General features: G+C 42.4%; 1 non-coding gene and 3 pseudogenes across 1 annotated transcript; 1 reads left to right on the top strand and 3 right to left on the bottom strand.

Moving 5' to 3' along the window:
- Positions 1-25,976: 25,976 nt before the first annotated feature.
- LOC123487327 lies at positions 25,977-38,749 on the bottom strand (annotated as a pseudogene).
- Positions 38,750-39,926: 1,177 nt separating this feature from the next.
- On the bottom strand, positions 39,927-49,258 carry LOC123487326 (annotated as a pseudogene).
- trnat-agu lies at positions 42,335-42,409 on the top strand. Its single transcript has one exon. It is a non-coding gene; the product is annotated as a tRNA-Thr (tRNA).
- Positions 49,259-52,326: 3,068 nt separating the features above from the next.
- On the bottom strand, positions 52,327-65,825 carry LOC123487325 (annotated as a pseudogene).
- Positions 65,826-72,089: the final 6,264 nt, after the last annotated feature.

Below are 72,089 nucleotides of genomic sequence, written 5' to 3'. Positions count from 1 at the left end.
ACAGCATTGGTTTGTAGTTGTAAATAGACAGCTATGAAAATTATAATAAAACTCTCTTGGTAAATAGTGTGGTCTACAGCTTATCATAAGATACTCTACCTCAGGCGAGCAAACCCTCGAGACTTCCCTTAGTATTTGATTTTGTGCACCAGCTATTGTTACACAAATATACACAGGCCGCCACCCCTTGTCTTGCGGAGTCAACCGTTCTATCCTGCCGATGTAGCGTATACCGCTAGCTGTATGTTGTCAGCATGTCCTCGTTCAGCCACAACTCGTTGAAACATAAGATAATACAGTTTTTAATGTCCCGTTGGTAGGATAACCTTAATCTTAGGTCATCCCAATTTATTCTCAAATGATTGAAGGTTGGCTAATAGGATTGATCGGAGGCAGTTTACTCGCTCATGTTGGATCCTTACAAGGCACCCTACCTACGTCCCACGATATCTCAGTCTCTTTCTCATGCGAATGATGGGGATTTAGGCCTTGTCGGTGTCTTAGATATCCTTGAAGCCGCCTCGTTGAAAAAATCTTCGTCAATGCGAGGTTAGTGTTCGCTGTCCTGATACTGTATCAGAAGCTCTTTTTGGTTATAAGAGACGATGGTAGAAACATTATGTACAAAATAAATTACAAATAATGCGAAAAACACACATAATAGTACATTGGTTAGAGGGAGCTTAAAAACCGGCAACATCATACTCGGTGGAGTTGTGTCTGTTATTCACACACATATCTACCAATCTAATTAGCTAGAATGTTCCCACTGTCACACCCTGGCTCTGGGGACTCTATATGTTGAGCCAGGGTGTGTAGATTCGTTGTGTTTGTGTGCTGTGTTTTAGTGTCTAGTTATTGTGTTTCTATGTTGGCCAGAGTGGCTCCCAATCAGAGGCAACGAGTGTCAACTATTTGCGGGTTGTCTCTGATTAGAGGAGCCATGTTTAAACTGTCTGTTTTCCCTTTGTGTTTGTGGGATCTTGTTTCCGTTTGGTTTGTTGTGTTGGGCCGTAGGACTGCACGTTTCGTTTATTGTTTTGTTGTTGTTATTATCACTAAAGATAATAAAGTTCAGTATGTTCGCAACTAACGCTGCGCATTGGTCTACTCCATACGTGATCGTGACAGAAGATCCCACCATACCCAGAACCAAGCAGCGTGTCCGGAGCAGGCAGCCTGGGCGGTGGCAGCAGATCTTGGGCCGGGCAGGGTTCCTGGACCTGGGAGAATCCGGCCGGGATGATCGCCGGCCATGGAGGGAACGAGTGATGAGGCGCTAGGGGAACCTTGGCGTTATCCAGTGTCGTCGTCGGACGACGAAGGCAACCCCTTAGGGGGGGCCACAGGGCATGGACGACACGGGCTGACAGAGCCAGACAAAGGGGCAGAATTCAGAAGGCCACCGGAGTTGCAGGAGCCATTGGTGAGAAGAGGGAAGGAAGATGTAGAGCGCCGAGGCGAGGTACTGAGGTGTATTGCCAGTCCCGGTCCGCCGTTCCTATGTTTAAGGCCAGTGGTGTGTGTTCCCAATGCAGTCCGGCCTGTTCCTGCCCCTCGCACCAGAAATTATGCAGTGCGGCGTCGCCCGCCGGCCCGGCCTGTTCCTGCTTCTCGCACCAGAAGTGTACGGTGCGCGTCGCCAGCCCGGCCCGGCCTGTTCCTGCCCCTCGCACCAAGTGTGCGGTGCGCGTCGCCAACCGGCCGGCCTGTTCTGCCCTTTGCTCTCGGTTCAAGCGTGTTCCGACTTCTTCACCCACTCGCACGCAAGCCTACGGTGCGTCGCCAGCGGCCCGGCCTGTTCCTGACACTACGCACCAAACCTCTCCCCGGTGTCGTCGCCAGCCGGCCCGGCCTGTTCCTTTTTTCGCGCAAGCCTACGATTGTGCGTCGCCAGCCAGCCCGGCCTGTTCCTGCTACTCGCACCACTGTCGCGTTGTTAGCCAGGCCCGGCCTGTTCCTGCTACTCGCACCAAGCCTCTGGTGCGCGTCGCCAACCCCAGCCTGTTCCTGCCACTGCACCAAGCTCTTCATGGCGTCGCCAGCTTGACCAGCCCTGTCCCTGCCACTCGCACCAAGCCTGCGGTGCGGCGTGGCCAGCCGGCCGGCCTGTTCCTGCTACTGCGCGCCAGCCAGGGTGGGGCGTCAATCTGGTACCGTTGCTGCTCCACGCGCCAAGCCAGAGTGCGAAGTCGTCCCAACCGGTAAGGCCCGTTCGACTCCACACACCAAGCCAGGGAGTGCGCATCGTCAGCCCGTCGACCCGTTGCTGCTCCGCGCGCACCAGAACGGGAGTGTAGTCGTCACGGTAAGGCCCGTTCGGCTCCACGCGCAAGCCAAGTGCGCATACGTCAGCCCGTGGGCCGTTCCGGCTCCACGCACCAAGCCAGGGTGCGCATCATCACGTCGGCCCGTTGCTGCTCCGCGCAAGCCAGGGAGTGCGCGCTCGTCAGCCAGTCCCGGCCGTAGCTGTTCCACGCACCAAGCTAGGGTGCGCATCGTCAGCGTCCGGCCCATTCCTGATCCGCGCGGCCAGGGGTGGCCGTCGTCAGTCGGCACAACCCGTGCCTGGGTGCGGTGCCTGGTCAGGTGCAGTCGCTGCTCCACAAGCGGAGCTTAAGCAATCCGCTCCTTCGATGTCAGTCAGCTCCAGCCAGCGGGGCCCGACCGACCAGGGGCACTCCGGGGGGATTATTGAAGGGTGGTGGTCAACCGGAGCCTCCCCTCCAAATGCCCACCCAGATTTCCCTGGTTTGTTTTTGGTGCGCTCCATATCACGCCTTTGAGGGGGTACTGTCACACCTAGCTCTGGGACTCTATATGTTGAGCCAGGGTGTGTGGATTCATTGTGTTTGTGTGCTGTGTTTAGTGTTCTTTTATTGTATTTCTATGTTGTCAGTGGCTCCCAATCAGATTCGAGTGTCAACTGTTGCGGGTTGTCTCTGATTGGACCATATTTAACATATCTATTTTCCCTTTGTGTTTGTGGGGATCTTGTTTCCGTTTGGTTTGTTGTGTTAACCGTAGACTCACTTTCGTTTATTGTTTTGTTGTTGTTATTATCACTAAAGATAATAAAGTTCCATATGTTCGCAACCCCTAACGCTGCGCATTGGTCTACTCCATACGGCTTATCTTACACCCACCTGATCTCGCATCCTCCTGCCTGCCTTTCCACCTTTGTGACAATACTCCCATTGTTATGGTGATGGCGGAACAAAGATGCCTGCAGACACCGAATATCTATACTCTCCACCCTGACTCTGTGTGTGTGTGTGTGTGTGTGTGTGTGTGTGTGTGTGTGTGTGTGGGTGTGTGTCGCAGAGTCACCCCCTATTCCCACACCCCAAATTCCCTTACACTCCCCATAAGTAATCCAGCTAGGAAGGAGCACAGACTGTTATGTACTCATTAAAAAGGGGGCACATGCAGGAACCCATCAGAGTGTAATCCTGCATAATTGCTAGGGAACCCCACCAGAGAAGGGGAGGAGAAGCCTAATTGCCTACTCAGCTCTGCAGTGAACACCTGTGGTCGGGACATTAATGTCTTTACATCGGGTGTGATCCACCACAATCTTTTATACCTATCCTAACATGTGAATTAGTATAAGCACTTCCCCACCTCCCCGTGTATGTCCCAAATAGCACCCTATCTCTATAGTGTACTACGTTTGACCAGTCCCCCAAAGTAATGCACTATAAGCTGGAATGGGTGCCACGTTGAATTCAACCCTCACTGTCCTTTTCTCCCTTTCACTGCTTAGGTGACACAAATGATGATGCTTGGTGTTTTGGATGCTGTGTTATACTGAGAGGGGCTGTGTAGTATTATTCAGATTGCTTACTTTTCACTATGAGATACAAGTTGCTCAGTCACCGTAGACCAATAACTCCCAAAAGCTGAACTTCAAATCTATTGGTTAAGTACCTGGAAGTTTGATTGATTGATTTGATTAATCTAATCATCCATCGAAAGGTTATAAAGAGCCTATAGAACTCAAATCGGCATTTTGTTAGAATCCCACAGATCCATTTATTGAAAATCAATCTTGGAATTAGTTATTTAGGTAAAAACCAACCATTTTGGAGAATACTAACACCTTTATCAAATATTAATGTTTATTCAACTTAGTCAATTTATATTCCTCCCAATGCTTGCAGTACAATGACAAAAGCCCATTTGAACACGGAGATGTCCCATGATTGAAATGGAGGCGACAGATGCAGCCGAGCTTTTAATCAGTGCCTGATGCGTGCATGTCGTTTATCATGATTATGTAAGCATTTATAAGTACTTGCCATCAAATTCCATGCTTGCCATATGTTTTATATATCTCATTTTTAAGCGTAGCTAATTATCTACAGTTTTCAAAGTGTTGCGCAGTTGCGGATGCATTCCAGTAATACTGAGGATGTTATTAGAAAGGGGAGTGGAGTGTGATGTGTGAATTTAATGAACACCACCTGATTGATTCACTATGCGCAGCGCACACTCACACAGTCAATCCTTTTTTCCTACTGCTGCCCAAGCTCTAGGATACGTTCCTTAGCGACAAAACAAAACAATCTCTCTGTTTCCAAAAACCTTAAAATATTATCGTATCCTATTTAAGTAGTAGCCTATCCTATAGATCAAAGTTCCGCGCACCTCAAGTGTCAACTGCTCCCAAACACGTTGGCTCTGTACTAGGGAACAGAAATATAAATGAAGAGGTGTGTGCCAATGCAACTGCTGCCACCTCCAGGCATTGAATCCAAGTAAATCTCGTCAGGAGACTAGGGGAATAAGCTGCGGCAAACAATATCACCACTAACCTTTACAAATCAGTTCTACACCTTGCGCATCGTCCATGGTCCGTCGCGTACGGCCTTGTGCTCGCCGTGGGGTTTTATTATGATTTGATCTTTCACACAAAGGATGCACCTACAACTACTTTTTACTCAACTTGGCTTTCTCCACGCCTCCAATGGCCGCGTTCAACACGTTGATTAATTTCATATCTTCTGCTCACGGCAATTGTACTTTAAATCATCTGCAAGTTCCACTCCCAGTAACAGCAGTGTTTTCCAAGCATCTATTCAATGGGCGCAACTAGCAGTCGACGGGTGAGCTCTGAGACATCAACTTCAATCTCATACATTCTATTACATTTGGTGAAATGCATTGTATTATAGCCTATATTAAATGTGACAATTTAATATGATTTATTTAATGCTAGCGGTTTATTTTACTATTCTATAATCAAACCCTAAAATCTAATAAGAAAAAGGTGCTTTTATATATAACAAGGCACCTGATATTGCTCAGATGCCATTTTCATCCCATCATAATAGCCTGTTATTCATGCCATGTACGCTGCAGGTCATTAACACAAACACACAAACAAATGGAAACCAACCCTCTCCTTACATTCTGTCAAAATGAGAATAACTAATCCACTTTTAATCCCACTATTCTAACTAATAAGATCCCTGCACGACACAATGTGCATCCCAAATGGCACCTTTTTCCCTGTACTGTATATTGCACTACTTTTTCCCTTGGTGATGGGCAAAAGTATGCACTATAAAGGAATAGGTGCCATTACATTAAGGTTCTTGAGGATTTATCCAGCTTTTACTAGTTTTAAAAAGGGCCAGATTACTTCTAATGAGCTCCACTGTGCAACCAACCTATCATTATGGAGGGGCGTGCTGATTAAATAATTAAAATGGAGTACCTGCAGTGAAATAATGACTTTAAGTGCCAAGAGTCTTATATGAAAGCTATACTCACACCAACACACAGACACACACACACAACTCCCTCCCCTGTGCATACCTTTCGGTTGGTGTGAGGTGTGACCCGGAAGTGCTTAGTGCAGTCCTGTGTAGCTCAGTTGGTAGAGCATGCGGTTGCAATGCCAGGGTTGTGGAGTTCGATTCCCATGGGGTTATAATTATCATTTTATGGCTCTGATAGATTGTCTTCTAAATACTAAAATATAAAATGTCAGGATATACAGTAGGCAGTAGGCAGAGATGGTGAAACAAGGATCTTTACTGGTGGTCCTGAAGCCAAATACAAAATAACGACTTATCACATAAAAAAAGGCGGACAAATAAGTCTCCAAAAACCGTCTGACAGCCAAAATTTTCTAAACAAATAACGAAACGGAACACTTCTCAGAGTACCTGTACATAGGTCTCCAATCAGACACTGAGTAGTACTGCTGACAAAGAGAAACTAACAAGAAAAACTAGCAAAGGGGGAGTGGGGGCATAAATACACAGGTGAACAGGTAGACACAGGTGACACCAATAGGATACTGATTAATCCCAGACTGTAGTGAGGAGGTGCCTTGTTGTCCCAGGAGGATGACACCTAGTGGTCGCTCCAACTGCACCCTCCCCTGTAGCACACACTGGATTTACCCTGCTGTACTTCTTCTCGTAGTGAAACATTCCAGGGGCCTCATTTATCAAAGGTGCATGTGGACCGAAAAATACACACATTTTACGTGTGCCAGTTTTCCTACAAAAGTTGAGTATCCATCCATTTTCAGACTTGATGGGAAAGTGTGTATCTCCATGCATATCTAAACCATGCATACTCAAGAACTTCTATTGGTTGATCAACTGTATTGTAAGCAAATGTTGTTGTTATTTTGGAAATAGAGTTGTTTTTGTCGCATAGGAATTATAATAATGGTAGAGCTAATGAAAACAATAAAATGTAGGCCTTTATAAAACAGATGCATTTGCCTTGGTAAGAAGATTACATAGCAGCATCTCGCCTAATAGCCCTATATGTACATGTATTATATAGGCCTAAATCATATTCATATAACAGGGCATGTCTCTACTTTTCTGACTACTGTTTATTCCTCTATATAACAAATATTTGGCTACCATTTATCCATCCTACATTTAATAGCCAAACATGCTCAAAAGTAAATGCTACCTAATTACTGCTACATATTGCTTATGTACATGAGCCACATACCTATTTAATCTCAAGCCTTTATCAAACAGGAGATAGAAACACAATCATGTATTGATAAACAAAATATTAACACAATTTGTCTTTTGCATAGAAGTGCATGTTCTTAGACAGCATTTATCTTTTTAAATGTTCAATAACAATCTTGCAGGAGAATGTGCGGACAGTGTTTGCACTCTCTAGGCACTGATATATATTTTTTTTTATCATAATAAAACATTCTGCCCCCCTCTACAGAAACATCAAAGTTTAAATGTATAATGTATTTTGGATAGATGTGTGAGGGGGGTTATGAAGACAGAATAAAAAGTGTCCCACTTTTTCGGAATTCCACTCAAATAACAGTAGCCTACTAATAATTATTTACTTGACTGTTTTATAACCTTAACATCAAAACAGAAATAAATGAGGCCCCAGGTGTCTGGAGGTCAATTTTATCACCTTTTCACGTTGTGCTGCACAGTAGGACTACAGTCCAACATCTCTTTTCATCTCACTTTGAAGTTAGTCAAAGGGAGTTAATCTCACCTGGGCATGAGCACACCCTGACTACTTATAGCTACTGGGCCTTTGATACACAGAGATCAAAGACAGAGCACACACACTCAGTGCAGAGCAAGGCGAGGCCAGGCAGGCAGGCAGGCAGGCAGGCGGGCGGGCGGGCGGAGGCGGGCGGCGGTGGTTGTAGGTAATAGGTAAAGTAGTAGGTAAGGTAATGACTGAGGATGAAAAACCTACGTAAGTTCTGGGAAATGGAATCTATGTTTACCGAAAACCAAACAAACCACTGTTGAATCCAATTAAAGATGGACTGGGAAGAGTCAGAGTCAATCCAATCATAACTAGCTCCACATAGGGCATCCTTTGTTTTGAGTACCTGAGATACTGTATATATATGTTAAAGCAATCTGAAATTGGGCACAACCAACACACTGCTCCAGGGAAGATCGTATTTCATTTATGTTTGATTTGACAGCGATTGTCTTTCAAACTGCGGTCTGGCTTTTTTCGGAGCTTGTTTAATTCGGAAGAATGGACCTCAATGTTTTACAACACTCCAATCTCCACGAACAGAAACAACACTCGCATCTCATCCTCTTTTTTGTCGCTTTTATATTTGATCCAAACACACCACCTCCAAATATATTTTTTGTAAATACAAATGAGAGCTTATAAAGAATGCAGTTTACAACAAACATTTCCCACTGCACATTCAATTAATTCTGTCCCACGTTGGTTCAACTAATTTCATTAAAATTATGTGGAATCGTTGATTCAACCATGTATTGCCCAGTGGGTGCTGCATACTAAATTTATGCATTACTTTAGTCACATCTTCTCAAAATAAAAAAAGGCATATACAGTCAATGAGTAGCCACACACTGCGATCACATTGGTGTCTATGGGACCACCCTTAAGTGGGCCAACTGTAATTTTTTAATTTAAACTGGCCACAGTAAAAAATCTTCATTTATCCACCATCTTTGCTTTCACACCCTAACCCATTTTTGACCTCTTGAACTGTTTCAGGGGCCATTTTTATAACCGACGACAGGGTCTGGTAGTGCTCACAGTCCTCCCTGTTAACTTGAAACATATCACTCCCTAATGCACTATGTTTGTTGTTAACCTAATTTCTGTTCCTCCTAACCCGCCTTTTAGTGAGGTTTATACAAACTGTCATATCTTACCATTCTGATAGATTGGAAAAAAATTTGGTTGTAATGTTAATATTTGATTGTTATTCCTTGTTACCTCGAGGCAGATGCACCAGGGGCAGAGTGGCCCAAACTCATTAATATACACTTTTTAAATGTTAGAGCAATCACTAATAAAACCTTTCTAAGTGAATTACCTTATACAGCGCAAATTTGTTGCATCTTTCTCACTGAAACATGGCTGTCTTCAGACTTGTAGTGCCGCTCTAATTGTAGCCTCCCCGACTACAGCTTTTCATACTCTATCACAAAAGGGGAAAAGGGGTTTTACTAGTGCTCTCAGCTGTAAGGACATTTCATTTGGCAACTTTGGGTCTTTTGAGCATCATGCTATACTGTTTAAATGTCAACCACCAGTGCTGGCTATAACCCTGTTTGAAGAGCCACCCAAGCACTGCCCCAGGTTACGGCGGTAGCTTAGTGGTTAGAGCGTTGTGCCCGTAACCAAAAGGTCGCTGGTTCTAATCCCGAGCCGACTAAGTGCAAAAAAATCTTCGATGTGCCCTTGACAAGGCACTTACTAATTGCTCCTGTAAGTGGCGCTCTGGATAAGACATCTCAAAAATGTAAAAAAAAAAAAAGTAAAATGTTGTCCTTGAGAACAATAATAAAATCATTGTGTTGATGAATTTCATTTCATGTTGACAAAGAGACTACTCCAGGCCATTAATTATTAATATTTTGAGCTCTATGGTCTTTATCCAACTTGTTACTGGGCCACCCATACTGTGGCCATACTCTGACTGAGTTATTACGAGCTTTCTATTACAAATCCTCTCATTGTTTCGTCGCTTTATCCTATCTCTTTCATTTATATTCTACTCATATATAGCAAGGCAATTAGAAATGCCAGACAGGCTCATTTCTCTAACTTGATCATTAATAATCAGAATAATTTGAGAGAGTGCTATTCTCGTCCATTGATGGCCTGATAAATCCTACCCTAAACTATATAACCTCTAAATGTGATAGTTAGTGGCGTATTTCAGAGATAAATACCAACATTAGGCTACTATCATCAAACACTGATGGAATATATATATGTCCCTACTACCACGCAAGGCACTATGGAGTCCCTTCTGAAATCCCTCTGAAGAATAATCTAGATCTTTCGCTTTTACAATTTTCCCAATATCTCCAACCTTCCATTTCTTAATGCGAAATTCTGAGAAATAGTTTTCTCTTTTTTAAGTGGAACTGTATTTTTGAAAAAAAAATTCTATCTGTTTTCTTCCCACCACAGCACAGAGACTGCCTAAGTTAAAGTGGTAAATTATCTTAGAGCCAACACAGATGCCGAATAGTTCTCTGTCCTTCAGCACTCTTGGATTTAAGTGCTGCATGATGATGTCCTTCTAACAACTGGAGAGAGGAGTGGGTTGGTCTCTCTGGTCCAGTTCTAAAATTGGTTTAGACCTATTTCACGTCATGTTTTTTCACCCTTAGTGAACATACCCAGAGAAAATACATATCCCATGTGAGAATTCCACAAGGTTCGATTTTAAGTTCAGTTTATATATATATGTTCCCCTTGCACGTTATCAAAGCACAACATTGATTTTCACTGCTATGCCAGACGAGTGCACAGCTTTACATTTCTGTGTCACCAGTACATTTTTAGCTCCACAGATAAATTATTAGACTGTATTAGTGATTTAAATACTTGGATGCTCACACTTCACTCCACTAAAAATCAAGACAAGACCGAGGTACTTACTAAAGCACACAGAATCTGGCCACATATTTTATTTCACAGTCAAATAAGATAGAACACCAGGATATAAAAACATAGGTGTCATTTTACATTTCTAAACTCAATTTCAATCACACATTAGGAATGTACCAAAATAACTTTTTCCACTACAAAGTGTGTGCCAAGGTGTGGCCGTTTCTATCTCAGGCTGATACAGAGAGCTCATTCATGCTTTTATTACAAGCAGGCCTACCTTTCTCTCCTGTCTGATCTACCCAAAGAAAGCCATTGGCCAATTGCAAAACATAAAAGAATGCAGCAGCCTACGACCAAAGAACACACATACGTTTAAAGTCTCTGCACTGCTTCCTGTGAGTTTAGAATTAATTTTTTGATTCTTCTATGTTTTAAATCAATCCACAATTATGCACCCCATCATGTCAACATGCTTTTGAATAATGTACCCAGTAGGTCCATCAGTTTTAGCACTGCCTTTTAACTATCCCAAAGCCAAGGACCAAGATGCATGGAGGGCAGCCTTTAGTTACTATGCCCCCAGCCTCTGAATAGCCTGCAAGAGAACCTGAGAGGGGCCAAAACTGTGACATATTTAAAATATATCTTAAAACACACCTTTTTAACTTTGCTTTTCCTTAAGAGTGATTTTTTAGTCTTTCAGTTTTAATTGCTATTCTTTAGTTTTTATCCTGTTATGTTTGTAGTGTAGTAAATATTTCTGTTTTTATTTTTCATAGTTTTTTTTATTTAATTTTTTTCCTTTTAAAGCGCATTGAGTCGCATTCATGTCTGAAATGTGCTATATAAATAAAACTTGATTTGATTTTACATCCCTGCAGGTACATGCCATTATCCACTAACTCCCGGCTGTCAGCCACAGCCACCAAGGTGGTTATTGTGTGTATCTAGGCGCAGCCGTGGTGCTGCCTTCCCTCCTCCACCATCCAGCACCCTGCCCCGCCGACTGCATCTGCTACAGTGGCCTGGCCCCGGCCCTCGAACACTCCTTCATTAGTAACACTCCCGGGTGCATCTCCAATATTATAAAGTGGCTTCCTTTACTCACCTGCTCTTTGTTCATCTTCACTGATCTGAAAACAGTTTTAGGTTGGTTGAAATAATTATATTGGGGAATTAACTTTTGCTGCTGATTTTGTGTGTTGAGCTACTGTGGTGGTGTAGCAATAAAACACTGGGAGTTGAGTACTTCAAGGAGCTAATTCCTGATATTCATAGATTAAAGTATGTTGCGAGGATAAGGATGGTTTTCTCTAGGAATCAACAATAAAATCACTTTACATATCAATGTAAGGCAGGAGCTCTTTCCTAATTCCTGGAGAGCTACTCCCATGTTTTTGCTCCAAACCTAATCTAGCGCACACTGATTCTAATAATTAGCTTTGGTTGATAAACTAAATCAGTTAGTTACAATAGAGGTTGATTAATGGAGGGTGCTCTCCGATCCCTATTAGCAATTAACATGGCCAACTAATACGCACTATCAAAAAACCACTACATCCCTCAAAAGTTTGACGCACCTACTCATTCGGTTTTTCTTTATTTTTCTATACATTGTAGAAAAATAGTAAACATCAAAACTATTAATAACACATATGAATCTTATAACCTTAAACATAAATATATTTTTCTATTTGAATTACCTTCAAATAGCCACCCTTTGCCTTGATACAACTTTCACACTCTTTGCATTCTCTCAACCAGCTTCATAGTAGTCACCTGGAATGCATTTCAATTAACAGTTGTGCCTTCTTAAAAAGTTAATTTGTGAAATTTCTTTCCTTCTTAATTCGTTTGAGCCAATCAGTTGTATTGTGACAGTAACCAAGTCCATATTATGGCAAAACGCTCCAAATAAGCAACGAGAAATGACAGTCATCAATACTTTAAGACATGAAGGACAGTCAATCTGAACACATTTCAAGAGATTTGAAAGTTTCTTCAAGTGTGATCGCAAAAACCATAAGTGCTATGATGAAACTGGCACTCATGAGGGACCGCACAGAATGAAGACCCAGAGTTACCTCTGCTGCAGAGGATAAATTCATTAGAGTTACCAGCCCAAATAAATGCTTCACCAGGGGACTGTGTGAATCAGGCCTTCATGGTGAATTGCTGCAAAAAACCACTACTAAACTAATAGAAGAAGAGACCTGCAAATTGGAGATTTTTGGTTCCAACCGCTGTGTCCTGGTGAGGCGTGGTGAATGGGTGAAACGGATGATCTCTGCATGTGTAGTTCCCACCGTAAAGCATGGAGGGGGGTGTTATGGTGTGGGGGTTGCTTTGCTAGTGACACTATCTGTGATTTATTTAGTATTCAAGGCACACTTAACCAGCATGTCTACCACAGCATTCTGTGGCAAATCGCCATCCCATCTTGTTTGGGCTTAGTGGGACAATCATCTGTTTTTCAACAGGACAATGACCCAACACCCCTCCAGGCTGTGCTTGAGGTCTATTTGACCCAAGAACTGATGGAGTGCTGCATCCAGATACCTGGCCTCCACAATCCCCACTTCAACCCAATTGAGATGGTTTGGGATGAGTGGGACCACAGAATGTGAAGGAAAAGCACGCCAGTATATGTGGGAACTCCTTCAGGGACTGTTGGAAAAGCATTCCAGTTAGGCTGGTTGAGAGAATGCCAAGAGTGTGCAAAGCTGTCATCAAGGCAAAGGGGTGGCTATTTGAAGAATCTCAAATATAACATATCTTTTGATTTGTTATACCTGATTGCCCCATGATTCCATATATCTTCATTTCTAGTTTTGATGTAGAAAAATATAAAAATAAAAAAAACCTTGAATGAGTGCGTGTGTCCAAACTTTTGGCTGACCCACTATTTTATCCAAATATACTCAAAACTCAATAGTAACTACAATATAGAAAAAGGATCTAAGTAACATGATCAATATCTACACAAACATACATAGGCAATGGAGTTACTTAGATACCAACAAAGAATACGATCAATAATGGCACATAACAAACATATAAAATGTGCTCAAATCAGAGAATTACTGCATAAGGAGCACAAACTTATACTTGAACAAAAATATAAATGTACATGTAAAAGTGCTGGTCCAATGTTTCATGAGCTGAAATAAAAGTTCCCAGAAATGTTCCATATAACAAAACGTTTTTGTCTCAAAAAATTATTACATACATGTTAGTGATAATTTCTCCTTTGCCAAGATAATCCATCCACCTGACAGGTGTGGCATATCAGGCTGATTAAACAGCATGATGATTACACAGGTGCACCTTGTGCTGGGCACAATAAATGGTCACTCTAAAATGTGTAGTAATGTACTTAGCGTTGTTTATAGAATTTGGCAGTACGTCCAAACAGCCTGCCAACCACAGACTATGTGCAACCACGCCAGCCAGACCTTAACATCCTGGCTTCTGGCTTCTCACCTGCGAGGATCGTCTGAACCAGCCACCTGGACAACTGATAGGCATGAGTTTTACACAACTGAAGGATTTCTGCATAAACTGTCAGAAACCGTCTCAGGAAGCTCATCTCTTGATCTTCGTTGTCCTCACCAGGATCTTGACCTGACTGCAGTTCGCGTCCTAACCAGCTTCAGTGGGCAAATGCTCGGTTTCGATGGCAGCTTTAGCACGCTGGAGAAGTGTGCACTTCATGCATTAATCCGGTTTCAACTGCAGATGGCAGACAGCGTGTATGGCGTCGTGTGGAGGAGCAGTTTGCTGATGTCAATGTTGTGAACAGAGTGCCCCATGGTGGCGGTGGGGTTATGGTATGGGCAGGCATAAACTACGACAAAACACAATTGCATTTTATCGATGGCAATTTGAATGCACAGAGATACCATGGCGAGATCCTGAGGCCCATTGTACATTAACATTTATCACCTGCCATCACTTCATGTTTCAGCAGGCCCCAGCAGGCCCCATGTCCCATGAGATCTATTACCACCGATTCCTGGAAGCTGAAAATGTCCCAGTTCTTCCATGTCCTGCATACTCACCAGGCATAGCCACCCGTGAGCATGTTTGGGATGCTCTGGATTTAGCATTAATACGAGCGTGTTCCATTTCCCACCAATATCCAACCAACAACGCACAGCCATTGAAGAGGAGTGGGACAGCTTATTCCACAGGCCACAATCAACAGCCTGATCAACTCTATGCGAAGGAGATGTGTTGCGCTGCATGAGGCAAATGGTGGTCACACCAGATACTAATTGGTTTTCTGATCACACCTCTACCATAAGGTATCTGTGAGCCAACAAATGAATATCTGTATTCCAGGTCATGTGAAATCCCATAGATTAGGGTCCTAATGAATGTATTTCAATTGAATGATTTCCTATATGATCTTAACTCAGTAAATTCTTTCAAATTGTTGCATGTTGCATTTATATTTTTGTTCAGTATACTTTGAATAAACGCATCCTTTAATAATTGTGGGTATCAACAAAGACTGGAATTAACTGAAGGTTTGTCAGGTTGCCGGTTATTGCATACAGGTGAGTTAATTTAAGGTGGTGAGTGTCCAGCTTCTGGAGGAAGAACTGGGTGGTGATTGGGTAATTGGAAAGTCATCGTATGAGTAATTTCCTACACACACACATACATACATATCTATCTATCGGCTATCTATCTATCTATCCTATCTATCTATCTATCTATCTATCTATCTATCTATCCCTATCTATCTATCTATCTATCTATCTATCTATCTATCTATCTATCTATCTATCTATCTATCTATCTATCTATCTATCTATCTATCTATCTATCTATCTATCTATCACTGTCACAACCAGTGCAACTAATTAAACCTATACTAATAATTTGAATTAGATTAAATATAATCAATTACCATGTTTTCCATTACATTCACAGGAATGCTCTGCTTTTCCTTCCTCTACCTTTATTTATCGTTCTCTGGTATGACAGGTATCATATCATTGTACGGTGCTGGTGTATGTCCCCCCCTAGTGTTAATGGGTATCACGTACACCATTGTGGGAAATACTGGGGGAGGAGAGATCCCAAACATCAGATAACTACCACAGCCAGCTCACAGCCAAGAGGAAGGTATTTGTAAAAATACAACTCCATTGGTAAAGCATGTAAATCCATTTGAAAACCAATGTGTCAACCATTGATTGAATCACATTTAAGATTAATACATTCATTTTAACTGGCACAATCATGAGACGTCCCAATTGTCTTAGTTTCATTCCCTCCAGTTAATTTGGTGTGAGGACTAGAATACTGTAGGCCTTTCAGAAATGTGGTTCTGAAAATAATTTCTGCAAACAATAATAATACACTGAACAGCACTTCTGGTGTTTGGGGTTTTTTCAGTGTTTGACTTAATGCATTGTCATTACAATAATTGATGTAGCTATACCATTGAAAAAATTGCTATGTACATGGCACAAAGATCTCTCTGTGTTCCCCACTGGATTTGAACCCATCAGTAATCCAGCATTCGAAACCCCAGAGATTAGTCTCCTCTTTAGGATACAATGCATTCCATTAACTGGACACAGTGTATCTCATCATGCATCTTCCTTGGAGTCAGGCTCCGTATGTATCAAGACGTCTCAGAGTGGTGTACTGATCTAGGATCAGGTTCCCCCTGTCCATGTTATACATTATTCATTGTGATCTAAAAAACAAAACTGGTCATAAATCAGCACTCTATTTGAGATGCTTTATATATACGGCCCCTGGTCCCCACAGTTATCCATAAAGATTCAGGTCATTTGAACCCGTATGACTAACATCTATTATGCCAATGTGGGTTTTAACATTACAAGGAGCACAGATTATAGAAAGGCAACGCCCAACACGACAGGTCTAGATATATAATTATTGGGATATGGGGATTATTCCAGACACCTGTGGCACCCGTCTTATTTCGGGTTGTTGTTTTATGTAGGATTACACTCAGATTACGAGGGATCAGCACACCTGGTTCTTTGTTTTTTTTTTGGAGAGATAGGCGAGGCCATGAGAGCAAAATCATTTACAGTGATTTATCCAGGGGATGTAACCTGTGATCCTGTCTACATTTATTACGGGACCAGCACATGTTTGGGTGTTGTTGCCTCTTATCTTATTTCAGAACTGGTTCTCTTTTTAGATTGTTTTTATAGTTTTGTTGTTGTTGTTGTTGTTGTTGTGAAATGCACCTCAATAAAGCTTGATATCATCTGATTTAGTTTGAGCAACGCCCAGTGAGAGAGGAAGGTTAGTGAACCTTGCCTTATACAATTCCAATTGCTCAGTGGGTTTAGAATGGGCCACAAATACAGACTAGAGTCATTTAGGATAAAAGCATCTGCTAAATACTGCATCATTTCAAATAACCTGTTGCTGGATTTGCCATTAACGTCCCTGCCAAACCCTTTTACCATAGCTAGATGAGGGCTGTTAGAGGTTCATTAGGCTGGAATGTCACCCATTGTCAAACCCTTCAGGTCCTACTCTGTGTTAGTTGAAAGTAATTGTTAATTAGGTCAGCGATCTGTTCCCACCCAGCTCAATTTAACCATGCTGTGACAGCTTCAGCAGACCACCAGTGTTCTCGCGTCAACTACCTGTAACCTGCTGTGTCTTGCGTCATGGTTTACCCTTTCTCCTACTTTGTGTAGCTCCTATTCTGAGTGCTCCAGAGATTTCCACCAACAAGTTTGCTCGTCATTAGATGCAGAGTCCCAAACACACTGTACATACAAAGAGATGCCACTGCTTCATAAGCTTTATGCCACATTAGTAATCATCAGAAGATGATGCAGGTGGAGCTAGTTAATCCTTGATTATAAGATCCTAATTGTTGTTGTTCATAAACAAGGTGACTACACTTGATTATCACTTGATTATCACTTTCCTGTCGGAGGTTAGCTGAATGAGTTTACCTGCATTTCAATGTGATCCCTTGTCAAAGCTGTGAAACCACTTTCGAAAAGCTAAAGAATGTAAATGCTGATTTCATAACCGAAGAGTGCTTTGGAATGTTTTCATACATGAAGACGGTAACTATAACCACTCTAAACAACACCTTCTTCTAATTAATTCACTTAGCCTAACTTGTTTAGCAGAAAGCAGCTGTCGTCTAATGGTTTTAGCCTTTTTTGAGTTGTATTCATGTGTGCCCCAACAGACTGCAATCACGACCAAATCATTCATGCGTCAGATGCCCTTGTTGTTTCTCCGCAAGACTATCCTTAGTCTGTGATGAAGGAGCTAACACCAGCTGTGAGTCTTCTCCACTAAAGTGAGATTGACTTCAGGGCTCCTACATCAAGGCTATTCAATTTGACCTTAAGGGACTGAAGTACTGCTGTATTTGGATTTATTTTCTACTTGGTAGTTAAAGGATAGTTCGGCCAAATAACAAAGTACATATTAGTTTCCTTACCCTGTAAGCAGTCTATGGACAAGGTAAAATAGCAATCCATGCTTTGGTTTTTGTTTACATGGCCACTATCTCCAAATGCTAACTTACTTTGCATTCTTGGCCCCAAAACAATGCAAGTGTATTCCCTGATATTAGCATTTTGGCGTATTATATGTAAATGTGTTAAACATGACCAAGCCCAGAACATACTGTTAATCTAAATCTTTAGGATGTCTATATCTGTGGGATATACAGTGCCTTGCAACCTAGAAGGATTACTTTATACTATTTTAGGTATTCCTTTGCTATGAAACACTAAATAAGATCTGGTGCAACCAATTACCTTCCAGTCACATAATTAGTTCAAATAGAAGGATTACTTTATACTATTCCAGGTATTCCTTTGCTATGCAAGACCCTAAATAAGATCTGGTGCAACCAATTACCTTCAGAAGTCACATAATTAGTTAAATAAAGTTCACCTGTGTGCAATCTAAGTATAATATATAATAATATGCCATTTTTACGCTTTTATCAGGCGACTTGCAGTCATGTGTGCATACATTTTTACGTATGGGTGGTCCGAGGATCAACCCCACTACCCTGGATTACAAAGCGCCATGCTCTGCCAATTGAGCTACTGATACCCGCGTGTCACATGATCTCCCGCATATATCCTGTTCTGAAAGGCCCCAGAGTCTACCACCCAGCACCACTAAGCAAGTGGCATCACCATGCAAGCGGCACCATGAACCAACGAGCTCTTCAAACAGGTCAGGGACAAAGTTGTGGAGAAGTACAGATCCCGGGTTGGGTTATAAAACAATATCCAAAACTTTAACATCCACGGAGCACCATTAAAATCCATTATTAAAATTAAAAAATCACACAAACAAAACCTGCCAAGGTGGGCCACCCACCAAAACTCTCGGACCAGGCAAGGAGGGTATTAATCAGAGAGGCAACAAAGATATCAAAGATAACCCTGAAGGAGCTGCAAAAGCTCTTTGAGAAGATATGGAGTATCTGTCCTTTAGGACCCTAACCATACACTGCACACGGGCTTTACGGAACAGAAAAAGCCATTGAAGAACAAAATAAGCAAACACGTTTGGTGTTCGCCAAAAGGCATGTGGAAGACTCCCCAAACATATGAAAATTTACTCTGGTCAGATGAGACTAAAGTTGAGCTTTTTTGGCCATCAAGAAACCTACGTCTGACGCAAACCCAACACCTCTCATCACCTCTCATCACCCCGAGAACACCATCCCCACCCAGTGAAGCATGGTGGTGGCAGTATCATGCTGTGGGGATGTTTTTCATCAGCAGGGACTGGAAACTGGTCAGAATTGAAGAAATTATAGATGGTGCTAAATACAGGAAAATTCTTCAGGGAAACCTGTTTCAGTCTTCCAGAATTTGAGACTGGGACAGAGGTTCACCTTCCAGCAGGACAATACCATAAGCATAATGCTAAAGCAACACTTTTAAGGGAAACATTTAAATGTCTTGGAATGGCCTAGTTAGTCAATCCCAGACCTCAATCCAATTGAGAATCTGTGGTATACAAGATTGCATGCCCACCAGCGAACCCATCCAACTTGGAAGGAGCTGGAGCAGTTTTTGCCTTGAAGAATAGGCAAAAATCACAGTGGCTAGATGTGTCAAGCTTATAAAAACATACCCCAAAACTACCTATTATTGCTGCAAAAGGTGGCTCTACAAAGTATTGACTTTGGGAGGGTGAATAGTTATGCACACTCCAAGTTTTCAGTTTTTGTCTTGTACCTTGTTTCACAATAAAATATATTTTGCATCTTCAATGTGGTAGGCATGTTGTGTAAATCAAATCACAAAACCCCAACGAATCAATTTTAATTCCAGGTTGTAAGGCAACAAAATAGGAAAAATGCCAAGGGGTTAAATACTTTAGCAAGCCTGTGGCTTTTCCACCATTTAGTGCTTTGCATGCAATGCTACTGCACATTAGTTTCCCAGACACAGATTAAGCATACTGCTGGACTAAAAGCATGCTCAATGGAGAATCTCAAGGTTTAGCGAATGTAGGTTAAATCTAAAGGAGTAAACTGACAGAATAGAATCTATGTGAAAGGCTTTGAGGAGTTTCTTTGAGCTCAGACTGTTTGACTGACAGACTACCATTCATTGGTGATCACAATCACTATTGCTCTATGCTGCAGCCATCTTTGTCACATGACATTCTGAGCATAGTATAGTTACTAGACTATATCATGAGATTACCTACTGTACCTGTTATATAGTGATACACATATAACACAATAGCAACACAACAGTGAGGATACATGACAAAGATCTTCCTCGCTGACAAAACATGCAGTTTGCATGGTTCAGGCGTGTCTGGGCTTTGATATTCAGGTAGTCTCGTGTAAAGAGACAAAGTCAAATTCTATCAATAACTTCTCAACTCCTCCATATAAGGCAACAAAGTTCCAACTTTTGCGAAAACAGATCTATTTCAAGTTTTGAAATGCTCTTTGAGGATTTTTAAATGACACAATCAGTTCATGAAATTCACAGGATCTTTGAAGTGAGCTGCTTCCTTTGTGATGGCTCTAGGTTGACAGGTTTGAGGAATGCATCTAATTATTTTGTGGCTCTACCATCTCCAATGTATGACCGTTGGACCATCAATGGTTGTTCTGACCATTTTTGTGTAAATTAAGCTTAATTGTCTTTTGAGGTTGTGTGAATGGCCCGGTTTTGAAAGGGGTTGTTGTGATGAAAAAAATATATCCTAGATTGCTGCGCTTCCAGTACGGAATAGAAAATACCAACCTGATGATTAATCAATCCAAAATTCTTGCCTTGTGAGATTATATATTCGGCGTCAAACATTCTGTCCATCTCAGAATCCAGGCACTCTGTGAAACTTGGCATGAGGTGGCTGACCAGCTGTTTGATCGACATCTTGTCTCAGAGCTACACAAACAATTACTTTTATTTTCTCTCTCTATCTCTCTGCTCTCTATCTCCTATCTCTCTCTCTATCTCTATCTCTCTATCTCTCTCTCTCTCTCTCTCTCTCTCTCTCTCTCTCTCTCTCTCTCTCTCTCTCTCTCTCTCTATCTCTCTATCTCTATCTCTCTATCTCTCTATCTCTCTCTATCTCTCTATCTCTCTATCTCTCTATCTCTCTATCTCTCTCTCTCTCTCTCCTCTCTCTCTCTCTCTCTCTCTCTCTCTCTCTCTCTCTCTCTCTCTCTCTCTCTCTCTCTCTCCCTTTCTTTTCTCCCCTTCCTTCCCTGTCTCTCTATTCCTCCCATCCTCCCACTATCCCCTTCCTAACCAGGTGGTGAAGATGATGATCATTGTGGTGGTGACCTTCGCCCTCTGCTGGCTGCCATACCATGTCTACTTCATTGTGACGGAGCTCCAACAAGGCTCTGATGAGGTGGAAGTCCATCCAGCAGGTCTACCTGTCAGTGCTGTGGCTGGCCATGAGCTCCACCATGTATAACCCTATCATCTACTGCTGCCTCAACAACGAGTAGGATCCACACCTTGGTGCTGTTCAGTAGGAACCAAAACATAAGATGAAGATAAGCCTTTCCCATAAATAATTTAGATGTTCTGTTCAAAAATGTTTTCTTCTTTGTGCCTACTAACACAACCTAAACAACCACTGGCTGAATAAATAAACCAATAAACTACCTATTCTTTAGAATTCATTAACCACCTCTCCAAATGTGAAATATCTACCATGCACTCATTTGTATGTCTGTCTGGTTTGGAGTTGTGGTTTGGATACGAGTTCAGGCGGGCTTCAAGCGGCCGTTCTGTTGGTGCCCGTTCGTCCGGGTATCCAGCCTATGACGAGCAGAGGTTGGCGCAACAACACTCCCCCCACCCGATCCGGCCACCAGGTAGCATGTGCACCCTCTCGGCGTGAACACCAGACCAACAGCATCAAAAAGGCCGTCTCCAGCTGCCGTGGCAATCGGTGTTAACGCGGAGATAACAATGTTAACCATGGCAGCCTACAGGCGTAGCTAAGTCCAACCTTTACAGTGACCCGATGATGTGACGACAAATCAGTTCTCCTGAGATGTTAATACCCCCACGACCACCTTCTAGAATGTTCACGAGTGGTTTGAGAAGTCGTTGTGAACATTTCACCCTCAACTGTCCCTCAAACATTCCAAGCAAGCCTTTAATTATTTATTACCAAACATAAGTATTTCTTGAGTTTATTGCAAAGCGGTTGTTCTTTACAAAGTATTTTTTGCTGGCTTGATGCAGTGAGATTCATTCGATTTCTTTGTATTTGCTTAGCTTCCAGCATTTATTTCAGCCTTTTCACATTTCCCCCCACATCTCATGACACTGACTGACATCCTGGTAGGCTGCTGTCTCGACGGAGCAGATTTGTAGGCACATTTGTGACATCTGGACCTAAGCAATGAAGGCAGAGCTTACTAGTAGTTTACCAGTGTGTGTGCGTGCATCTATTACTCACTGGCTATTGCCTCAGGCATCCCCTTGAAAGATTGTTAGGATGGGTTGGTGGTTGGGCATATATATAACACATAATAATGAAAAGGGAAGATTGTTCACTGATTGTTTATATGTGTCTTTCTGTACCATAATCATACATCCTTTATCAGCTTGTCGTCAGTTCAGCAGACTGATACCACACAGATGGAAATAGCTGTGTGACTTATGTCCTGAAATATTAATTTCTTTAGAGAACGAGAGGCACCTGGGGCAACCAGAGCATTCAATGTTTCTCTGTCAGCCTGCAATTTCCTGAGTATAAATGAGAATGAGATGTTCCATTTTGTTATTGAAATTTCTCTCATAAGCTGCTTTTATCGTTATAGGAGTTGTACAGTGCCATTTCTTTTTTTACATTTATGGGATCTATGTCATATGTAAGCAGAGAGGATTGTTTTTGCTTTTGTGATATACCGTGGTGTATACTTACTGTGGTTAATGCAATTTTTAGCAGACACACACATGCACACACTCAGACATGCACAGACACACACATACACATGCACCACACACACACTTTGTTATCCAACATGAAAATATTTAATGAGACGTGCTGTGAAATTACTGTGCACTGGTACTAAAACTAATCACGAAATAGTGCAGTATTACAGTTTTTCTCCATTGGTTTGGCTCATTTCTTGAAGCAGAAATTACATTCTCCAAAACTCTAGGTTCATTTGGCAAAACAGTCTTACAGTTCAGCACAACACTATAGCTCACTTGCAAAAGCTCATATCTCTCCTAAACCTGTTCACTCATCTTCAAAACTAAATTCCTTTCCCATATAGGTCAGTGCCACGAAAATGGCAAAGATCCTTCTCAATTGCTTTGGCTCATTTCTTGAAACAACGGATGGATTCTCAACACTCTTGGTGCTCCAGCCAAAAATAACGTGGATGGTTCGCACAACACCATGGTTCACCTGCAAAAGCTCATACCTCACCCCAAAACAGTTCACGCATGTGTCAAACCTAAATTTCCTTCTCATTTAAACAGTCAATTGCCCCCAAAATGCCTTCGTCCCTTTGGCATTGTGTAAGCACTGCAAGTCAAAATGTTTAGATGTTTTGTCACTATGGCAGAGGACCATTGAAATATCCCTCATGTCCACCTTTCTAGTCTTAACCCAGTCCTTCGTGACAATGTTACTTATGTTTTTTGACCACGGTGAGATCTTGCGTGGAGCCCCAAGATCGAGGGAGATTATCAGTGGTCTTGTATGTCTTCCATTTCCTACTAATTGCTCCCACAGTTGATTTCTTCAAACCAAGCTGCTTACTCATTGCAGATTCAGTCTTCCCCAGCCTGGTGCAGGTCTACAATTTTGTTTCTGGTGTCCTTTGACAGCTCTTTGGTCTTGGCCATAGTGGAATGGAGGTGACTGTTTGAGGTTGTGGACAGGTGTTCTTTATGCTGATAACAAGTTCAAACAGGTGCCATTAATACAGGTAACGAGTGGAGGACAGAGGAGCCTCTTAAAGAAAAAGTTACAGGTCTGTGAGAGCCAGAAATTCTGCTTGTTTGTGACAAAATACTTATTTTCCACCATAATTTGCAAATAAATTTTAAAAAATCCTACAATGTGATTTTCTGGATTTTTTTCTCAATTTGTCTGTCATAGTTGACGTTACCTATGATGAAAATTACAGGCCTCTCTCATCTTTTAAGTGGGAGAACCTGCACAATTGGTGGCTGACTAAATACTTTTTTTCCCACTGTATAGGCACTCAACAAGTTATGACAGTAATATTCCAATTAGCCAAGTTCACCCAAGCATTGGCCAAATTAGCTAACTCTGACCCAAATTTAGGACATTACGCTGGGTTTCCCAGACCCAGAGTAAGCTTACCCTTCACTAAAAACATGCTCAATGGAGAGTCCAGTGTTGCTCATTTAGATCTGGGAACTGCCCAGAAGTCTATCTACAGTATGATGGTTCAATCAATTAAATGTTGGTGGCAAATGTATACATCTTTTAATGTGTTTGGTCAAAACTCTTACCATGAGAGAGCTATAACGAGGATCAATATGAATATCTTCTCTCTGCCCTGCATTTTCCCAGCAATGGCTCCCTTGCCTGTTCTGGTGGTCAATGAATGAGGGATTGAGAGGAGATCAGACAGATCAGAGATGAGAAATGAAATGCAATCAAGAGTAAATTACATAGAATAGAAAATAATCTTAAATATACACACAGACACAGATTTACTGTTTGTCTTTCATCAGAAAATGTCCAAGTAATGTTTAACTACACAACTACTGCCCCTGCTCACAGGTATTATTCTTGAAAGTTTAAGTATCTACTACACAGATATTTTCAGTGTGGTATGTTCGTAGACCTGGGTGTAAGTAGCCTACAGCTGTTTTAATTAAGTAAGTTCTACTATTAATCACTCAAACTATAGGCCTACAATTCACTTTCTTTTTATAAAGGCCCTAAAACCTAAGCATAACATGGTACAATCAAAAGAATATATGAACGATAAGAATTGGAAATATACCTTCAGAGTAGGGGTGCTCTCCTTGGGTAGGATAAATCACAGAATGAGAGAATATCAGCGTGCTCTTCAGGGCATTTAACATTTTCAACTCACTCCCTGATTACCAAAAAATGGAAAGAAACCTGAGGCACTTATCTTTTCAGAGCAACTTCCTTCCCCTTCCTCCTGACCATAGGAGGAAATAACATATTTTTCCAGCATCCTTTTTTCCTCATATATAGTTTGGGTTGGCAATGGGCCAAGTGCAGTTTTTGCCTGCCGCAATGGTTGATTTGTGGTTTTAGTGTTTTGAGTGGTATTTATAATAATAATAATAATAATAATATATATAGTATTTAGCACTTTTATACTCCAGGGTTTCAAACTCGGACCCGTCCCCTGGGTGCACATTTGGTTTTTGCCCTAGCACAACACAGCTGGTTCAACAACCACGAATCATTAAGCGTTGATGTTTTTAATCAGCTGGGTAGTGCTGGGTAGTCCTAGTGGCCCCAGGACCAAGTATAGGAAACCCTGTAACATGCCTTCTTCCCAGGTTTGCACTTTATCGACCACTCAGAGGGTACAGTGACCAAATCTCCACCCACAGTAATGCAGCTCTCTGTCCAATGTTTTTTTGACATGAAGTACCAACAGGTTCACGAACAGTATGTGAAAATAGTTCTGTATTCATGTCTACATTTGTATAAAGTACATTTCTCCTTACACAATTTACTTAGCAAAACAAGCTTTATTGGGTTACAGATTCATTGCAACAAGCATTACAAAGAGGTGATTGCACAATTCTGTGTGTGACCAAACAAACAAACATACGCTTTACGAATAATTACTTTAAAGGATACGTTTTGAAATTGTAATACATATTATCCACATATTTGATCAATAGGATAATATTTATGGTCAGGGATTTGTTTAAAATATTGATGTAGCCTAAATCAGGTTTTCAAACCTCTCCTCAGGGACCCCCATCCATTTCTTGTATTTTAACTATTCCACAGTTAGCACACCTGATTCAACTAATAATCGCCCTTTGAATGGGTGAATCAGGTGAGCAAATTTGTGAAACATCTGGGGTTCCTCAAGGAGAGGTTTGAGAGCCAATACTGGCCTTCAATATCATTTATAGGTTCATAAACATAATTATATAATCATTATACAGTTGGCCTATACTAAATAGTAACAACAAACGTAATAGCCTAAGCATGAATTCTAAATCCAAAAACCATCATACCAGATATATTAGACACTTCCACATCTGTTAGACTAACAGCCATTAAAAATGTTGGAAATTGTTGTCAACTCAGTGTCTCTAAGATCATTCTCAAAGGTCTGTAACAGACTTATACTCTGTAACAACATCCTGAGCTGTGTTAGGACCCAAGGCACCTCCAGACTTGAGAGGTTGCCGTTGTTGTCGGTGCAGCAGTAGGCATTCCAGTAGTGACTCGAACATTGACCTCGCTGGTTCTGGCTCCACCACTGTGCCGCTTGGGACCACCCCTGTCACGCCACATACATCTGGCCACAGCCTACACTCAAAACATTCTTCAGCTTCGTCTCGCACTGGTTCCATGGCCCGTTGTTCATCTTCCTGTCTTAAGTGAGCTACGTTGGTATGGGCTTATGGTGGCTTTGGCGGCATCTTGATTACCATGGTGTCCTGCGTGAGGTGCCCGCGGTCGCATTTGAGCCAAAGTTGTCATCGAGAGCCTGACTCCAGCCCAGCTTGTAGTTCTGTCAGTATTGTGGAGAGCGCTCATTGCAGCCATTGTTTTGGTTGTATTTCTTGATCTCACTCAAGGATCCTTTCTTATCCATTTGCTGCGATATTAGGTCAGATGCACAAGCTGAAAAATACAAATATTTATAAATTAGCCACTCCACTTCAAGCTGTATACACAACTCATTATTACATTACTGTTATTCCCAGGCTACTGGTAAAAGGGTCTGAAATTACAATGTACCGAAATTGTACCTTCTAGTGCTTATTGCATAAATACAATCGCTTTCAAACCTGCTCTACAGCTAATGTCCTGTTCTACTGCAAATAGTACACTAAGGTGTTGCATCATTCTGTAGTTGTGCAAGTCATATTAAATGGCTTCTGCACTGAATTTACAGGACATTGAAAAGGTGATAATAAACATTTAAAATGCAAACCTGCGGTTCATAATAAACTATGGACCCTCTCTGTTGGGGGACCCCTTGGATATCCATTTCATAGGCAGAGCACAGAGGGATCCTCCTGGCTCGGACACAGAGAGGGCAAAGTAATAGTAAGCTACCGTCTCTGACAGATGTATGCAGGAGAGGCAGCATTGTAAGCAGAGATTGCGAAGGATTCTCTAACCCCCTGTGTGTTTGGTTCGAAAGGAGTGGGGAGAGCTTATATTCAGACCCGACACTGGTAATTTGAAGAAAGAACTCGCAGTTGTCGAAATTTGGGAGCTACTTCCCTGACCCCAAAGAAGGAGAGCAGAGAGAGGGGACAAGAGGGACAGAGTCACTATGCTGTGCCCCTGTGGAGAAAAAACATCACAGATGAACATATATTGCAATGATACCTTTACATTATGACTGTATAAGGTAATAATTTACATTTTCTACATTTACATTTACGTCATTTAGCAGACGCTCTGTATCCAGAGCGACTTACAGATTGGAAAGACATCTATAGCCAGTGGGCATAACCACTTTACAAATATTTTTTTTTTTGTTTATTTTATTTCTTTTTTATTTATTTATTTTTTTGTATTTCTTTTTAAGGTTTTTAACTGGAAGCCAGTGGAGTGTGCGCAGGAGTGGGGTGACGTGAGAGAACTTGGGGCAGGCAAAAGAAGCAGGAAGTCACTAGAATCAACTCAAATCAGGCCAGAAAACCACCCAAGTTCCTGAAACATTATAGTTCGTCTTTACTGTAGCCCCCATCTAGAAGTTGAGTTTCTTATTTCTGGTCAAAGGTTTCTTAATGATCATGATGCTGTGCGATTAATTATATTATAATAATTTACACTGCAAACATATTGTTAATTTGTCACAGATACTTTAGAGGTATATTTCCTTAAGTGCACAATTTTGATTTGGAAGACAGCATGAGTATTGTTACTTATTTCCACTAGCCTTTTTCATTTCCATGTTTGAGATAGCTGCCTGTGCTCGATACAGAGAACTTTGCACTATTGCATCGATTTGGAAATAACCATAACAAATTGAATATCCAAATAATTATTTGTTAGATTTTCAACTTAATCTTCTGAACTTGTTTAACAGTCCGTTGAATTGTTTCAATCCTCAGAGGTCTAGAAGCCCAGAGTAAACACTTCTTACTCGTTATTATACACTGTACCACACACACACACACACACGCGCTCACACACGCGCACACACACACACCTTTTCCTGCAATCTAGAGCCTTAATCATTATGCCTAATTCTATGTAAAAAATGTATATATTTTTCTGTTAGGGATGTGCTTGGTTATTTGAATATCCGACCTACAACCCATACACTTATTATGGACACAGCGTGCCTACATTATTAGTTATCTTGTTATTGTTTGTTGTTAGTTGTTATTAGTCCCATCCTTCAATTCCATTCAACACCTCCCATCTATCTTTAACACCATCCATAGGATTATTTGCCATATATTTCAACTGTACTGTGATGTTCTTGAACCTTCTTATTCTCATTGTTTCTACAGATTGTGAATTGAAAATAAAAAAAATGTGCTAATAGTATTATTATGTTAGTTGATAGATTGACTATGACTTTTCAGATCACCCAGTAAGGTTTTAACCGACTTGCCAAAAGTACAGTTTGTTAAATATAAATTTGTGGAGTGGTTGAAAAACCAGTTTTAATGACTCAACCTAAGTGTATGTAAACTTCTGACTTCAACTGGTACCTCTTTACCTGTTCAATTGTCATTTTAAATAATGATGCACATTGATTCTTTAATAACTTTTATGCCTTAGAGCTTCAGCGGCACATGTAAAAAACAGGGCAAAATCTGAGGGATGCGACTGAAGCATGGGTCTTTTCAAACTCCGGAAACAATTTTCACTTCAGCATTTAACATTAGCGTCATGCATGACACAGCATAAAGTAGACGTAGCAGCCAGTTCCACTGAAATGCGTCTAGGTAGGTGTCGACTGGGTGGTAATGTTTAAAGAATTATCATGTGTGTTAAAATTGCGTCAGTATATTGTAGGCTATCCCAGAAAAACTGGGCTGCTATTGTCAGTAGATGTTCACTTTCGTTTTTTGGCCTTGAGTCAACAAGTAGCCTAATCCAAACTATAAATTATGTTTGTTTGTAGGCGTGTTTTCTTTTATGCCTTCAATAAATACCCATGCAGATTATGTATTGGGATTCACAGGTTTACTTTATAAACATCCATACGATGGCCTAAGTTTCTGTTCGGGCGATTCATTCAAGATTCATTTTCGTTTCATGCTTTGTTGATGATGAGTTTTTCTGTATGTCATAGGTTCGGTTGCGGTCATATAAACCCATCATTGAGTCGGAGCATCGGCAGGTGCTCTCCTTCAAGTGTTCTCTGTATGGACTAGTTTAGGAATATAACACAACAAGGTTTTCATCGTCGGGTGAGAGGATATAATGCCTTAGTTTAGTGTAGGGATATGGTATTGGATCGACATAAACCCGATATAAACTGCGTGAACTTAGTGCACCTGAGAATCTAAAAATTGAGGACCGTGTCCATGGCGGGGCTAAGTATGTGGTGTGGTCGCTCTTTTTACACAGCCACATGTTAATGTGAGATGGCAAAAGTTCCGTCGCACGGACTCGAGAGGACCTGATGGAGAGAAGAATCGGGAAACTGAGTTAATTTTTTTCGAACCGATTTCATGAATAAATATTCCTGAGTTGGAATCTGTTTATGAGCTTTGAGAATGCGGAACCTGTAAAGAGAATATATCTGGGCCCTGGGAGCTGGGGAGATTCTCATGTGGTTTTATGTCCGAAGAGGGCTGGTTCTCTATATTTTTGGACAAAGATCGGGGGTCATCCATAACAATTATATGTAGTTTACCTCAAAAAATGTGAAAATGCCTTAAGGAACTGCAGTAAAGTCGTGTTTTGATTGACGCTTTAGCCACCCCCTCATTCTGTAAATAGCCAAAGCATAAAAACAATTTGTTGTTTGTCATTTGATTCAAAATGAGCCAACTCTAATCTTACTAACCATCTGTTTGTTTTTTTTTTATTTTTCTATCAGACCATTGGAAAACCATGTAACCGACAGGATAACTCAGGTTGCATATGCGGAGACCAGCATTCAATTTTCACTAACACAGGCTAAATGACCACTAACACACCACTAATAGCACAGTTTCACAATAAATCTAACCAAAACAGTCCCACCTCAAAACTGTAATCCCGTAGCAATGTTCTCAACTTGTATGTATGGTTGCTAACTTATGATTTCTGTTCAGGACGGTCAGGTGTTCACGTGGGGTCAGAACACCATGCGGCCAGCTGGTTTGTGCGAGCCAGCGCCATGTCCCCGCCCTGAAGTTCTATCAGGGATCCCCCTGGTTCGGATCAATGCGGGGAGACCACAGCTGCGCTCTGTCCCTTTCTGGAGCTTGTGGCTGGGCCACAGAACACCGCCGGAGCAACTGGGACTAGGGGACACAACAAGTACAGTATACAACACAAATGGTATATGTGTATGTTGTCTGTTGTTAAATATATTTAAATAATTAAGGTCCATGAGCAGATACATTGTTTGAAGCAGGGTGTTAGTGTTGGGCTTGGAACAAAAGCCTGCACACCCAGTAGCTCTCTCAGTCTAGTAGCTGGAGACCCCTATTATGCCCAATGATGAACCACATTTTGTTGTGGTTGAAATTATAGTTGAAAAAATAAGCATAGAAATGTGCTTTTATCTGTCTAAAAACTATTTTGACCAGGATGAGATGGAACAATATTGCATCGTGGTTTGAGGGTGATATGTTGTATGTGTAGTGTTGTAAATAAAATTGATTGTAAAAAATATATATATAATAATAACAATAAATGAACCCAATTTTCTGTAGACAGACATGCTCCAGCTCCTGTTGATTGCCTGAATCTGAAGTAAGACTGTTTTAATTTCATGTGGAGGAGAACACGCTGCCGGTTTGACAAAGGTTGTATATCTGTCTGACACAATAACACTTTTCTCTATTATTTGAATCTAAATGTTGTTTGGACCATACAATATGTCTACATGTTATGTGTATTTATTTGAGTATGGATGTCTCAATGTTGTAGTTTTTAGTTCCCTGCACATTGGTATTGAAACGCCCTCATTAACGAGAGGAAAACACTGTATGATAAACTGTCTGGGTGGATTTTGTTCTAGGGAGTGTGTGTGGTGTTCACATTTTGCCCCAGGCCGCTATGGACAGCTTGCACACAACTCTCTCCGAGATGAACCACGACCGCAGAGTGGTGTGGGGCAACTCTTTGAAGGTGACCCAGAGAGCCTGTGTAAAGCGTACAGCCTACACTGACTGGACATGATTTGGGATTTGACCAAATATTTTTGACAGTACACAAATTGTGATGTAGGATCTGTTTGGTTATGTTCATCTTAGCATAATACCTTTTTAGAATTCATTGTTGATTTGAGAAATGTTTTCTCTTCCGTCTGCGTACATTAGACACCACACACATTAGCATTTGAGGGGCCAACTAATGAGATCTACTATTTGGGCTCGGAGAGCAAGGGCAGCTGGGAAATGGAGTAAAGATTGATCAGTCTGTCCCCTCCCAGTACGAACTGCCAGGTAAAACATTCATTTATTTCAATACTCAACTAAATTAACATGAAAATAAAACATAAAATAACATTGCTAACTCCGATCATGAACTATTTTTGTCAACATTTCAGACCAGATTGATGACCAGAAAATTGTATCACATTTTTAAGCTGGAGGAAACCATTCCTTTGAAATAGCCAGCACTCTTGGTCAGGTAAGGACACACCTCGGTTTGAAACATTTAGTTAGCAAAACAGAATATAGTTTGTCCTTTTGTACTTAACACTGCTGTGATACACTGTATCACACATTGTCATCTTCACAGGAGTCTGAAGAAAGGTCAAAACAATCCCAGGTCAAGATGTGGGCAAAGTGACACAACAAGCATTAGATGAAGAAATTCATTGACAAATGGATCTCAGAATGCGATTCAGAAAATCATGGAAAAAAAGTACAGAAGTAAGTAGTGATGACATTTTGACATTTTAGTCATTTAGCTGACCCTTATCCACACGTTACTTACAGTTAGTGAGTGCACAAATTTTTCATTTGATATAAGTAACCATCATTTGCCACCGTTGTTGCTTTTTCCCCTTATTTTGTTTATGTAATGCAGTCACATACTGAATTGAATAATTACTCAAACTTGTATTTGCAGGGAAATCACAAAAAGTTTTCCTCAGCGCCATGCTACTAAATTGGTTTTTTGATAAAAGGTAACAGTTTTTAATATTGGTTCAAATACATTTGACTTATGTTTGAGATAATTAACATTATCGAAGAATACTGGGTTTAAATATGGTATAGATATTGGACAATTATTTATTGGCTTTATTAGTTGTGACAAACATTAATCCAAACCTCACCGAAACAGTCTGGCCTGGATTTGCACTCGTAAGGCGATTCGGAAGCTTGCAAAATGACAAAGTTTTGACTGGAGGTATTTTGTAAATACATTTATGAATTGATATAATCTGTATTCCTATTCCTATGTATCTGACATGTGTCTTTGATTGCACTTGAATTGCTTTAAATACTTTAAATTGTTAAGGTATTATCGAATGAGGGACCTATTCACACACCTCTTTCATAGCACTAGGTTGAAGCTGTTGTCCAGCACACATTACTTCCTTCCCTGTAGGAGGAGTTTCCCGATTGGAGTGGAGAGCTTGAGGGTCTACCTGGTTCTCCCTGGAGCTCCTGAGGGTCCTTATCAAAACGGCACAGAAGGACAGATTCACTGAAGCCCTTGCTGCCAGCTTAGAGTCCTCAGACTGCACCCCGACAAGCTGCAGGTCCTTGGTAATGCTAAGCCGGCCATTTAAAATGTTTCACCCCAAATTGGAACTAATCAACAATAACATGGTCGTAAATCTGTTTTGTGCTGTAACCAACTTATTTTGTCCTTGTTCATTCGCTGTCTGGGGCAGATTTGGACTAGGAAAAGTGTACAAAACCAGTGATTATTTGAATCGAAAGTGTGGTGGTGCTGGGCTAAAACAAAATATGTGCACTTTGGGGGGTACCCCTGGAATGATTGGGAAGTAGAGCAAATTCTAAGTGCCCCCACAAAATGGTTTGATCATGTAATCTTTAGTGTTATCATGTCCTGTAGGTGACTGCTGGGTCCTCATTGAAGCCCTCTGTCATGACCAAAGCACACTGGGATGTGGAAGAAGGCCCCATCGCTGATTCGACAAAGTGAACATATTCTACGCACCCGTGACCATGGGGTTCAAACACCTGCTCCATGTCCCCGGCCATCCCCACAGAGTCAGTGTCCATGCTTCTGCTGCATCGTACTGTCAATCCATTTGATAAAGCTGTTTTCCCATTTGACAGTCATACTTCTGGGACCAATCTGCGCCAGCGTGCCAAGTTATTTCAATGCAACCTATTTAGAACCGAAAGAGACCATAACTGAGATTTGATTAAATAATATTTTTTCTGACACACATGGAAAATATTTAGCTAATACTTGCTAATGGGAATAAATATTGTCAAAAATGTATTTTACTTTTCTATATTATTTCAAAGGCAAACCAAAAATCTGGAGGGACCACAGACAGATTCCAGACAGTACCTTTTTGTATGGAGGAGGTTCAACTTCAATCCTATATTTCTAGAGGAGGATGTAAAGCTTAAGCGTTTATGGTCAAAGCAGGTAAGAAACGTTATTTTGTCTCAGTCACTGATTGCTAAACATGCTATGTTGCTGTCAAGTCCTGGAGTGTGTTTTGATGTTTGTTGTTTGGGTCTTAGATAGGTGTCATAGGCTGCATCTCAATAGAGGCTTTAGATTTCCTCTACTCAAATTATCTGGAAAGAGAGAGTAAAGGAAACATTTTTTTTACCTACTAGAGAATCTTTCTCACCTTCTAAGCTAATTCTTATCAGTGCACAGAATAACATCATTAGACAAAGGAGCTCCTTAATTGAGAGATGCATTGTAAATATTTTTATTTTTACACCACTTTCATGGGATGTGGATCAGACACCTGCCATGTTTTTGTCATTACCCATTCTTGATGAATCTGCAGAGCAAGATAATTGTTTTGAACATCAACGCCGCACTCACACAGCAGCAATGACACTTTGCCTCAATATATAGTAGCATTATAATATACAGCAGATACTATAAATCAGGGTGGTAAACTCCCTACTAGACCAACTGACTGGGGAAGAATATTTATGCTGTTGCCCTGCTCTAACACACCTGGTTCTACTAATCAGCTGCTCACCAGGACCTTGATTAGCTAAATCAGGTGTGTTAGAACAGGGCTGGAGCAAAAGCCTGCATTTCCAAGTAGCTCTAGAACGTGACCACTCACTACCGAAGAAACCAACCATATTATATGAACCTTTTTGATGGAAAAACTGGTTGAAATAAATACTTGTTTTGTACTAAAAAGCACTAACTGAAGACTTAATATTGTACTGTGGTGCATTGCAGAATCCCCCTAACAATCGCCAAAGGACTGGCAGATGTGGCCTTTAACATGTTACCGTGGCGGCCCTCTGGTTCTTTGAGCTGAGGCTGAGCGAGCATCACTATCACACACTTTCCACCAACTGAGTGTAGAAAGACCCACCTTCAAGAGGCCCCTTGTGGTAAATCCATATTTTTACATTTAGGAATGATAGCTTTCCAATGACGAGCAATGTTTTGAACAGAGAAGGGCTAAGCCAAAATGTAGAGCTCACCTCTCTCAGGAGTATTTCGACGAGGATGCGAAGCCAACAGACGCCACAAAAGGGACTTCTTCATCCATTTGTTGATAAGTGTTTGTACCCGAGTCGGGATGTTCGTGTACAACGACAACAAGACGCTAGCCTGGTCCCTGCAAAGGTAAGGACACGTTTAGGGAAATCACACATGGATTATGAGGTTTTCCACCACCTCACCATATTTTTTTTTATTTCTACATCGATAATCATTATATTTTCAAATGGCTTCAAATGTGCTGGTAGTGAAACACTAATGATATGTTCCTAGAGAGGAACTACTACAGTATTACTACTATATTACTAGCCTACTACTGTATTCTAGAAACCGCAGTACCTTCCCTTTACTGTATATTAATTATCATTTTTCACAGGTTATCAGCAGCATGTCCTATACATTCACTCATGGTGTATTTCTTGTCTCTTATCCAACCCATCCTCACTAACGCCTAGGAGTGGAGGAGAAGGCTTATTTCTGTTTGGGGTTTGTGTGGGGATGGCTCTGCACAACAACAACATGGTGCACCTCCCCCTTCCCCATGTGCCCAAGAGCTGGTGAAACATCAACCTTCTTTAGAGGACCTGAGAGAGTTTAGCCCCATTGAAGCAGGGTAAATTCATACCGTAATATATTGGTTATCCCTTTGTCAGTAATGTATTATGGTATGGGCTGTTGTGTTTGTTATAAGGGACACCAAGGACATATTAAGAAATTGCATCTCAAGGCATTTAATTGCATCTCCGGAGCAGGGCACTTGCTCTGTGTGGATAAGCAATTATGAATTATTTGGATAAATAGTTATTTATTGATTAATGCATCATGATTTATTGATTGCCAATTTATAATTGTCACATCTATTGTCACATAATATTTTCAATGCTTTTGAAGGAGTTTGCAGTACATCTTGGATTACCCTGATGATGATGTCTAAAAACATGGACATTATTTTCTCAGTATGTATTGCTTTCAAACAGTTTGATCGATGAACAAATCAAATGTAACCCAATACAAGATGTAGGATCTTAACCTTATCACTCTTTTTGTTGCTGACAATTTTCCCGGGCAGCAGGAAATGCAAAGCTGTAGTGTATTCAAGGTTTTAAAAAGCTTCTAAAGTTAGTACTTACTTTAAAATGACAGATTTGATTTGCCCTTACGAAAAATGTATCAACCCTACAAAAAATGTCCAATAATTGTAATACACATAAAATTCACATATTCCTGCTGTATTAAATTGGCTCAAATTAAGATCCTACTAGTTAATTGAGAAGTGAAGCTGTATGAATGACTTAACATAAGATACATTATATTATATCAGTGTGTATGTTTCCCAGATCACTCCATCTATTTGTCTATATCCCTCAGTCTGCAGTGTTGTCATTGTTCATTTACCTCACTATTTTCATTACTCACTATAATAGGTGGTATGGGAACGTAGCGGTGGAACTTGATCCCGAAGAAATTGGAAAACTCGGGACAAGTGCTAACAAGTAAGATTATTGGCAATATTTACAACTGACAAAATATAGGTGTATAGTATGACACATTTTCCCATTGCTACAGCTACCAGGGTTGGGGTCAATTCATTTCGGCAATATCATCTCATACTGAAATGTAATTGTAATGAATGGAAAAATCACAATTGAAAGCAAATGGCGCTTCTCATTCCTTGAATTGACACCAACTGGAATCGACACCAACCTATACTAGCTTCAACTCAATGGATATCTGACTTCTGTATGTCATTCTTTTGACGGGAAGGAGTTTGTTGACACCTATGTGAACTACACAACCAGTCAGTACTGAAGGTGAATGAAGAGATTCAGGTAAAGGCTTCTTCAAGGGGTGTGTGTACATGGACGTGGTGGAGTTCTTCCAGCCAGAGGAACTGAGGGGGTTGATGTGGGGAAGAGAATGACTGGGAAACGCTGAAACAGGTCAGAACATGTTTTGTTACTACATGACTGAGCAGCTTAAATTCTACCCCCTAGCTAATTGATCTACATCTGAGAGCATTAGACAAGTAAAAACATATAATATATGACGAAGATTTCACCTAGCCCATCAGAGGGCAAAAAAACAAGTGTTCTAGGGCTTGATTTGGGATTGATGGTACAGTGGGGGAAAAAAGTATTTAGTCAGCCACCAATTGTGCAAAGTTCTCCCACTTAAAAAAGATGAGAGAGGTGTTAATTTTCATCAAGCTACACGCCAACTATGACAGGACAAAATTGAGGAAAAAAATCCAGAAAATCAACATTGTAGGGATTGTTAATGAATTTATTTGCGAATTATGGTGGAAAATAAGTATTTGGTCACCCACAAACAAAGCAAGATTTCTGGCTCTCACAGACCTGTAATCTTTTTAAGAGGCTCCTCTGTCCTCCACTGATACCCGAATAATGGCACCTGTTTGATTTTCAGAAACAAAAGACACCTGTCCACAAACCTCAAAACAGTCACACTCCAAACTCCACTATGGCTAAGTGAACGGTGAGCAAAAATCCCAGAACCACACGGGACCTAGTGAATGACCTGCAGAGAGCTGGGACCAAAGGACAAAGCCCACCATCAGCAACACACCACGCCGCCAGGGACCCAAATCCTGCAGGTGCCACGTGTCCCCTGCTTAAGCCAGTACATGTCCAGGCCCGCCTGAAGTTTGCTAGAGTGCATTTGGATGATCCAGAAGAGAATTGGGGAGAATGTCATATGGTCAGATGAAACCAAAATATAACTTTTTGGTAAAAACTCAACTCGCCGTGTTTGGAGGACAAAGAATGCTGAGTTGCAGTCCAAAGAACACCAACCTACTGTGAAGCATGGGGGGTGGAAACATCATGCTTTGGGGCTGTTTTTTTGCAAAGGGACCAGGACGACTGATCCGGGTAAAGGCAAGAATGAATGGGGCTATGTATCGTGGAGATTTTGACTGAAAACCTCCTTCCATCAGCAAGGGCATTGAAGATGAAACGTGGCTGGGTCTTTCAGCATGACAATGATCCCAAACACACCGCCCGGGCAACGAAGGAGTGGCTTCGTAAGAAGCATTTCAAGTGTCCTGAGTGGCTAGCCAGTCTCCAGATCTCAACCCCATAGAAAATCTTTGGAGGGGAGTTGAGCAAAGTCCGTGGTTGCTTAGCGACAGCCCCAAAACATCACTGCTCTAGAGGAGATCTGCATGGAGGAATGGGCCAAAAATACCAGCAACAGTGTGTGAAAACCTGGTGAAGACTTACAGAAAACGTTTGGACCTGTGTCATTGCTAACAAAGGGTATATAATAAAGTATTGAGAAACTTTTGTTAATGAGACCAAATACTTATTTTCCACCATAATTTGCAAATAAATTCATAAAAAATCCTCACAATGTGATTTTCTGGAGAGAAAAAAATCTTATTTTGTCTGTCAGAGGTGACATGTACCTATGATGAAAATTACAGGCCTCTCTCATCTTTTTTTAAGTGGGGAGAACTTGCACAATTGGTGGCTGACTAAATACTTTTTTTCCCCACTGTATGTAACATGTTCTGGAACCTAGCTAAAATGTTGTTTTGATACATTGATTTGACAAATGGTTTGGAATGGTGGGCTCAAGTCTCTATTGCCTCACCATATTCGTTGAGGACATTGTCCCCCCAAACTAGAACACTGTGTATGAAGGAGAGTACCATGCTGGACATCCCAACATCGTCACATTCTGGGGAGGTGCTTGGAGGAACTGGACAGAGGATCAAAAAGAAAGCTTTCGCGTAAGTATGGAACGCTTTCATTGTAACAGATGAACAAATAACGTAGGCTACTGAGAATAAAGTTATATTCTGTCATTCCTGCCCCCCTCCCACCTTGGCCCCTTCAGTGTTCCTGATCTGGCTGGACCGCGGGCCCATCCTGGGTATGAACCAGATCAGGATGAGGGTCCGAAATCCTTCTCAACCCTCCGAAAGCATTTCCGAGAGGCGCTGACATGTCACTCTGTTGCAGCTGCCCATAACCCCAAAAAACACTACAGAGCAGGCTTATAGAAGCAGTCGGCCACAACAGAGGGCTCTGGAATGAATAATGAGTGTATAGTGTTGCTGCTGTATATACTCCTCTCCTGTGTTCATCTTTTTTCATTGTTCTATAGTTGGGTTTAAGATTTGGATTGTTTTAATATAGGCTTGTATTTCAAATCCTAACTTGAGATCTGTGCGGTACTATGCCATTTGTGTGTAATCATTATTGCATTCACCACATTTTATTAAAACATTTATAAATCAAAAAGTACAGCATGGTTTGTGCCTGGACACTAAACACATTCAAATTAACAAAAATGATAACAACCAAAATACAAGGAAATCCCAAAGTATTTGAAATCACCAAACTGTGCAAAAGAAGCATATCAGGTTCCAGCTGAACACAATAACTTCATTTACAAGACGCACCCAATGGTTCATTACAGAAATCAATGAAAACATAATATCCTGCAGATAGGTGGGCAACACAATAAGGCACAGATCATTTGGCACACGCCTTCCCAAACCCATGATTCCCCAATCTCACAACATAGGGCAGGATTTAATTCAAGCTGCAAAGCATAGCACAGTGCACTATAAGAGACTTTTAAAGGTAATTTACACTTGAGCAGACATGCCAGCGCTTACTTATGAATGTGATCTCTAGAACATGCCTTTAAACGTATTGACAGCTGCATAGTGCACTGACATAAAAAGAAAACCAGCAGTACTAGGGGACCTCCAGGCTCAGATTTGAGCACCACTGACCCCAACTTACATTTAGAGTACTACTCAGTTCATAGCACTTCTAAATGACTCATTTTCCTTAGTGAACTTGAGTACATTTCCAGAGACAAACATACTGTTCAAATGAGGCATACTTAATTCCCTTTGAATACAGATGCTAGGTAAACAAAGTCATGTAGGGCTTTAAGACACTGAATTGTCAAATAGAGGTAATATTAGAGGTACAGCCACCCGTGATTAAATTACAAACATTTAAAATGATCAGTGTAAAATAGATCACTTCCAGGATACATACAGTAAGTGCATTTTTGATCAGTGCTCATCATAAGAGATCCTCTTTATGGAACAGCGCCCTTGGTGTTTGTGGTCGGACTAACGGGGCGCCAGCCGGGGCGAACCACGCGCACAGGGCCCGGGGTGCGTGCGCCCCCTCCAGCTCCAGGGACGGTCACGTTGTTGGGCGCGGTCACGTGCGTCAGGATGCTAGCGGGCACGTAGCAAGGTGACTGTGGGCGAGCGGGCCAGTAGCGGCCCAGGTTGAAACCGTTGATCCACACCTGGCCCTAGCGATAAAAACAAAACATAAAGGAATAGTATTTTTAAAAAATACTAGAAATAATGTACGTGTTCGGATTCAGTAGAAGCCAGGGACCATGAACAAGTTGTATATTGCACCAGGGTATGTGAAACTAACGTGGTTCAGCAAACCACGCTACGCGATGAGTAACCTTGCCTGGAGATATGAAGAGGTGTGTCTAAGGCTAATGCCCAGGCTTTAGCTCAGAGGGCAACACAACAGTCTTGTCAGCGCACAGATGAACAGGTCAGTTACATTAGCTATAAAGGCCATTTGCAGTTGACTAGTCAGTCACATTATCTATAAGGTCATTTGCAGTTGTGCTCCCTGCTCAGGAACAACATACAATAGAGCCATTCAACAAACAATTAAAATCTACTTAAAAGGTAAAACCCCCACCTTTCTCCAGTCAGGGAACTGGATGTAGGTGTCCTGGGGCAGATCTGGGATGCCACCGGGATGACGAAAGTGCCCCCATAGAAGGAGGGGACGGAGAGGGGGTGAGGCCGGTGGAGGACCAGCCTCCTAGAGCCCATCTCCCAGAGAGAAGACCCTGGCTAACAGCCTGAGCCGACGCGGAGGCTGTAGACAGCCCAGCCGGTGAGGATGTCGGCCCCCAAATGTCAGGTTAGACACCAGGCCCTGTAGAGAGAGAAAGAGAAAGAGAGAGAGAGAGACAGAGAGAGGGAAGGAGGGAGTCAAAACATCATAGTCATGTATGTGTGCATAGGACACTTAGGGTTGGATTCCCAGACTCAAAATAATACTAAGGGGCTAAAAAGCAGAAAATACAATTCAAATTCTACAAAGTGCTTCTTAGTCCAGAACTTTGCTTAATCTACTTCCAAGCAACCAGCTCATAATGTTCAGTGGGACCGAATGAAGGTTCTGTAGAATTAAGTAGCTAATGGAAGGGTGTTGTAATAATGGTGGTTACTCAGGAGAGCCAGCTTTAAATAACTGTTGAAAAAACATCTTGCTTAAAGTCGTTGATGTCTTCCCATAGTTGACTCGCCCATATTCTCCAACCAGTATGTCCACCTACTCCAGCCTTCCCAAAGTCACATACTAATGGTCAGGGGCCTTGTCGCTAGGATCCCAGCAGCAACTGATGACAGACCGATATTGATACAACAGACATTTCCTTTTTTGGAAGAACCCGAAGACTTTTCTCTCTTCCTCTTTTGAGATAATAATCAGTGCCTCAGTCTGACTTTGTATGAATGACAGTGATCACCAACTGGTTCTTGAAACCTACATGCTGTGCAGGTCTGTTGGTTCCAGTCCAGCACTACAACACAGATTTCACTAATCAAGGTCTAAATTGTGTGTTCTAGTGCTGAGCCCGGGACAAGAACCTGTCCTCCTTGGACAAGAATTTGCGACCATTGACCAGTATTGAGCACCAACATGTTAACTTGCAGCAAACCAAAGGAATTGCAGGGGAAGTTTTGATGACTAACTCACCCCTGGCCGACTGGATACATATGCCCGATCATGGACTCCATTCAGTGGTGGAGGAGAGAGGGGTGGCTACTCGTCCACAGGCAGCTTGGTCCGGGACAGAGGACGAACTCAAACGGCTTTTTGGAGAGAAAACAAATAAAGCGAGCAAAGCCTCTCAGCCATTTTGAATCATAACAACCATAGCTGCTTGACACTTAGTGCAGAAAAGGACACACGACGTGAGCTTGTGGACGTCTTGGTTTATCCAATGAAGGTCAACGGGTAGAGGCTTTTTCACCGGACCGAGAAGGACAGTATGTCTAGAGCATCGACTACTGTGTGAAGCTGAGGAGGCAGAAAGAAACACATTCTGTTGGAATCTACTGGATCTATTGCTACACTGTCTACACTCCATGCTCAATCAACACAAGAGGGAAAAAGAGAAAAGATCCATTTGCTTGTAGAGTATATTATGATATGCCTAGATACAATGTATTTTTTAATAATACAATTACTTTCTATGCCTTTGATATGTGGTTGTCCCACCCAGCTGTCTTAAGATGAATGCACTAACAGTAAGTTGCTCTGGATAAGAGTAGTCTGCTAAATGACAAAAAAAATTAAATGTAAAATTGCAACACTTCTCCACACTGTGTGCAATGTGTCAACAAAGCCAGGTAAAGGTAATGGTAAAGACATTTCTATCTGGCGCTGTGGCTTAGTTGGTTAAAGCGCCTGTCTAGTAAACAGGAGAATCCTGAGTTCGAATCTCAGCAGTGCCTTTTCTTGCATTTCATTGTACTGTGTACACTTCTCTTTAATCCATGCATATGACAACTAAACGTTGATAAAAATGATAACAAATGTTTAATGTCTGAAGATATTTACCTTCTTCATTGGCACAGCTCCGTAGGCATATTTAGGTGCTGATGGAGGCACGGGTCCCTCTGGTATCTTCCGATACTGTTGAGGGAAAATACAGGTGGATATGACATCATTAGGGTAATCATTTGTAAAACTGACCGATTTACCTTAACTACTACCCATTCAAGCTTATAAGAAGTCAGGTACAAAATGCTGACCATAGAAACTTTTGCTATGAAAGTCACGAAAAGCATAATCTAATCAAACATATTGGTATGTATGACATGTAGTGTGATATCTCTGTTACCAACCATTTTGATGACATCCTGGATGAGGCAAAAATATTTGTCAGTGAGGTCTCCTGCCTCAGTGGAGTGGAGCCGAACCGTAGTCATAACTAGTAGGCTAGGGTCACAGGGCCTTGGCACCTGAGAGATGAAGAACAAACGTGATTTATACAACGGGTGGGTCTAATCCTGAATCCTGATTGGTTAAAACCGCAAGATTCCAGCCGGTGTTATTCCACAAGCAACCACCGCCCAAACCTATGACGCTAAAATGCCTATTTACTCTGTTCCATCTGACTGGACTAACGCGGGCCCAACAACACCCGGGCCAACATATCCTCCAAACACCGGCTTCTTGGGCAATTTCACTTAAATAAACTAATCTTCACATCATGGCCAAACACAAATAAAGTGAAATAGATTGGGCTCTGCAATAGAGCGCTAGGAGAATATGGGATCTTGTAACAATTTGACTCACCATTCCAGTAATCCAAAATTGGTCCCTCCAATAAACATGTATCTGCAGAGAGAGAGGTTTATAACTAGTTGTCAACAGCTGAAAAATTCTCTGTGCCTTTTTTTGATGTTAAATGTTTCATGTGTGATGATGCCAACACATATTCCTATCAATCATTGTTGGTTGGAGAACTAATTATTACTTGATCTACCATTTAGGCGGGGCGGCAGGTAGCTTAGTGGGTAAGAGCGAGTTGTGCCAGTAACCGACCAGAGTCGGCTGCCCCTGAGCCGACCAGGTGAAAAATCTGTCGATGTGCCCCGAAGCAAAGGGCACTTAACCCTAATTGCTCCTGTAAGTCGCTTCTGGATAAGAGCGTCTGCTAAATGACTAAAAATGTAAATTTAAAGGTCTGCCATTCAATCTATCAAATCAATCAATCCATCTCGCTGTCTATACCCAATATCCATCCATCTATCCATCCACCATGACCACAGATTAACGCTGGCTCCGGATGGCGAAGGATCTCGTTGAGGGATTTGGCACGACGGCGGTGGACACTGTAGAGTGATGCTCTCCCCGAGTGGTCCAGCCAGCCGGTGTAGAACTCAGAGCTCACCTGCAACACAGATACAGTCAGCACTATCTGGCCACTAGAGGACAGAGTTGTTGGACTTTTACCACTAACATCTAACGACATGTAGTTATTGTTTGTGTGCGTCTGTAAGTTGTTGTTGGTATAAGTTTGTATCTGGAGGGAGAAAAAAATTATACAAAAATAATATAAAAAATAAACATCTAATGACAGAGACGCTTACCAAGTGGTCCATGGGGCTCTGTCTGTCTCATGGGCATCAAATGCAGCGAGACACACTCCCACCTGTTAAACAAATACAGACGCATAAGCAGACAGACAGAGACAGTTATTGAACAATGCTGGATGAGATGGTATATCACATGAGTCATAGATTTCTAAGGCAAGCAATGAGTCAACACGTCTGTTTTGGGCAAACAAAGGAAATAGGCTAGGCTAGACGTCACGATGATCAACAACCACCCAACAGCACGGTCAGATTAAGACAGATAGATTACCATACCAACTGAACACCCCTATGCTTCTTCAAATCATACCTGTTCCATTAACCAAGTATCCCAGGCATTTCACGGAAAAATTATCACCATTGACCTTTGTTGTGTATATTTTGACTTGAATCAGTTCTGACACTGATCTAAGGTCGGTCTTGCTATTTCCCATATTATCAGTATGGTAGTGATTTGGGAAATATAATCTGATCCCAGATCTTTGCCTCAGAAGCCTACCTGGGCCAAAATCCACAGTGGCTAGAGTGGCGCAGAGAGCCGCTTGAGGTACCCGACCCCAGCCCCATCTGTGGTGAACAGCACCACGCGCATTCCTCAAGGGGAGCGGAACAGACTGGTCAGGTGACGAGGTAGTTGTAGTCACAGGCAAAGTAGCTGCCGTACTCATTACTCCACCTGAGAGAGAGGGGGAGGAGGGGGAGGGAGAGAGAGAGATGGGCTCTTGTTGAGGAGATGAGAGGCAATGTTTGACAAACAGCCTTCTATTGAATTGTAAGAGATTTAAGGCACAATATGAAGTTATCTGAACTTTTGCTATTGATTCCCTAATTAATTTTGTATTAACATTGAATATCAACATGACTCACCTGAACAGTGATGATGGGTCCACCGCTCTGATAAAGGAACGGTTTTATCAGGCAGTAGCTTGCCCATCCACTTATCAACAAAGCCGCAATGTAATCTGGAAACAACGGATTTAGGTGTCATAAAAACACAATTCTTATATTGTAATACCAATAGAATGCATTGCATTCTCACTGACGGCCAATACACGACCTATATCTGAGGAACGTGGAGACAATGTCTTCTTGTGGAGCAGCCAGGCAGGCAAGCCCCCTAAAGACCAGGTACATGAAATTGGCAAATTATCACAGCACGTCGTCAAGAAATACACGGCTGATGTAGAAGTGCCGCTACATACATTGTGATTGGGATCGCCTTCCGTAAACAACTTGAAATACAGGCACAATTTGCCAACATTATTACACATCATATCATCATACTTGTATATTTATCATAAAACAATTGTTTACAGAGTCATTCTCTCACCATATCCCACTCTCCACAGATGATAGGGCCCAGGCCTCAGTACAACCAGCAGACCAATGTCTTGGGCCAACTGCAGGAAGTGTTCTAGATCCCTGTCCCCACTGAAGTTGGGTACTGATCGAGGTGGGCTCGTGGAAATTCCAGGACGCACCTGAATGTCAAATGTCATTTTTCAACCAAAATGGATAATGAAGTACTATTTAAGTCCATACCAACCGGATAGTAAATCATAGCTCTGTCTGAGGTTTACGAGCCCACCAAAGGGAATTCTGTTGGGTTATCAACATTTGGAGGTGATGCGACTAAATGGCTCTGTTTTGAATTACTTGATCAACATCAATTCTATGTACCAATTGGCCACTGAAATGACTAACTGAAAACTAGAAGGAACATTTAAGACACCCATCTAACTGGTTGGTATCCAGTGTATTTATGACATAGTGGCCAGTCTACATTTGCCTGGCTACCCAGACTCCTTGCTCCAGCTAAACGCTACTCCAAGCCTCACGACGAAGTTTCTTTCCACAACGAGCCGGGATTGAGTATACCTCCCGACCGCTCACCGAATGAGAACACATTCTGGGCCGTCTGATTGCTCCAGAAACCAATGAGGTTGGGCCAGAGCCAGAACACACGTGAGTAAAGAGGCGGATTGATACTCTGATTGGTTAGAGACGATCCAATCGCTGATGACATTGTTTTGCAACAACGCCCCTCTTCACCACAAACAACTTTAATTATGACAGTCTCAGACTAAAGTATGAGCGTAACGACAGAGCAGCGAAATAACTTAGTGTGAGTCGCCAGGCTAAGTCTGAACACACGCCTGAATGGCTTCATGTCCGGCCATATACATCTTGAGTAGCCTGTCTTTCCAGTAGGCCCTGGGGATCCTGTTGTAGTGGATGCTACCGAAGATGTAGCGGAACTTTTCCCCATCCCCACGGAAGCAGTCGCTCTTGTAGTCCACACTGAAGGTCTGCGGCACCAAGCTGACAGATATTTAAACAAAGTAAGGGTCAAATATAGAAGCTTTAAATGGGAGCCATGCAGTCAATGTGCTGTTTTTTTATGGCTACATCAAAGTAACTTTAGAGAGATAGTTGTCTGAGGGAACGCGATCTTGAGAGCAATTGGTATAATTTCATTGCAGTCATGTAACTGTTCTGTTACAGTTTGGGCTTTTTTATGGTGAAGGGGGTGATTTATCAGGTGATGGCACAAGGTTGGCAACAACGTGACCCCCAATCTTTGTCCTCTAGTCAAGTGATGTTGCTGGGTGTATAAAATGAAAAGGCCTACATCGCGACGAAAATGAATAACAGAGAGCAAAAAGAGGACATTCTAATGCACATTTATGATATTCATTTATATGGCTTAATTAGTATAATTTATATGGCTTAATTTATTAATTTATATGGCTAGATCAACCACAGACAGAAGGGGTAACCCTGACACTTCACAGGGGCTATAAAGCTGAAGCATCCGCTTAGAACGTTCTCACCACCAAATATATGGTAGTGAGAGGAAGTCCAGTCAGGGGTAGTGGAGAGGATGAAACTAGGTGAAACTGGGCCGACAATCAGCAGCTTTTTCTTTTCTTTCACAAAACTAGAATCTGTTACGAACACAGTGCACTATGTTTAATAGACTTGACGTTTGCCAAAGTTGAAAAGGTCTACTTCTCGATTAAAATGAATACAGAGGGGAAAAAGAGGTCTTTCTAATGTACATTTACGTTAAATTTCTATGGCTTGCAGTAGATCAACTGTATAGTTAATGTTAGCTAAACAGAGTTTGAAATGTTGCTAGCTAGCTACTTTGAAAGCAATCAACCAGATATGCTAAGTCAGTGCACTCAGCGGGTAAAGTGGTTCAAGGAACCTGCGATTAGTTCATAGTAATAATCTAAACACCATTCAAAAATTAAGTTCATTCCAAAAGGAGGCTTGCCATCTGTCTGTTTTTTTTTTCCCACTAATTCAGTCCAAGCTATTACGATATTATCTATGTAAGAGTAACTTACTGTACTAGCAAAGAGGGAATTCAGTAGCACAACTCCAACTCTTGAGCAAACCATGTTTGAATCTCGTGATCCACTGACTGAATAACTGGAACGTATAAACAGATGAGATGCGGAAGTTTTGTCATATTGTCAGCGGGACGATGTCTGTTATGACAGTACCGATGCCTTACCAGTAGGCGGCAGTCTCGACGAAATGCCCAAGGCACAAACCGTATTGTCGTACTTCCTGTCATCTCTTCTCCCTCGGTGGTTTCGCATCATAAACACACACGTGGGCTTTTGAACTCTGCTTGGTTTGTCGCTTCTGAAGGTCTGTAAATAACAACATATGTGCTGATTATTGGTGGTCACAACGTCATATCATTTGGACAAATATGTCGACAAGTGAGAAAATAACACCAAACGAAGGACTGGGGGTTGAAGAGTGGACGAGTTGCCTCCTCCCGTTGTGACATCGAACTCGCAGCGGGCGCAGAGTACGGACCCCAGCTGTGTATCTTGGACTCCGAAGTACCGAAGACTCCAACACGCCGAACAAGGAAATCTGTCATTCAAGAGTTACACGAATGAGAATGCAGAGAACCAGACGGGAACCCGAACCAGAGGTTGTAGTCGTGGTACCGCTGCCGACGAAGGCTCGCGAGAAAAAACTTCCAAGCAGCGAGTCTAAATCAAATGCATTGGCAACAGCTGAGGCATGTCCAGAACCAGTAAAATCAGACACACTGTAGAGAATATTAGGTAAGTTATTCCAGCTGCGCATCATGAACAGAAGGAAAAACAGGTGGTCCATACAATGGAGACCTTCCCGGACCGCCCAAATAAAACGGCAAAGAGAACTCCGTTCAGAGCCAAATGAGAAACTTGCCCTGATACCTTTGGGGAAACCGAAATCCGGACGGGTATGGAAAGACCGCAACAAAGCAAAGGTCAGTAGTGGCATATTGGGTCATAGATAGGGGTAAAGTTGCAATAGCCTACAATGTATTAACTGCATGCATATGCAAACTATTAGTCAGCCCAGCCCATGCAAACACTGAGCCTATGGTGTCCAGAAATTGTTTATAGAAATGTACCTTATAGAATTGCTTTGTTTTTCAGGTTCTCGGTCTTGTAAGAGATAAGCCACTGTGGCTCCTCCTGGGAGAAGAAGATGGGAAGGTGAGAAGGAGTGGTGAAGAAATATTCAGTGCAACTGAAGGAGGACAAGGCCAGGGAGAAAAGAGGTCTGTGTCGTCACCTGTTCACATTAGTGCTCCAACATCTTAAAGTAGTGCGTAGATCTGCGTTCAAAACAACTGGAAAACTGAAAATCTCAGACCAGTGCGTTCAAAACAACTGGAAACTCGGAAACTAAGACCAGTGTGAACCCAAGACAACTGGGAATCTGGCAGAAAAAAACGAGCTCTGACTGGGGGAAATTGTTTTGAACTCAGTAGGCCCCTTTCTAGAGCTCCGACCTGAAGCTCACCGACGCCGTGGATTTGACTCGCATTTTTCAGAGTTCCCAGTGTTGTTGAACACATCATTAGAGGTTGGCAGTGCAACTGTGGATTGTTTAGCGTCCCTCATGATGTAATTGTTTGCGGTATCTTTCATCCCCTCAGGAAAAGAGGAAGCGGCATGAGGAGAATTAAAAAGGCGAGCTGAGAACGAGAGAAGTGGAGGTTGTGCAAGTGGTAAGGCAACACACACACAGCCCCACGTGATCCCAAGTGAGATGGAGTCTTTGTTTCACTGTAACCTACATGAGCCAGGTGGCAGATCTCTATTGCTGACTTCCATGGGCGTATGTATCAATTGTCTCAGAGTAGAAGTGCTGTTTATCAGGCTCCCCCATGTCCATGTTATCTTGTTCATTTGTGATCTAAAAAGGCAACACTGATACTAAATCAGCTCTCCTACTCTGACGCTTGATACATATGGTCCCAGGCTAAGCGCTACATAATTTTGTATCTTTCCCTGTCTGAGTTTTCCATCCCAGATCCGGAACACAACAAAGATCAAGAGGATGAAGAAGAAACAGCTGAGAAGATCGAGAAGAGGGACACACTCGCCATAAAGCTGCAGAAATCACAGCCCAGGAACCCAAAGGCTGCAAACGGAAAGGTGTAAGTAAAGGGGACAAGTAGAGGGAGTGCACAGGTTGACTGATGGGACATTCAGATCTAGGAGTTCCCTGATGAGAAGCACCCCCAGGCACTTCATGTAGATATGAAAGAAACCAGCCAGAAAAGGGAGCTATTCTCCACACATTGACCCGGTATTGCAGTTCCCCAGGATAAAAAACGATCGAGCTTTCCATCGACAGGGCTGAGGTGGAATTTTCACCATTGCTTCAAATCTATCCAACCCTTTCAGATCTACAGTGCCTAGGGAGGGCCGAGATGAAGCTATCGATGCTCGCTGTTGGAACTGGAGCCGCATGGGCAGGCAAACCCTTCAGGTCAACAATTCCACCTGTGGAGCATTGCAGATGCAAAAAGTGGCTCCCACCGCTCATCTGCGGAAATCCAAACGCGGGCTGGAAGCAATTCTTTATCTTTACTTCAACTTGTACTATGTTTTACTGGAGCGTAATCCAATATTCCATTAAACAAACAATTGTTCTATACATTTATACAAGTGGGTCTCCCAACCTTTTTCTTTGTGGTCCACTACATCACCATTGCAAGCTTTTTTGCCCACTTTAGTGTGTTGCATTAGAGGAATGATGACGCTAACACAAGGTTGCACTTCTCCAGTCAGGCTTTTATTACATCACCCTGCAAAGCTGTTATACTCAGCGCACTGACCAAGATCCATAACAGAGAGAATGAATGGGCATAAAAAGATAGGACACTACGACGCAAATGGAGAAACAAGATGTAATTATTGAAAAAAATAAAAACAGATTAATAAAAAGACAGTGAAAGAAACTAAACTCACAGACCATATAAACAATATGGCAGTACAATAATGATGAACATTCAACTCTTAGACGGGGTACAAACTCTGGCTTGACAACTGGATGTACTGATATTGTGAAGCAACCGCTTGTACTTGAAGAAAAAAGCACAACCATTGTGTGGCGTCTTTCACAGCAGTAACTTTTGTTGTAGCAAACAAACTGTTGGATCACAACTGTTCAGTCAAATGTATTGTACACCAGCTGTACAGGGCCAGGGAGTAGTGGAGACAATGCAGAAGTGATCAAACAAGTTACGAGTTGACTTACAATTAATGGACAATCCAAGCTCTAGGAGAAAAACAGTAATGTTCTATTTCAGAAAAACTGGGAGTTCCCTCTGACCTAAAACACAATCACTCATACTTAGATCTAACTATAATTATCAATATTAATAATAGCACTAATTATTACTTCATTTGATATATACACAAATATTAGCAAAGTTCTGTTTCGCTTTGTATTCTTTTTTCCCCGATCTCAAACACATTTTTTAAGCACACTTGAAAATAAAATGGGATTTATCTTATTTTTGGAACTCACAAACCTCGCACTTAAGCTCACATTCTGTACAAGTGCACACACACACACACTTTAGTTCATGTAGATTAAGAGTAATTTCCCTGCATCCCTATTATTTTATAGTGTACTACTTTTGGACCAGGGCCAATAGGGTCTGGTCAAAAGAAGTGTACTATATAGGGAATAGTGTGCCATTGGGGGAGCATCCACACACCCACTAAACTACTAGGCCACTATTCCAATGTGTTTTGGTTGAGCCTGCCTCACAAAACTTAACCCTAATAAAAACTATAAGGCTACGACTAGATTGTTTTGCTGCTGAAGAGGTGGTGGAAGCCATATTTGGGATGTAGGGAGTTGTAGGAACTGTTAAAATATATTTTATGACGATACATCCTTCATTTAGCCGGATTCCGCTGCTTCGAGAGGGATAACAGGCTCCAAGCCCAAACTATCGCAAAAAACAGTCCCACAAGCAGAGAAGCTACTGTGATGTCACCAAGTTCTAGGAGAAGCACACTGCCCACTCAAACACACGCATCTCATTTTCTCACTCTACATGCAAGCGCACACACGCAGTCTCATGCATTTGCTGCTCACCCCAACTTTCTTCAAACACACCTCTTATACAGCATTTGTGAAGCTTGAAAATCCGGCAGACCCAAAGCGATATAAGCACTAACCCATTGTTATAATAACACCCCCCCACACACAGACATATTCTCTCGCCACAAACTGTTCACGCCGACATGCGCCTATTATGCCATGTTCATATGCAGTTAGTCCATACCTTTTGGAAGAGGAGCAAGGTAGAGTTAGTGTGCTTGATATTTGAAGGGTCTCTGTTTGATAGTGTTAAATCGCTTAGAATCTAACAACCAGACTTGCACCTTTCTGCCCCCAGTCTTTCTACGGCTAACATAGCAAGGGTGAGAGGGTGAGAGCAAAGAGAGTGGGTGAGAGAAAGAGAGGGGCAAAGGAAGAAACAGAAAGACAAAGGTCTAGCCAGTGGCTCTCAAAGGGAGATATCAAATCATCAAGTGAAGATGAAGCTTTCCCTAGCCACAGATCTAGGATCAGCTTTTGGCTCCTCCAATCCTAACCCTAAACACAGGGGGGAAATGCAAAACTGATCCCAGATCAGCATCTAGGGGCCACTTGACCCTACACGGAAGATGAAGGCAGAAGAAAGCAGGTCTGTCCCCTCTGTCCGGCTGCACTTCCTACTGTCCTGCAGTGTGGAGTCTCACAGCCCCTATGCACACCATCCTCAAGCAGAGAGTGATAGGGAGAGGGTACCATTACAACCCTGTAAAATCTATCCTGAAAGAGGGAGGGCTGGGGTTAAGACCAGTGTCTACCACTCTAGTTTACCCCTTCTTCAATTGGGGAAAAGTGTGGTTTGGCCCAAATGCCCGGGGTAAATTTGCTGATGGGGGGGGGGATCAATATATATCGGGGCATATGTCCCAGCTGCCGCGTCCTTGGCCTCCCTGTAGCCCCCGTTTAGACGTGGCATGGACTCGGACGCCGCCCTCGGGTCCGCCGAACCACATCGCCTCATCAGCTAGTCCTGGTGGACGCCTACGGAAATAACAAGAAAAAGAACGAGTTAATCTATTGGAAAGAATCATAGATGCTTGAGGAAACCAGCCAGAAGCTTTGGGAAAAAGGAACTTCCGCATCAAGCCATTATATAAAAGAAGGATGATGATCAGGGGTTTTCTGTACTGCTTGAGCAATGATTACGACAGCATTGGCTCATCCCTCTTTGGTATGGATCCCGGAGAACCGGAACATTAGAACAATACGACAAGGACAACATTGCTGGCAGTATGGTGGTGTCTAGCCACAATAGTTCCCAGAGTTATCAGTCGAAAAGCAACAACAATCACACATACGAACGCCCGGTGAGACTTTGGGAACTAGTATTTCTCAAACAAGTGATACTGCAAACTACTAGAGCCTCTAATAGGAAGGACACACAAACTACAAGACAAACAACAGGAGGAGGAGACTGAGAGAAAGAACAACACCATGGCGTACTTGCTTTTGACCGCAAAGCTCCATAACGACCTTCCATGGTCATCCACTGGGGGAACAACAAGATGTAAAGATATGATGGTTGATGTGGAAAATGCATCTAAATAGGTGTGAGAATGAAATCAGTGTGTGTGTCCCAAAACTATTAATACTTCTTTGATACTTGAGAGGGGCGACCACGTGGGGCTGCAAAAAGAAGGAAGACTGACAGATGAGTATATGTGAGTGTGTGTGGATAGAAATAGACAGTGGTATAGAGAGGAAGGAGAGTAGAGGGCTGCTTGCTTGGAGTGTGAGGTGGAGAATCATCTGGGTCCGCTGAAGGGGGAGAGAGGAACATGAAAAATTAGACAAGAAAGGAATAAAAATGATGAAAAGAAGAGGGGAAAGAAGACTGTCCATAAAAAAAGAACCTACAACCTAACCAAATAAATGTATTTACTATACGAAGATACTTACTGGTGTGATGTGCAAAATTGAAAGCTAGCCTACTTTTTACTACGCTAACTGAGCTAGTTTGCTCACCACTGGACATTGCTAGCACATCGAAAATAAGTTTTCTTCAAAACATACTTTAAACATTCCTCTATTGAGTATTAGAATTAAAATGTGCATTTCACAAGCACAAGAAAAGTCAAGCCTCTAGGCATAGCCTGGAAATCTGGGTTGTAGTCAATAGATGCCAGCGCGGGTAGAGAAACGTCCCGAAAAAGGGAGGGGACTTTGAACTTGTCCAATAAGAAACTCTTGTTTTTGTAAATATTTTGCTACAGTGTGCACTCAATGAATACGACCCTGGTATTGATTGACTAGCATATTTGCATCACAAGAAAGCTAGCTAGCTAGCATTTGTCTAACTACCTTTGTCTATATACACACACACACACACACACACACACACACACACAAACCAAACGGAAAGTGATAGACGGATCTGACTCAGAAAGGGAGGGAATAAGAGAGCGAAAGGGTGGAGAAAGCGAGGAAGATGGACAGAGGAAAGGGGGAGTTAGTGGTACTTGCTTTCATCTGAAGGCACGGCTCGCTCGCTAATCTCCACTGCATCGGCTGAACACAGCACAAACCAAAGGATGGATGAACAAAGAAAGCGGGAAACTATGAGATGAGGTGGATGGATAGTCAGAGGTATTAACCACACCCACCTTGGGTGAAAAGTGGATTGGCTGCGCTTGTGTGGAGAGAGAGAGGAGAGAGTAAAGGTAGAGTGAGACAATAGGAGAAAAGACGGGAAGAGAAAGGAGTATGCTTAAATGGCGAGAAGTGATGAAAGAGTCCCAATGACAGCTTGGGGGACAGAGAGACAGACAAATCGGGTAGGAAAAAAAGACAGACAGACAGACAGACAGATATATACAGTTGAAGCCAGGGGAAGTTTACATACACTTAGTTGGAGTCATTAAAACGTTTTTTAACCACTACACATTTTTGTTAACAAACTATAGTTTTGGCAAGTCGGTTAAGACATCTAACTCTGTGCATAACAAATACTATTTTTCCAACAATTGTTTACATAGACAGATTATTTCACTGAATCACATTTCGAGGGTCAGAAATTGCAACCAAGTTGACTGTGCCTTTAAACAGCTTGGAAAATTCCAGAAAATGATGTCATGGTTTTAGAATCTTCTGATAGGCTAATTGACGCCAATTGAGGTGTGTACCTGTGGAATGTATTCAAGGCACCACCTTCAAACTCAGTGCCTCATGGGAAAATCAAAACGAAATCAGCCAAGACCTCAGAAAAAAATTAGAAGACCCCACAAGTCTGGTTCATCCTTGGGAGCAATTTCCAAACGCCTGGAAGGTACCAGCACGCTCATCTGTGGAAAACAATAGTACGCAAGCATCAAACACTATGGGACCAGCGCAGCCGAATACCTAGAAGGAGACGATTGTCTCCTAGAGATTAACATGACTTTGAAGTGCGAAAAAGTGTAAATCAATCCCAGAACAGCAGCAAAGGGACCTTGTGAAGATGCTGGAGGAAACAGGTACAAAAGTATCTATATCCATAGTAAAACGAGTCCGATATCGAGCATAACCTGAAAGGCCGCTCAGCAAGGAAGAAGTCACTGCTCCAAAACCGCCAAAAAAAGCCAGACTACGGTTTGCAACTGCACATGGGGACAAAGATCGGACTTTTTGGAGAAATATCCTCTGGTCTGATGAAACAAAAATAGAACTGTTTAATGAACCATCGTTATGTTTGGAGGAAAAAGGGGGTGGCTTGTAAGCCAAAGAACACCATCCGCAAACCGCGAAGCACAGGGGTAAGGTGGCATCATTCTATGGGGGGTGCTTTGTTGCAGGAGGGGACTGTGCAACTCCACAAAATAGATGGCATCATGAGGAAGGAAAATTATGTGGATATATTGAAGCAATATTTCAAGATGCCATCAGTCAGGAAGTAAAGCTTGGTCGCAAAAATTTCCTCCAAAATGGACAATGACCCCAAGCATACTTCCAAAGCTGTGGCAGAAATTGATTAAGGACAACAAAGTCAAGGTATTGGAGTGGCCATCACAAAGCCCTGACCTCAATCCTATAGAATTGGTAGGGCAGAACTGAAAAAGCCGCAAGCGAGCAAGGAGGATTACAAACCTGACTCAGTTACACCACTGCTGTGGAGGAACTGGCGCAAAATTCACCTAAAACTTATTGCGGGGAAGTTTCTGTGAAGGCTACCCAAAACGCCTTGACCGAAGCTAAACAATTTAAAGGCAATGCTACCAAATACTAATTGAGTGTATGTAAACTTCTGACCCACTGGGAATGTGATAAAGAAACAAAAGCAGCAATAAATCATTCTCTCTTATTATTCTGACATTTCACATTCCCAAAATAAAGTGGTGATCCTAACTGACCTAAGACAGGGAATTTCTACTAGGATTAAATGTCAGGAATCGTGGAAAACTGAGTTTAAATGTATTTGGCTAAGGTGTATGTAAACTTCCGATTTCAACTGTACAAGAGGAGAAAGGGACAGACTGGTAGACAGAATATGAACATCTAGGACGAACACTCACTTTTTCTTCCTCAAACCTGCCTCCATCTCATTTCCCTCTCTCTAGCTACCAATAGAAGCCAAAAGAGCACAGACTCCTCATTCAAGTTAATGGGGAGTACTTGCTTACTCACAAGCACAAGAAATGCACTTGTTTACTACTTCACACATTGGATTGGTGAGGCATTGGTTAGTGGAGTCTCCACCATGTTTCTTATACCAGTCATTTCCTTTCAAATAAGTATAGGAAAGTCAACAAGTGAACACTAAGGAAGGAGAGATAATTGAGACGTAGCCCTTCTTGCACCCTCCTTCCCTCGCCCCCTCCCCTCTTTCTTACCGTCCTCTGCTACCTCCACCCCCTCTGCCCCTCCTCGGGCAGGTTGGCTGCGCGCTGGGCCTCTCTCCCTCTCGCGCGGACGCCCCTCTGCTTCTCCTCCAGCCGTTGCTTCTCGGCGTTGGCCTCGTCCCACCGGCCCGCCTCCATCAGCTGCTGGTCGGGCCGCCGCCGGCTGTCGGTGGCGCCACGCCCTCCTCGGGCTCGGTTGAGCGTCAGCGCCAGCGAACGAAGTAGTACATGGTCTCCGCTCCCTCACTGCAGATGGGAGGAAGAGAGGGGGATGGAAATAAAGAGGGGAATGAGGAGAGAGAGAGAGAGGAGGAGGAAGTGGAAGGGACAGATAGGAAAGAGAGAGAAAGACCAAAGATGAGTTATTGAAAAAAGCCGTCTTCTTTGACACACCAAATGTATTTTTTCTGATTGCTGCACCTCTTCAGCAAAAACACACCCACACAACCCTCACCCACCCCCACACTCTACTCACGGTAGTGGGTTTCTTTTCCAGAGCTCCTTGGCTTGAGCGTCTGGTAGACGGTCTTCTGTTTGCCCTCGGCGCCCCGCTTCTCTCCTTATTGCTCTGCATCACCCTGAGAACTCCATCTTCTCATCCCACGTCCCTGACAGCACATAGTGGGCCTTACCCTCCTTGTCTGTCACCACGCTCAGTCACCTTCCTGGCCACGTCTCTGGAGAAGTAGCTGTAGGGGCGAACTTGAGATGGCAGCGGTCGCCGGTCCGGTGGTTCACCACGTCTATCTCTCCCGACTGAGAAAACCAGAGAGAGAATGGAATGTGTAGTTCACCAAAATAAATCTTGAATGTTTTTTTTTAATACTTGGAATTGGTCTAAAATCTCCTAACGCCCATTGTAGGATCTGGATGCGTCTATGCCAAAGATTGAGTGTGACATTTTTCTTACCTGGTCGATCCACAATTTGCCCACAATGATGTTGTGTACTGTTGTAGTGACTTTCTTCCACGAGTAGAGATTGTTGCTCTTCTCAAACATACATTGGATAGAACCTGTGGAAGATGATTACACCACAGCAAAGATGTAAAATGCCAACTAAACAAACAAAAAAAAAAAGAGTATGATGGAGACATTCACTGGCAGCTACCAGTCCTCACACACTGCCTTACCCAGAGGCATGATGGAGAGGTATTTTCCCCTGAACTTGCTGGCGAGGGAGATCTCCTGTCGGAGGGTCCAGCCTCTCTCCCGAGATGGCATGATGAGCCGCTGCAGGCGGTGGTGACTCACCTGGAGGAAGGGATAGAGGAGGATTGGGTAGGGGCTATACTTACAATTGAGTCACTTAGCACAGTGTTTCGCAACTGCAGTCCTGGGGACCCACAAGGTACACATTTTTCTTTCTAACTGTGCACTAAAACACCTGATTCGACTAATCAATGGCTTGATGATTAGCGATTACTTGAGTCAGATGTGGCTGTGCTGGGCTAAAACAACATATTTAAACAATTTATGCAAATTAGTTTCATAAGAGTGTGAATGTGGGAGTAGAGTGCAGTTGTTTCCCACAGCTGCCACTAGAAGGTGTTTTCCTCTCAGTAATTCCCCCAGGGAATGGAGTACCACAGCATGAGTCATAAAACCCAGAAATGGTTCCAATCGTTTTTTCACCATTCATTTTTCCATCTGGGATTTTAGAACTACTTCATATAAGGTCTGGGTTTCGTAGGCTTACCCTGGCGCACGTTTTGATAACCGTGCAAATCTCTCTCGGACAAGGTAACTTTATGAATAATTAGCATAGCACATTTTATTGAGGCAATTGAGGCAAATATATTGATAAAACTCACGGCTATCAAAACATCACGCCAAGGTAAGCATACACCAAACACACAATTAATTTGATTTTTTTGTAAAATTCTCGATGTGAAAAATGAATGGCGGAAAGACCACTGGAACCATTTCCGTGTTTTTATGGGTATTATGTGGCGGACTATTGGAATATGCTACAGCAGAACAGGACGTTTCAGCACCACAGGTTATTGACAACACTGTGACTCTTGACAGTTCTCTGACTAACTGGCTGTTTGTACCCATAGATGCCCTCTGTAAATGTACTGTGGGAATTGTAAATGAGTAATTATTTTCCTGTATTTGATTTACTGTTGAAATGGATTGATATGTAATAAACATGATTGTATGTGCGGAAGACGCAGACAGATGCATTCCCCTGGGGAAGGGAAACAGAGTTAACCATGTATGTTTAAGTAATATATTTAAATAAGTAGTATATCATTATCTGTAACCAAGTACTGATGTTCTTACCTTTGACCTGTTTAACTGCCAGTATCAAATGTCTGCCAGTGTTGAATGTTATGGTTAATGTTTGACGCCAGACTGGATTCGAGGACAGTGATAATGGATCTCAGACACTTTCGCAGCTAATGCTGCGACTTCCTGCAAGCCTCTCGGGCTGGTGTTTACAGAACATTTGATGCTGTGTGATTAATATTTAAGGGCCTGCTCTGCTTTTGTTCTGGGAGGGGTCTCCTTGTTGCAACTTGTAATAAACCGGATTGATATGATCAAATTGTTGTGATGTCAATTCGTGGTTTATTGAATGTGTATTGGTTTTAAAAACATATAGCCATTTCTGTACATCATCGACAGTAAAGGAGCACTGTAGATGCAAAGCTTCTTCTCTCCTACTCTCTCTCTGCCCCCCTCCCTCTCTTAGCCCCTCACCCATTTGAACCTGTAGCCCTCTCCCCCCCTTCTGTTTTTCCAATTCCTCTCTTTCCCAACCAGTCATTCCCACATTGCCCACCCCCCTCTCTTTCCTACCAGTCATCCCGTGTCCCCCTCCCTCCTTTACCTGTCCACAGTGAGCGGTAGCCCGCTCTCCTCAGCCGGGGTCCAGTTCGCCCAGGTCTCCCCCAGTAGGGGTTGAAGGAGTTTCCCTGTGCGGTGGACCGTAGTAGAGTAGGACGATACGGTGAAGGCAGCCACGTAGCACAGCTGCTCCAGAGAGCTCTGGCATTTAGCCGCCTTATCTAGGAGCTCGTAGTATTCTAAGTCCTCGGACAGACGCTGGAGCATGGAGATTGGTTCGTTGAAGTTCACCTGAGAAGGGGAGAAAAGGGGGAGAGGAAGAAAGGAAACTTTGAATGGAAGGGGCAAAATACAGGTAACTGGCAAAATAAAGGAACACTGACATAAAGTGTCAATGCGCCTTGGGATTGATTCTACAAGTGTCTGGAGCTCTATTGGAGGGATGCAACACCATTGTTCCACGAGAAATTCCATCATTTGGTGTTTTGTTGATGGCGGTGGAAAACGCTGTCTCAGGCACCGCTCCAGAATTTGCCATAAATGTTCAATTGGGTTGAGATCTTGTGACTGAGACACACACACACACCCTTTAAACCCCCTATGCTCCTTTAAGACCCCTCTTTCAACATCACAGATCTCTTCTTCTAGCCATGGTAGCCAAAATAGTTAGGCAACTGGGCATTTTTATACATGACCCTAAGCATGATGGGATGTTAATTGCTTAATATACTCAGGAACCATCCTGTGTGGAAGCACCTGCTTTCAATATACTTTGTATCCCTCATTTAATCAAGTATTTCCATGGCAGTTACCTGTAGATGCATTTCACTCCAGAAAGTCGTTCCCTGCCTTCTGCACTCGTTCAATACAATGCAGAGCTGAAAGCAACGGTTAGGGTGTGCTGCAATAGTCTACAGTCACACGTGTTTCTTACAGGCATGGGGATCTTGGAGAGCTCCTTGCCGATGCAGTTCTTCATGATGCTCCAGAGGTTCAGCGAATAGTTGGGCTTGTCTGGGATTTTGGTCCGCCTCTTCTCACTGGCTCCACCTCCAGGGACTGGGGCGACTCCGAATTGGACCCCAACGACTGCTCGTCACAAAGCTGTGGGCGGCCAAAGAAGAAGGCAGAACAAACAAAAACAATTATTTCAAGGGACAAGTAAAGCAAGTAACTAAAAAAATATTTAACTTCAAAACACAGTGACAGACTCACCGACTGGTCATCGATTCCAGTCTCAGTGCTGAGACCACTGACGTTACTTCCTGACCTTCTGAGTGGAAGAGAAAGAAACAGAGATATATAGAGAGAAAGAAAGAATTGCATTTGACCAATTACAGTTTGCCTTTTAAAAGCTCAGTTTATCACTCATAAAATACCATGCCATTTGTATTGATGAAAAGAGGTTGAGAGAGAAGGAAGAGAGCGAGAAACAGGACAGATCAGATCGAGTAAAAAGAAAGAGGTAAAGGTGTGCTGACCTATGATACTTGGGGTCGGCCGGTACAGTGATGAACGCTGGGTCCTCCATGGCGTCAAAGAACTCATTCTCATCATCCTCGTCGCTCGCGTCGCCCTTTACTGAGCCCGAACCTGAGAGAGAGGAAGAAAACTAAATATTATGAACGAGAGTGGGGTTGTAGATTCACTGGTTGACTTAACTAGCATGCTAACAGTCAGTTTGGGATTAAAGGTAAGGGGTCACAGAGTTAATGTAACAGTTTGTTCGGGGTCTGAGGTGATGCCTTACTCTTGCTGTCCAGGGTGGGGTTGCTCTGGGAAGGGGGCAGTACGGTGGCTCCTCTGAAGGCCCTCTCCAGGTGGTTGTGTTGCTTGGCTAGCTGCTCCAATGTTTCCTCCAGTCTTATCCTCTGGTCCCGCGTCCGAATGCAAGGCTTTCTGCCACCGCTACTGTGGGCCTGGGCCAGGGCCAGGAAGTCTCTGCACGCCTGGGGGAGAAAGCGTTAGAGGAATGTCAGGGAAACGTCACAGAAACGCTTTAAGAACATTCATACAACACCACAAAGCCTCGTAAATGTTTGTGTAACAGTCAAGGTACAGCTGTCTTTACTATATTATTAGACTACTTTATTAGACCTACACTGTATTCTATGTACAATGCTTTGTAAACCAGTTTTGCCTTTGCATACTATAAAAACTATAACATCAACACGTACGTTGATCATAGCGTTGGAGGTGATGCGGAACAACGTGGCTCTCTCCGTCACCTGCCGGATCTTGCCATCCGTGTCGCCTCCCAGCCGCACCCCCTCCAGCTCTGACAGGGACCTAGGACAGAGGCACAGCCAAGGAGCGTAAGCCAGTCCCTTCAACCCATCCCCTCAGCGCATCCCTTTCGTATGTAGTACATCTCATTTGTTTATTCACTCAAGACTACTCTGCAACCAAGACAAATATCTGGTCCATACCAAAATCTTAGCCCCTTATCTGGCCAACCAGTTACTATGTGCTTGTAAGGATAGAACAGAGCAATAGCTTTTGCATCCGTTGATGTGTTCTATGTGTGTGGTCAAAGTTATCTTCCATTACTATCGTTGTCTATACATGGGGATTCAACCAGTTGTTTATTGTAAGGTTTGTGTGAGAGTGATGGGTTGACCCCTGACCTTTGGAGGGCGGAGCCGTGCTTGGCAATGAGGTCATTGCAGGTGCTCAGGTCTTCCACCTTGCTGCCCAGCGTGCGTAGTGTGGACTGGACCTCTGAGTTAGAGTTACGTGCCCCTCCGGCCTGTCCCGAGGTAGGGGGTGAAGTGGGACACTCATCACCAGAGTCGTCTGGAGAAGAGAGAAAGGAAAGGGTTGAACACACACACACACACACACACACACACACATAGTACCAGTTACAAGTTTGGACACACCTACTCATTCAAGGGTTTTTATTAATTTTTACTATTTTCTACATTGTAGAATAATAGTGAAGACATCAAAACTATGAAATAACACATATGGAATCATGTAGTAACCAAAAAAGTGTAGAATGTAGAAAATAGTACAAATAAAGAAAAACCCTTGAATGAGTAGGTGTTCTAAAACTTTTGACCGGTAGTAAGTATATATATATATATATATATATATATATATATAACACACATACACACTGGGTGGGTCGAGACCTGAATGTTGATTGGCTGAAAGATGACAAAACATTATTTATTTTTTTACATTCTATCAGAATGATAGCCCCACCCCATCACTTTTACTGGGGGTTATACAGTAAACTGTAAAATAACCTCCTCTTTCTCAAAGGAACATGAAGAAACACATACAGTATACACTCCACTCAGACAGCCCCCCTCAACCCTCCTTCCCGTACCCTCTCTCTGTACCCATCACAGACTGTTCTACACAGACAAATCCCTTCCTCCTCCTCTCCCTCTTCTCCCTCCCTCACCAGACTCAGCCTGATTGCGGACCGCCTTGGCCTTGGCCAGCTCTAGGGCGGTGATCCAGCGCTGCCGCTCCACCTCAGAGCTGGCCTTCAGGTGGTAGGTCTGCGCCCCGCCGTTGGAGATGACAAAGTTGCACGAGTCCTCCACCGCGATGTTGGCTGTGGCCAGGTTGATGGTGCCCCGGCACGTGTGGCCCATCTCCGCCTGGGTCCTGGGGAGAAACAGAGAGAGAGAGGGGTGGGTTTAACTAGTGTCAACTCCTGAAAAAGTCAACTCTGTAACCAGTCAATTCCGTTACCAGTCAACTCCTGAACCAGCTCCTTATCCAGTCAACTCTTGCTTGTACGCCTGGTCCAAAAACATTCCCTAGACCCCTAACCTGGTCCCCTTCAGTGTTTGCTCATCAAGGAACCATATAGGAAGCAATATGGCAGAAGCTTCTCTAAGCCTACTGGAAGACAATTTCACCTACCCGGTTTATTTTCTTCTGCAAACACCAGAAATAGGGATAGAGACTAGGGAATATGTTCAGACTGAGGTAGCCTTAGGCTAGTTCGAGCAAAATTGAGTAACCTAATTTTGGACAACAATGCTCTCTGTTCCACATTAATGTTTTCTTTGACATTCCATTAAGTAAAGGTCTCTGATTACAGCCAGTTTAACCAGGAACCATTATGATTACACCAGCAAAGAGGAGGGGGGGACCCAATACTCAGACTACAGGGAAGCGTGGCAATAGAAACCAGCTGACTGATGGTTCAGTGTGGACTATTGGCTATTGTTACCTAACTAATTTGTTCATATGGAACAAAGGAATCTGTCCAATACAGCTATGTTATCTCAGGCGCAATCTAGCCTAGTGTTGGAAAAACATTTCATTGCACCATTTCTGGTTTGGCAATTTTGCATGATTGCAAAAACCTTTGAGCAAATGTCTCGCTAAATGCAGTCTTGGCAAGTTACTCGAGAGAAAACAACCTCATTGGAAAAAGACTCAGAGATAGGAACATGAAAAGTGTGTGAATTGTTGGATGTGCTTATCACCAGACTCTAAATTGTTAGGCAAACAGTACTGTTCACGCAACACACACACAGCGTGCTTGGAGTGGGAGGTGAATGGTACACAGTCTGGAGGTGAATGGTACACAGTCTGTCTCCAAAACCCATTAAACAAACACGACTCATTTTACACAGCCCTGTGAAGACATGATGACTCCCCCACAGAGCTGAAAACACACTAAGTATTCAGACACCTCTTTGTGGCAAGCAAAACGGAGATGAGTCATGCAATATTGTGACACCATTAAATCGCAAAGAGTTACACAGGGAATCCATGATGACCTCTAGCTTCAATTTCTTTATGATACTGTGCGCCATAGTCAAAACTCATGATAAAGGAGAGCAAGTTGTATTCACCTTGTAGTGCAGGGGAAATGTCAACGCAACACAGAGCAAATCACAGCTATAATGTAACCGTTTATACATTGACAGTGACAAAATGACCGTAGCCATATCCCTGGATAACAATGGCATTCTTCTAGATTTTTCCAATAGCGTGTGATTGCAGCCCGCAATTCAGGGCGTTCCTGCATGGTGGCATTCCGGCATCTGTAGGAACGCCCCCCATCGAGCATGCCATCTTCATGCTTGTGTGACACTTTTGATATTTTGGGATTTCCCTTGATTGTCTAGGCGATTAAAATGTGGATCAAAGGGGAAATAAAAGTATTATCAGAGTTTTTCAGGGGCTAAGGACACTGTCTACCGGTATCCTAGGACCTAGCTACAGGTGTTGCCCCCGCCTGCTGTGTACCAGAGTCCTCCTAGCTAACAAGCTAGCTAGCACAGTGTCCTTCGCTCCCACCTGCCAAACACCTGCCCTTACTGTTGTTAACAGAACTGCTGGAAATTTTTCTGGTAACTGTTAGTCTTATCTGTTACAGAGGATGCAAAGAGGTACTATGTCATGTCACCCCATCTCGCCCCATTCTTACCTGTAGTAAGATAGTAAACCGTTGCTCAAGACGAACCATCGTCGCTGGTAGCCCTTGATGTAATTCGTCCATTTGAATAGCCATCCTTTGTATGTCTCCAGCCGGAGTCGGGGTGGGTGCCTTGGGCTCCGACATTACGACAGCCTGAGCCTTCACTGTAGGCTATTAGATTGGGGCCTAGGGAGATTAAATGCAGTCAGACAACCTGAAAATAGCAGTGGAAAATCTACAGACTATTTACTAGCTAACTAATCCAAACCTACTTGGGATACGTAGAGGTCTAGTAGTAGACCACGTAAACTGTCAGTGTCAAGTCAGAACAGTTTCGACAGTCACTACAATCAGCATAACCCAAAGGCCGGCAGATGACGATATTGAGTCGTTTCGAAAGCGCCATCTACCGGCCTTCGGGCTACAATCAGCAGTCAACACCCGATGCCCGTGACACTAGCTTACCTGTCAACTGCCTGGCTTTGGTTAACAGTTTATCATATTGCGTAAATTGATATAGCAGTGATATCAGCAACTTAGCTAGCTAAGCTGCATAAGTTGTTGTAGACCAACTGCTGCTAGTGATGTTAACAAGACTTAGCTTGCTAGTTAGCCTGCAAACGTCGTGCTAGATAGGCTAAGCTAGTTACAGTAGCTAGCTAACTGCATAGCCAGTCTTGTCGAGAGCAAGACCATAACAACAATAACGTTTCCATCCAAACTTTGGCATAAAGCTAGAGGGATACTAGTTACTACTACACAATTTGCAATGACTATACACTTGACACATTTAGCACTGTCCGTGCAAAATCAACACAAACTCGCTAGCGGCCTAACAACACAGCACAGCCTGGCGCTGAAGTGCAGCATCACACATTGCACTCACGACAATGACAGGCGGATCCACCTCCGCGCTAGCAACCGTCGACCGAGCGTCGATGCAGTTGAGCAGCTAATCAACTCAAGTTTTGCCATAAACAGACACTTATATTATGCTCGTATAGCTAGCTAATTAATGATCCATACAACCAACCAACCTTAATCAGTATGTCGAGGAAAAACTGACGCAATTTCCTTGGGCTACCTTGACAACTACATCCGACTATCAGACTGGCCATTTATGTTTTGTATAAAAAATTAAAGTAAAATGACAAACGTAGCTATCAAGCTACAACCTTTCCCAATCAAAGTTGTCTTCGCCTTAGCATTAAATGTCACGAACACAATTGATTTCCCAATTGTTTGTTTACATTTTTTTTTACAAATCTGTCAACCTACCTTGTATCAATGGGCGAGTTCGTTTTACGTGGGCGGGGTGTGCACATTGTAGACCATTCCATTGGTCCTTAAGGGAAATATCCAGTTGTGGAAAAAGTACCCAATTGTCATAATTGAGTAAAAGTAAAGATAACTTAATAGAAAAAGTAAAGTGTAAATCATTTTTAAAAATCCTTATATTAAGCAAACCAGACAGCACGATTTTTAAATTTTTAAATTTACAGATAGTTTAATTTACAAACGAAGCATTTGTGTTTAGTTAGTCGGCTAAATTGGAGGCAGTAGGGATGACCAGGATGTTCTCTTGATACGTGTGTGAATGGACCATTTTCCTGTCCTGCTAAGCATAAAAAATGTAACGAGTACTTTTGGGTGTCAGGAAAAATGTATGGAGTAAAAAGTACATTATCTTCTTTAGGAATGTAGTGAAGTAAAAGTAAAAGTTGTCAAAAATATAAATAGTAAAGTAAGGTTCAGATACCCCCCAAAAAACTTAAGTAGTACTTTAAAGTATTTTTACTTAAGTACTTTACACCACTGCAGGCGATGGGCTATGGTTGGGAGAGTGGGACACTTTTGGGTGATTGAAATACATGAAAATGAAATAAAAATGCAAATTTAGCAACAAGTACATTTTTGTTAACTTCTCTATCAGCTGGTCTATTTGAAATTCTGCAGATATTCATCAGAATTCGGTGTGCGCATATTCCATGCGGGCCTGCTGATGATGATCTGGTGTATGTTGCTGTCTTCATTGTGTCTTGTGTGGTTTTCGTTGACCTAATCCGGCAGCAGGTTCTCAGACCCTTGTTCATTCAGATTGCCCACCTCTTAGTACGGTAAAACCTGGTCTGGGAGCAGTTGGTAACATTGGCCATCACCATCCTCTATGTTGTCGAAGAAGCTGTGGAAGCCAAACGCCTTTTCAGGTTTCGCGCTGTCACCATTTCACAGTTTTCAGTGAATTTGATGTATGAACAAAAATATAAACACAACATGCAACAATTTCAAAGATTTTACTTAGTTACAGTTCATATAAGGAAATCAGACAATTGAAATAAATAAATGAGACCCTAATCTATGGATTTCACATGACTGGGAATACAGATATACATCTGTTGGTCACAGATACCTTTAAAAAAAGGTAGGGGTGTGGATAAGAAAACCAGTCAGTATCTGGTGTGACCACCATTTGCCTCATGCAGGTTTCGCGCTGTCACCATTTCACAGTTTTCAGTGAATTTGATGTATGAACAAAAATATAAACACAACATGCAACAATTTCAAAGATTTTACTTAGTTACAGTTCATATAAGGAAATCAGAGAATTGAAATAAATAAATGAGACCCTAATCTATGGATTTCACATGACTGGGAATACAGATATACAGTGGGGAGAACAAGTATTTGATACACTGCCGATTTTGCAGGTTTTCCTACTTACAAAGCATGTAGAGGTCTGTAATTTGTATCATAGGTACACTTCCACTGTGAGAGACGGAATCTAAAACAAAAATCCAGAAAATCACATTGTATGATTTTTAAGTGATTAATTTGCATTTTATTGCATGACATAAGTATTTGATCACCTACCAACCAGTAAAAATTCTGGCTCTCACAGACCTGTTAGTTTTTCTTTAAGAAGCCCTCCTGTTCTCCACTCATTACCTGTATTAACTGCACCTGTTTGAACTCGTTACCTGTATAAAAGACACCTGTCCACACACTCAATCAAACAGACTCCAACCTCTCCACAATGGCCAAGACCAGAGCGCTGTGTAAGGACATCAGGGTTAAAATTGTAGACCTGCACAAGGCTGGGATGGGCTACAGGACAATAGGCAAGCAGCTTGGTGAGAAGGCAACAACTGTTATTAGAAAATGGAAGAAGTTCAAGATGACGGTCAATCACCCTCGGTCTGGGGCTCCATGCAAGATTTCACCTCGTGGGGCATCAATGATCATGAGGAAGGTGAGGGATCAGCCCAGAACTACACGGCAGGACCTGGTCAATGACCTGAAGAGAGCTGGGACCACAGTCTCAAAGTAAACCATTAGTAACACACTACGCCGTCATGGATTAAAATCCTGCAGCGCACGCAAGGTCCCCCTGCTCAAGCCAGCGCATGTCCAGGCCCGTCTGAAGTTTGCCAATGACCATCTGGATGATCCAGAGGAGGAATGGGAGAAGGTCATGTGGTCTGATGAGACAGAAATAGAGCTTTTTGGTCTAAACTCCACTCGCCGTGTTTGGAGGAAGAAGAAGGATGAGTACAACCCCAAGAACACCATCCCAACCGTGAAGCATGGAGGTGGAAAAATCATTCTTTTGGGATGCTTTTCTGCAAAGGGGACAGGACGACTGCACCGTATTGAGGGGAGGATGGAAGGGGCCATGTATCGCGAGATCTTGGCCAACATCCTCCTTTCCTCAGTAAGAGCATTGAAGATGGGTCGTGGCTGGGTCTTCCAGCATGACAACGACCCGAAACACACAGCCAGGGCAACTAAGGAGTGGCTCCGTAAGAAGCATGTCAAGGTCCTGGAGTGGCCTAGCCAGTCTCCAGACCTGAACTCAATAGAAAATCTTTGGAGGGAGCTGAAAGTCCGTATTGCCCAGCGACAGCCCCCGAAACCTGAAGGATCTGGAGAAGGTCTGTATGGAGGAGTGGGCCAAAATCCCTGCTGCAGTGTGTGCAAACCTGGTCAAGACCTACAGGAAACGTATGATCTCTGTAATTGCAAACAAAGGTTTCTGTACCAAATATTAAGTTCTGCTTTTCTGATGTATCAAATACTTATGTCATGCAATAAAATGCAAATTAATTACTTAAAAATCATACAATGTGATTTTCTGGTTTTTTGTTTTAGATCCCGTCTCTCACAGTTGAAGTGTACCTATGATACAAATTACAGACCTCTACATGCTTTGCAAGTAGGAAAACCTGCAAAATCGGCAGTGTATCAAATACTTGTTTTCCCCACTGTTGGTCACAGATACCTTAAAAAAAGGTAGGGGTGTGGATAAGAAAACCAGTCAGTATCTGGTGTGACCACCATTTGCCTCATGCAGCACGACACATCTCCTTTCGAATAGAGTTGATCAGGCTGTTGATTGTGTCCTGTGGAATGTTGTCCCACTCCTCTTTAATGGCTGTACAAAGTTGCTGTATATTGGCGGGAATTGGAACACGCTGTCTACACGTCGATCCAGAGCATCCTAAACATGCTCAATGGGTGACATGTCTGGTGAGTATGCAGGCCCTGGAAGAACTGGGATATTTTCAGCTTCCAGGAATTGTGTGCAGATCTTTGTGACATGGGGCCGTGCATTATCATGCTGAAACATGAGGTGATGGCTGCAGATGAATGGCACGACAATGGGCCTCAGGATCTCGTCACGGTATCTCTGTGCATTCAAATTTCCATCAATAAAATGCAATTGCTTATGCCTGCCCATACCATAACCCCAAATCCACCATGGGGCACTCTGTTCACAACATTGACATCAGCAAACCGCTCACCAACACGACGCCATACACATGGTCTTTGGTTGTAAGGACGGTAGGACGTACTGACAAATTCTCTAAAACGACATTGGAGGCAGTTTATGGTAGAGAAATTAGTATTCAATTCTCTGGCAACAGCTCTGGTGGACATTCCTGCGGTCAGCATGCCAATTGCACACTCCCACAAAACTTGAGACATCTGTGGCATTGTGTTGTGTGACAAAACTGCACATTTTAGTGTGGCCTTTTATTGTCCCCAGCACAAGGTGCACCTGTGTAATGATCATGCTGTTTAGTCAGCTTCTTGATATGCCACATCTGTAAAGTGGATGGATTATTTTGGCAAAGGAGAAATGCTCACTAACAGGGATGTAAACATATTTGTACACAACATTTTTGAGAAATAAGCATTTTGTGTGTATTGGAACATTTCTGGGCTCTTTTATTTCAGCTCATGAAGTATGGTACCAACATTTTACATGTTGCGTTTATATTTTTGTTCAGTGTAGTTGTGGGAGAACAAGTAAAGGAGATGAAGGCCGTGTCTGGGCCAGGGCCTACCGAAGCCAGACGACTGGCGGTATCCCATTTAGTTCAGTGTCTCCATAGTTATGAATAACCCTGGAAAGGAGGAAAAGGTGAAAAGAGGGAGCGAGAGAATGAGAGAGTGAGTTTGCTTGTCAAAAAGTAGGAGTTCAAATGCGGATACAGCAAAACGTGTATTTTTTCTGGTCCAAGAGGAAGAGGACACACACATTTCTGTCTTTGTACCTTTATGGAGAGTTGTCTCTTTACGGAGTGGTCCTTGAGAAAATGGTTTGCGTACTCTTCTCAACACGACAAAAACACACACTAACTAGAGGTGGACTTCACCCTCATCCCTTTGGGGCGATTCCACGCCAGAGGAAGCGGGAAATATTTTGGGTATCAGATTATCAGATTATTTTGGGTGTCAATTCTCACATAGAAACTTCAAAAACATTTTAGAAAATTATGATGAAAGTGGGAATATTAGGCCCTTTTAGACCTAGAATATACATGCCTCCTGTAAGACCTTATGATCCGTGAACCGTACATAATACAGACAACATCTTGGTGTCATTATACTTCTTATTATACTCCTTATAGTGTGCTCTAACATATGGAATATGTCTAGATTCTGAAATACACATTTTCACATTAATTTATTGTATTGGTCTACAAATTGCCAAAAATGCCACTTTCAACATGACTTTCAAAAAAAGTGTTTGTGATACAAATGTATTAAGCTTGTCAAACATGCTGGTAAGCGGTGTCCTGTTTTCACTGGACGTGCTACCTTTTCCTGACCTGCTGTTTCGAACCCTAATTCACACACTTATGAAGAGAACATCCTGGTCATCCCTACTGCCTCTGATCTGGCGGACTCACTAAATTACTTTGTAAACCGTGCCCCCTGGCTATCCGTAAATTTAAAAAACAAGAAAATGGTGCCGTATGGTTTGCTTAATATAAGGAATTTGAAATGATTCACAATTGTACTTTTGCTTTTGATACTTAAGTATATTTAAAACCAAATACTTTTAGACTTTTACTCAAGTAGTATTTTACTGGGTGACTTTCACTTTTACTTGAGTCATTTTCTATTAAGGTATCTTTACTTTTACTCAAGTATAACAATTGGGTACTTTTTCCACCACTGATCCCTTGTGTGAGTGGTGCAGACAACTCAGTGAGGAATGGCATCAATCTGAGGACTTAAGTAATGTTATCTAGCTAAAAATGCCCAGATTTACAGCAGAGGAGCTGAGGAGTAAACACTTGGCGACCAGAATAACAGCCAGGGAGTTTCCAGCTGAACTGTACGAGGATGGAGGAGTACTTTTCAGCAAAGACTGTCAGAATTCAATCGACTACATACGGCGTCAAAGTGCGGTGGAGCACCTGAGGTCACTCCGACACAAAAATAGGCGGGCTAGTGGACCAGTTAAGAATTATGATGCTTTTGCTAGCTACAGATATATAACTAGTTAGTAGGTTTAGCAGATTTTCAGCAGAAATCACTGCAGAAAATAGAACAAATCCCAGCAGATTCCGTTTGGGTTTGATCATCAGCCTGCAGTCAGACCTGGTGTTGGACAGGATCTAAGTGACCCAACATGATCATCACATAGGTGCTTTTGACCCCCAGTGCACCTATCGCATCAGTAAGGGGTTGGTCAGTATCATTCGGAACCTGGAGCTGGATGAGCTCCTGGAGCAGACTGGATACTCTTTAAGACTTTCTCCCCAGGCCAAGGTCATAAAGACAGAGGCATCGGTACACTTAATTAATTTTGAGCCTAATATCTGATGGTCAAATTCAAGATCTTTAAATGAATAATTTATTTCTTCTTAAAAATTGATAATAGCCATGGCTATGAAAAAAATTAGTTGTGGGAAATTTTGATGAAGGATTTTGTTTTCAGATCTTTCACATCCTGCCACAGTTAATGTTTTTTTTTTGTCTTTCCCCAACCATGTCACCTTCAACAGTTAAGTGTGTGTGTGTGTGTGTGTGTGAATTCAGGATTGGCTACTAAAGTAATAAAGTTAACGTACAAGTGTTCTGATGGGAGTGGGCGAGAAGCAGCTGTCCTTTGTCTGTAATGGTTATGCTCTTTAAAAAAAAAAAAAGATCTTAGATCAGCATCTGGACAATGCTACTCCACAGCACCATGAGGAGACAAATAAACGGTGATATGTTTCATGGTTATTTCAAGTCAACAGATACTGTGGATTGCTGGCAGATTCCTATGGTAAAACTACTATCTAGACTCGGATGTCTAGTTTC

Source organism: Coregonus clupeaformis, unplaced genomic scaffold (genome assembly GCF_020615455.1).
Source record: "Coregonus clupeaformis isolate EN_2021a unplaced genomic scaffold, ASM2061545v1 scaf1656, whole genome shotgun sequence".
NCBI lineage: Eukaryota > Metazoa > Chordata > Actinopteri > Salmoniformes > Salmonidae > Coregonus > Coregonus clupeaformis.
This window is presented reverse-complemented; position numbering and strand designations above follow the sequence as displayed.